At 34.8% G+C, this 72,089-nt stretch overlaps 3 protein-coding genes and 2 long non-coding RNA genes across 9 annotated transcripts in view; 2 read left to right on the top strand and 3 right to left on the bottom strand.

The window, feature by feature from the left end:
* The window catches only part of LOC127873138 (multiple coagulation factor deficiency protein 2 homolog), a 23,074-nt gene extending 4,448 nt beyond the window's left edge, over positions 1–18,626 (top strand). For 2 of the 4 annotated variants that reach the window (XM_052416782.1, XM_052416781.1), the window contains exons 2-5: positions 1,007–1,220; positions 9,821–9,978; positions 11,666–11,801; positions 17,018–18,626. In XM_052416782.1, coding sequence (XP_052272742.1) covers positions 1,012–1,220; positions 9,821–9,978; positions 11,666–11,801; positions 17,018–17,075 — 561 coding nt within the window. In that variant the 5' untranslated portion in view covers positions 1,007–1,011 and the 3' untranslated portion in view covers positions 17,076–18,626. Of the gene's footprint in view, positions 1–1,006; positions 1,221–9,820; positions 9,979–11,665; positions 11,802–13,009; positions 13,362–17,017 lie in introns of those variants that run through there. The other 2 variants (XM_052416783.1, XM_052416784.1) reach the window with 2 other exon arrangements.
* A 19,391-nt stretch (positions 18,627–38,017) lies between these two features.
* On the bottom strand, positions 38,018–40,227 carry LOC127873133 (uncharacterized). The gene is made up of 2 exons (XR_008045992.1): positions 40,079–40,227; positions 38,018–39,639 (listed from the first exon to the last, which is right to left on the bottom strand). It is a non-coding gene; the product is annotated as an uncharacterized LOC127873133 (long non-coding RNA).
* An 89-nt stretch (positions 40,228–40,316) lies between these two features.
* On the top strand, positions 40,317–52,266 carry LOC127873132 (uncharacterized). Of its 2 annotated transcripts, XM_052416773.1 has the most exons (7): positions 40,317–40,467; positions 42,695–42,978; positions 43,610–43,766; positions 46,032–46,202; positions 47,194–47,312; positions 47,897–48,011; positions 51,553–52,266. In XM_052416773.1, the coding sequence occupies exons 2-7, from the start codon at positions 42,707–42,709 to the stop codon at positions 51,631–51,633; spliced, it is 915 nt and encodes a 304-aa protein (XP_052272733.1). In that variant the 5' UTR covers positions 40,317–40,467; positions 42,695–42,706; the 3' UTR covers positions 51,634–52,266. The 2 variants fall into 2 exon arrangements, with proteins under 2 accessions (XP_052272733.1, XP_052272734.1); XM_052416774.1 differs by lacking the exon at positions 42,695–42,978 and having other exon boundaries at positions 40,318–40,467.
* Positions 42,069–43,745, bottom strand: LOC127873135 (uncharacterized). Its single transcript, XR_008045993.1, has 2 exons — positions 43,616–43,745; positions 42,069–42,218 (listed from the first exon to the last, which is right to left on the bottom strand). It is a non-coding gene; the product is annotated as an uncharacterized LOC127873135 (long non-coding RNA).
* On the bottom strand, positions 49,101–61,332 carry LOC127873131 (uncharacterized). Its single transcript, XM_052416772.1, has 2 exons — positions 60,356–61,332; positions 49,101–49,822 (listed from the first exon to the last, which is right to left on the bottom strand). Exons 1-2 carry the CDS (start codon positions 61,318–61,320, stop codon positions 49,807–49,809), a joined length of 981 nt encoding a protein of 326 aa, XP_052272732.1. The 5' UTR covers positions 61,321–61,332; the 3' UTR covers positions 49,101–49,806.
* Positions 61,333–72,089: the final 10,757 nt, after the last annotated feature.

The following is a 72,089-nucleotide window of genomic DNA, read 5'->3' as shown; positions in this document are numbered from 1 at the left end:
CGGATGTTTCTCTGCCATATGTTTACATGTACTTATCTTATTAAATCGACAGTTAAACTTCAGCTTCTAAACACGTATTTTGAAAACTGCATTAATACATCCATTGTACTGCAACTTCGCAGTTATCTCAGTACACATTTGAGCAGTTTAATTGAAGATATAAGTTTATTTATATAGATTTATGTGATAGATTTAACTAGTTTTTTTGTATATTGATACTAATTTTAATTTTATATTACAAATACCTAACACTATCATAGGCTGACGAGTAATTAAAATAATAATTTCAAATTGTGCGTTTATTTCATCTCTTATGTTACCCAAAAATTTGAAAGTTCAATTGTGAGTTTTTAGTTCCAGACATGCTTATTTGATATTCTTATGATACATCCAACTGGTCATTATTATAAAAAACTGATCTCAAATCTACAATGAAAAAGATCTTTCTTTTTGTTAAAAAGGTTATACCACAATAATGTGTCCTGGATATGAAAATAAATTTAAATAAAAGCAAAATCAATACTTATGAACTCATGGTATTGCAGAATTAACATACCCTGATGTGTCACAGGAACAATAAATTAATTAATTTGATATTATCATGAAAGATAGCATGAACGCTCAAAAGGATGATTTAATTTTAGATTTAATTTAAGATATTAATACATAGAAATACTTTAGATAACTTTTATGAAAATTGTTATATTAACTGACTTGAAACATGGAATTTAGCTTGAACTTATTTGATTTGTATCACACTTGGTTTCCAAGTTGTTGAAACAGAAGTGTCTCCATGCACTAATAAAAAAGTTTCACATCGGGTAAATTAAAAATATAAGTGTAGTTGAGTTAAAATTTACAAAACAATATCGTATTTGCTTGACTGTACTCAGTCTTAAAGCTAGAAAGGTGATGGAATTGTGATAAGTTGACAATAACAATATTAGTGTTTTTTTACGGAACATCGTGAAGGTGAACCACATTGTTTCCTCTTTATGGTTTACAGACAGAATGAATTCCATAATCACAACAACTGTCTGTTTCCTGGTGTCAGTATGTGTGATTCATGTTTTATCTCATGGTGCCCATCCTCCGGGCTTTCCTCCCCCAAACATGAACCAACAACACCATCAACACAAAGGCCAAGCGCAGGAAATCCATGGAAGACATGGCAGAAACGTTCAACCAGAAGGCTTCGGAGTCAATCCCCATGATGCTGAGTAGGTGTCTTCATTATTTGAGCCTTGGTCTGGTAAAATGGCTAATTAGGGACAATACTTTCCACCTTAACTGTTTTTTTGGCAAGAAGAGTTTTACTTTTAAAACATATAAGACGAAAGTATTGACCTTAATTAGCGTGTGCGTATTGCACAGGCTTATCTGAGATGACTTTTTATGCAGTTTTACCAGAATGCAGCTAATTTTATTTATTGATACTCACATGTATGTGAAACATTAAGACTGCAAAGAAGTCCCCAAAAATGACCGAAGCATAGTAAAATATAATTCACATCTAAATTGTACATATTTTTATAATAAATGATATTAAAATCAAAATTATGGTTGCAATTATGTTATTTAGTTTATGCATAAACATTTTTGATTTAGCTCAGTGGTATTGGAAGCCTTATGCTTGTTGAGATATTTGAGACAGTCTTTTTGGTAGAATCAGTTGTTGTGTCTTTGGTTTGAATCTGCGTGTATACTGTTCTATAGTGAGGATTGTACCCAGACCTTCGAGATATCACAACAGACACTATCTATTACACCACCTCATAAGTCATATGCATCAGAGACCCAAATTATGTTCATTGGCTGAAAAATTATTTCTAAACTGGATTTTTGTTCATTCCTTGGTTTTTATTAGTGATGGCATCGAATACCTATATCGGTATTCGAATATTCGCAAACCCATTCAATCGAATATTTGAATATTCGCATAAAACGGCTGAATTGATTTAACTTCTATTTCTCAGTTTCGTATCCGGTAGGGATAATAAATATTAATTGATACAGACAATTGAATATACAATTGTGGTGTTGAGAAATAGAAAGAAAATGTAGCCGAATTGTAAAATCAAACTTTAAAAAAGCCTTTTTAGACGAAATATATCAGACAAGAGTGAAACTTGTTCTGTGTTAACTTCCATTGTTTTGTAAGTTATATCCGTTTGCTGAATACGAGGCTGTTTATTAACGTTGCTATCGAATAAGTGTATCGCTGTCGGCTAATACTATGACCGATACTGTAATCGGGCACAAATAGAAGGAAAACATCATGTCAAAGAATGTTATTTAATTTTTAGATTTTAAAGTAACGATAGCATGTACGTGTATATAAAGAAACATATTAATAAGGCATGCACAGTACACCAAATATTCAAGAACAAATATAAGGAAACACATAATGTCATAGAATTTTATTTGTGTTTGAAATTTTAAAATAACGATATCATGTACGTTAATAAAAAGAAACATTTTAATGTCTTTTTAAACTGTGATCACAGAAACTAAATTATTATTCGCCAGTCAATTGAAGCCCTTAATTGGCACCTAATTGAAAAAAAGCATTTGTTTGTTAATAAATGTTCATTTTGGGATATAATTTTAACAAGACCAAATAAGAAACTGTTATTTATTATTATTATTATTATTATTATTATTATTATAGTCAGTCAGTCAGTCAGTCAGTCAGTCAGTCAGTCAGTCAGTCAGTCAGTCAGTCAGTCAGTCAGTCAGTCAGTCAGTCAGTCAGTCAGTCAGTCAGTCAGTCAGTCAGCCAGCCAGTCAGTCAGCCAGTCAGTCAATCAGTCAGTCAGTCAGTCAGACAGTCAGTCAGCCAGTCAGACAGTCAGCCAGTCACTCAGTCAGACAGTCAGTCAGTCAGCCAGTCAGCCAGTCAGTCTGCCAGCCAGCCAGCCAGCCAGTCAGTCCTCTGGGTCATAAAGAAGTGTTTGCGTGTGTTGACTGCATGTATTCATTAAACGAAACCAATCAACCATTCAGTTCATTTTACAGTATGCTGTATTTCGCCTCTAGATATGAAGTGTTGATCAGCGTTAATATGTTTTCCATATTCACATCTATTGAGTTCTGCTTGGGGACGTTTTGAGATCGTATCGCAGAAAATCACGTTTACGAAATTGTTGTACACCATTAAGCTTAAAGGATGTGTGTAAGATTCCCATAAACTTCTATTTTATAGCTGACTGATGGAGTTTTACAACAGTTACGTCACGCATCGTTTCATATCATAGTTTGTTATGGTTATTGTGATTGAAAATAAGCAGTTGTGCTCATTTCATAATTTGGTATATCCAGTCAGAAATATTGTGTTTCTGAATTATAAACCGGGCGTAAATCGTGTTAGGATTTAGGACATGGCGAAGTGGCACGTTATTGGTCAGGAAATTCTGAATGGTTGCAAAACCTTTTTTTATAGCCTTTTATATTAACATTTGATCAAATGAATAAAATATCTGGGGTTGAGTGTGACACCTTTTCTAAAAAACCAAACACTAATTAAAACCAACGCTATCGAATAAACGAACCACAAATACAAGCGTAGACGCTTATTACCTGTGATTTTAACTGTTAGTACAATATGGAAAGGGGGTTTGTTCCGATAAAAAAGGGGGTTTATTCCGCATCATGCAAAACTACTGAGGGTGTTTCTTCCGCGTATGCAAAATGTGAAAGGGGGTTTCTTCCGCTATGCTGTTTTTAAGGAAGGGTGTTTCTTCCGGAGTGTGTTTGTCCCGTACACCAACGCTGATACGGGCCGCAGTTTGACACGAAGAACGTCACATCAAACCCAATAAGTTAGCGGCTCGCAGGTCATTTAATATAAAGGCAATTATGTTTGGAAAAAAATGCGAATATGCGAATATCAATTCTGATATTCGAATACTGGCCATTCAATCGAATATTCGTATATTCGAATTATTTTGCCATCACTAGTTTTTATGTAGTGGTGTCTTAATGATTTTGCTATTACATTTTTTTCATATTTATACCCCAAAGAAGTATTTAACGGTCAACATATCAGTTTTAAAACTCCTTTTATGCCCCCTCCACGACATTGGTCCTATTTATGGGTGTGTGTGACAATAAATGTTGCCTCTAGCAGTTTTTTTTACTTTTTCCGAGACCCGCCGAATATCGGCCCTTTCCCCAAGACGAATTTTTCCCTATTACAGAGATTATCCCCTAAACATTGATATCTAAAATAAATATTTTGTTAAACCTTCATTATATAAGTTAACCTGATCCAGTGTAGAAAATAGAGAAAATAGAAAAATATTGCATACTTAAATCATCTATTGCCGTAAATTTGTTTAAAAACAGTAACATATGTTAAATTGATTATTTAAGACTTTAATTATTTTCCCCAAAATCCGGCGTTTCGCGCGATTTTGTTTCCCCTGAAAAAGGCCAGGCCCTTTTCCCCAAATCAGATTAAAAAAGAAACCTGCCTCTAGAGTGTTAGAGCCTCTGTGTTTACCAGAGGTGCAGAGGGTGTGTGTGTTGGGGGAGTGGGGGGGGGGTGGGGGCAAAAAGGAGCAGCCTGGGTGCTAATTATCAGACTATTTTACTTAAGATCTTTACCCTATACTGAAACCTACTACAAAATGTAGCCAGTGCAGGCATTTCCCTATACTGAAACCTACTACAAAATGTAGCCAGTGCAGGCATTTCCCTATACTGAAACCTACTACAAAATGTAGCCAGTGCAGGCATTTCCCTATACTGAAACCTACTACAAAATGTAGCCAGTGCAGACATTTCCCTATACTGAAACCTACTACAAAATGTAGCCAGTGCAGACATTTCCCTATACTGAAACCTACTACAAAATGTAGCCAGTGCAGACATTTCCCCAAGAATTATCCAAGGCTACGTTGCATTTTAAGCAGAGGAGATCTATTAAATTGCGGTTTGATATAGTTTTCAGGTCATTAACTTGTTATTGTTGCATCAAATATCAGTGTTTTAAATAATGTTTAAATAAGACATTATTCCACGTAGATATTTTCAAAGGTAATGTAATGTAATTAAATTTTTCATAGCTGAACCGTTTATCAGAATTTTACTGTTCATGGGATGTTAACAAGTTCTATCAGCAAATAAACAGTTAATATATTGATGTTAATCCTGTGTCCTGTTTGAAAGCGTGTGAAAATTACACTTCATTTACAGGGTTGGGTCATCCTTCTTGAAAGCGTGGAGTTTAATATTTGATTGCTGAATAGAAAATCTGTAGCGTAGAGAACCTTGAGAACTTTACGCTTGGTTAGAAAAAGTGTTGTGCATTAAAAAAAATATCTTAAATATGTTATTTATCTAATTTAAAACATATTTTTACTAATGTATCTACAGCGCAACATTTGTTGAGACAGGTCAGTATTGATCTGCAACAAGTACAGTTATTGTATACACCTCTATGTGGAAAGCATGCGTTTGGCTGGCTGAGCACTAATTTTCTGATTAGATGATGGAGGAGAAAAGATTGACAACATGCATCATGTCAAATTAAGAGATCATTTTACCAAGGGTATTAGATCTATGTGCAATGATGTACAACTGTTATTACTCATAGTTATGAGTACATTTAATGCCATATCATTAAGTCAAACCACTATTACGTAAATGTCTACAGTATGACTATGGAAATGTCCAAATAACACCGCATGAGAAGACAGTATAAAAGCGCGCATTTTCTCTCTAAACAGTCAGTTCTGCTCCCGATTTCGTCTAGTTAACATCGGCCAAATAGGTAATTAAATTATATTATTAACAGACATTAGGGACTTTGGGCACATAGAGACTGGCTATCCTCTTCAAACGTTCTGAGAGCCTTAAAGTTGGATTCCTACCCCTCAGCAGCCCGGGTCGCTAAAAGTCGATATATAAGTCACATATCTTCATTCAAACACTACAAGGCTCCATACCTAGGGTATCGAGTCACACAGACACGGAATCATTTCGATGTGTTCCGAGACATAGGTCTCCATACATAGTTCCGAGGATATAGGTCACCATACATAGTCCCGAGACATAGGTCTCCATACATAGTTCCGAGAAATAGGTCTCCATACATAGTTCCGAGACATAGGTCTCCATACATAGTCCCGAGACAAAGGTCTCCATTCATAGTTCCGAGACATAGGTGTCTATACATAGTCCCGAGACATAGGTCTCCATACAAAGTTCCGAGGACATAGGTCTCCATACAAAGTCCCGAAACATAGGTCCCCATACATAGTCCCGATTCATAGGTCTCCATACATAGTCCCGAGACATATGTCTCCATGCATATGTAACGTGTCTTCGACCGAGCGTCGGTGTTATAGTATTGTTCAGGCAATAATACAAAGCACAATACAATAGTATATAATTTTCCTTAAGCTACCTTGCTTTATGATTGGTTATTAATACAATAATTGGTTTGGAACAGTAAATCACATGTAATCAAATGCTTTAATCATATGACCTTGAACCTCACTATTTACGCTTATGACCTCGGGTCTATGTATGGAGACTTACGTCTCAGGACTATGTATGGAACCCTATGCCTCGGAACTATGTATGGAGACCTATGCCTCGAGACTATGTATGGAGACCAATGCCTCGAGACTATGTATGGAGACCTATGCCTCGGGACTATGTATGGAGACCTATGACTCGAGACTATGTATGGAGACCTATGTCTCGGAGCTATGTATGGAGACCTATGTCTCGGAGCTATGTATGGCGACCTATGTCTCGGAGCTATGTATGGAGACCTATGTCTCGGAGCTATTTATGGAGACCTATGTCTCGGAACACTTCGTTATGACTCCGAGTCTGTGTGACTCGTTACCCTAGGTATGGAGCCTTGTAGTGTTGTGTGAAGGTATGTGACTTATATATCAACTATTAGCGACCCGGGCTGCTGAGGGGTAGGAACCCAGCTTTAAGGCTCTCAGAAAGTTTGAAGAGGATAGCCAGTCTCTATGTGCCCAAAGTCCCTAATGTATGTTAATAATATAATTTATTACCTATTTTCGCGATGTTAACTCGACGAAGTCGGCAGTACAACTGACCATTCATAGAAGAAACGCGCGCTTTTATACTTTCTCCTCATGCGGCGTTACTCGGACATTTCCATAGTGATACCGTTGAGATCTACGTTATAGTGATTTTACTTAATTATGTAGCATAATAATGAGGTTCTGGTCTTTATCAACGCAATAAACATTTATTAAACAAATGGATATAAAAACAACATACAACGATACATTTCTAGGCATATTTTCAACAATGAATTAGACGTCAACAATGCTTACCGGAAACCAATGGACGCTTTTAATATATTAACTAAAAGGAACAATTTACCCAAAGAAAAATGAACGTAAGTAAAAACGGCGGTATGTTAAAAATCACCACACATAGTCCCGAGACATAGGTCTCCATAAATAGTTTCGAGAACATAGGTCCCGTTACATAGTCCCGAGACATAGGTCTCCATACATAGACCCGAGGTCATAGGCGTGCATAGTGAGTGCTCGAGTTGATATGATTATAGCATTTGATTATACTTGATTTACTGTTTGAAACCAATCATTATATTAATAGCCAATCATAAAGCAAGGTAGCTTATGGAAAATTGTATACTATTGTATTGTGCTTTGTATTATTGTCTGAACCATACTATAAAGACCGACGCTCGGTCGAAGACACGTTACAATAATATAAAAATATGTGCAAAATAAATGATAATAATTAAAATTATTAAAACAAAAATAAAAAATATCATAATCATAATCCTAGTAATAATAATAACATACTGCATAAACCATACCTTTATGTTATCCGATACTTTATATACCATTCGAACTGTCCAATTACTGCACTGCAAAAAAGAAACTTGCAAAGATTGTTAATTCCATTTGGACATGCGTTCTAAGAAAGTTCAGTCAACTGACAACATAAGAAAGTGGTCTTCACACATCAGATCGACTGGCTTAAAAAAAACGATCAACTGACCATATAAGCCAACTTGCTTTTCAAATCAGGCCAAATTGCCTTAAACAATTTTATCCAATGACCACAAGAAACATCCACACATAACAAACACATTACTTACTAATAAAAATAAGCATTTTCTAATCATTTTTATCATAATATATTATGGCAAATTTCATGACTGCATGTTCTTGAATACCGGAACTATTTAAGTTGTCGGACATCTAAAAATATAAAAAAAATCGTGTCAGAAAATTTAGATACGGAAAATATTCACAACTTTCAGGTGTCAGAAAATTTAGAGACAAACATTAAATATCCGAAAATTATAATTATAATTGAAATAAAAGCAATAAATCAATGCACACTAGTGTTTCTACTTTAAAATAAAAACAACTTCACAGCTTTGCTTACTCTTGCTTGAAATGATACAGAACAAAAAGTAAAAACATTAAACATACTGCTTTCTTAATATGAAGATATCTTTTAACATGCTGTTGGATGAAGCGATTGTTCTATACAGGTATGCATGGTTATTTAGCAAATTACGCAAATGTTATGGTCCATTGCCCTCAGGCATGCGTCTTCCAGGTTGTATGACCTTAATCCGTTTGTAAAACCCATGATCAGAGTGTCAAAAGATTAGGGAAAACAGTGCCAAAATCCGGTGAAATAGCGCTGTAAAATATACTGTCCGCAAATTTAGAGTTTTTAATGATAGACTAGACGAAAACGTGCATGTCCGAAAATTAAGAGTCACGAAAAATAATTAATTATACCAAAAAGGGGGTGTCCGAAAACTAAGAGTGTCCGAAAACTCAGAGTAATTACGGTAAGCAGTGCCACAATTGAAAGGTTATGGCCATTTGTAAGTAATAAAATGTATATTATTTAGTGTATATTTTTAATAGAAGTCAGTCTAATGTCAGTTTTATCATCCGTTCAATCTTCTTTGTGTAAGTGGTAAAGCTATTTTATAGTCACCAATCACCAAGCTGAAAACAATACTGGAGAAAAAGTTTGAACTGCATAATTTTATGATTTGTACACAGTAGTGATCAGTGTTAGTACTTGACAGTCTGTTTGTTTTCTACTCTTCACTCTCATGTGTTAAATTATAACAGTTGACATTAAAGATACACTAGGTTATCATCATATTTTCGTTTAGTCTTGAATACTTTTGTTTTGAAAATATCACATAAAAATTATTAATGCAAATTCCAACACTTCGGTGTAAACTCTCTAACATTTTCCAAGCTGAAGTTTAGACTTTGCCCCTGTGCCCATATATTAATCAATTATTCATTAATTAAATTCTACAAATTTATTACAAATGACTGGATTTGTATTTCAGGCAATTTTAGGATTTATGAAGCAATTATTCTGGCTGTAAAGTTCTCTATGGGTCATAGTTCGGATGACTTTAGTCTAAACAAGTTTTTGGCGCAAATCCTTTTGGTATATTGGTCTGTGACAGGCTAAAAAGTTAATAGGAAAAAAATAGTTTATTTCTGACAGAGTGAGCTTTGATTTTGACTTCATGTATAAGTTATTTCTATTGTTCATTATAGCTTAGTTGTGTGACTTGTATCTAGCTAAGTGGATTTTTGTGTTTCTTATTCCATAGAGGTTTTCAGGAAAATTTAACCCAACAAACCAGAATTATTATATTATTAATTATGATAAAAACATATCAAAGGCCAGCCTTTACAAACACCAACGTATGAACATGCCTGCCAGAGGCTGTTCGGCTACAAGATACAACGTTTTATTGGGTTTCTAACATAATCATTTGTTTACTTTATCATATCAGGCATATAAAGGAGCATTTGAAAGACGTAGTAGATATACCCAAAGAAGACATGACCGAGGAAGAGCTGGAATTCCACTATTTCAAACTGCATGATTATGATGGAAATAACAAGCTGGATGGGGTTGAAATCACCAAAGCTATCACGCATTTTCACGAAGGTTAGTGGCGCTTGTTGCTTTTTTATTCACTTTCTTTGCTGTTGGTAACTGTTGTTTGTTTGTTTTTAAATTTGAATAGGTTTTTGATCTCTGTTTCTTAAGCTAAGCTTTTTATAATCTAGAAATTTATTAACACTAATTTAAAAACTGTTCAAGCTCGTTTTTTGTTGAGATATTTTATACTATAATTTGTAAAAAAAAATTGTGATTTGTTTACTTTTGTTGTTAAAAAGTTTGTGATTGTATACAGTGATCATTAAAATTATCATCTTACATAATCACAGCTTATTTGTCGTACCAGAATTCCATTCAATTAACATGACGGTCAGAATGTCTGATTGCACGAGATCAAATATTGGGGTCTCTGGATGTGCCGTTGTGCCCTATTTTATTTAAAACTGCATGACAGTTACATTGATAATAATTTTAACAATCCAATTATGAACTGTTTATCTTTTAACAATAAATATATTCTGAATTTTCTGAGCATGCAATTTAACAAGAAATCCAATAAACATATATTTTACTAATTTGAAGAATTTTAATGTGCACTTTAAATGTTGTTTGACATATCTATCTAGCTTTAATAATCTTTATTCTTTAGCATTTTCAATCTAAAGCCATGCATATATAATACACAAGTTACTATCTTTCATTCACAGGTTGTTTGTAACAGTTCCTGCTATCATGATTACCCTCCCATTATTGATTGACAACATGCAATTATGCCTAGTAGGAGGTCCATAGATTTCAGGGGAGGTGCTATCATCATCACTTGTACCAATCAGGAGTGCACATTTTTGGCCAACACTTTGATATTGCATTGATTGATATTCCTCAGAGGCTCGTCTTATGACCGACATTAGAGATGGTTTTGACATGAAAGATAGTTCAGGGTTTGCGGACCTTTTGTAGTTTATATACAGTAATATTCAAATATGGAAAATTATGTAATGCAATTTGTCATTTTTTAAAGTTTTATGTCTTGGTATTCATTCAATTTTTCATGGTCACATTAAGCAATATAGAATATATTTATGGTATGAATACAGTTCGAAAGAAATATTTGGATTTCATATTTTTATTATCTAGGATTGTTTAGCTTGATTTTAATGTGTGTTTCACATTATATCAAAAAATAATATTATTTATAGCTATCAATTTTGTAATAGCTACAAAATAATTGTATTGGTATATGCATTCATTTGTGGTTTGTTTTAATGAGATGGGTTTTATGGTTTGCGCTCTGGAAAACCCGTGCTTAATGCGTTTGCTTAAAGTGTTTTCCCAGATAATAATCGGAACAACATTTTGCACTTTTATGGATTTTTTAATTTGAATAAAGTTTCTTCTTAATGAAAATTCAGTCTAGGGAGGTGTCGTGTAAGATTAGACTGGGAAGTGCACAATTGCACACTATTAACTACATGTATTGTTGGCCTTTATGACTCATTAGCACTATCGTTAATACCATGTATCAACCACAACCATGATACGCATCCAATTTGGTATGCCAAAGTTGATGAAAAAAGGTTCTGAATAAAGAAAACTGACAAATCGGAATTCAAATTGGTTGCAATTTTACTATTCTACAATCGGTTTATCACTGTTTTAGTGGTATAACACTGGGTGTTATACATGGTAAAGTACAGTATGTTGTACATTAATGTTGTTGTTATGTTTCTAGAGGAGAGTAAAGGGGAAAAGGACCCAAACGCTGCAAATGATGCAACCGCTAAGGCAAATGTGAAGGCTTTTAGTGATGAGGAGATTTCAAATATTGTTGACATGGTTCTTAAAAAAGATGATTTGAACAATGACGGGTCAGTATGGCCTTTGTGTGCAGTTGCAGCATCCCTCTTGTGTATGTGTGCTGTGTGTTCTTTATGCCTTGCAGTTTCCACAAAAATCAGACATTGCGCAACACTCAGGTCCTGACAAATTGGCCTGGTATTTTTACAAAAAACTTCTCAGTTAAGTTTTGAAAGGTTGCATGCAAATTGGATCTTAAGACTGATATAATTTTAAATATCGTAACGAGGGACCCTATGATGTCTGTTTTCACTGCTTAAACAGTGGGGGAAATATAATTTATGTTAGGGGTGTATACTACAAGTATTTTACAAAAAGAAATGCGTATGATTGAAAAATGAAAATTTCATGAATTTTAGGGGAAAAAAGAGCTGTTTGACTTTTGCTCTAAGCACTTACTTCCTTGATAAGAATTACATCTTGCTCAAGTATCTGCAAGAAATCAAAACCCTTTGAAATGGCGAATAATGTTGTTAGGCTCCTTACAAGCACCATATTATCTATTTTGATGGCTGCCATTATATTATATGACTTTGTGGAGACTGCAGCTCTCAGCCTACAGTGTCATTTTCCTTGAGAAGGTCATCATTACATATATATTTTGAGTCACTCGAATCAGTAAATAATTGGCCTCTGAAATAAATAAAAACAAATGTGAACAGATTTCTGTATAAATATTTGCATTTGAACATATTTATGGTGTATAAGGTTATTTTTGTTGAAGACTCAAGCATATTTTCTAATGATTTTCTTCTTTTTTTATGTGGAGATGGCTTTGCTCTTAGAAATAGTTATAGTTTTCTTGTAGATAATTGATTCTCCTTTCAGTATCTGATCCTTATGTTTCAGTACCAGTTATACAATTGGAGGTTATTTAAAGTTGTGTTCTCATAACTAAGATTATAGTTTACTTACACCAACTTTTTGTCAACTTTTTTAATATTCTTGAATCTCTGGCAACTATCATTAACTTGCCTTTCAAATTTTTCTAAGCATGGTCTCACTAGTTTTTTTGGATACCTGGTATAACTGGTACATAAAATAAAGCTATGTTAAGTAAAAATTAACGGTTTGACTCTGTGTCACACAAAACATCGTAACAAATGGTAAGTGTAAATCTCTTGGTATCAAACATGATGGAATGGCTTACTGCATATCAAGTTCTTGTGTGTATAGTATTGTCCAAGGCATGACATGATTAAGGTTGGTGATTTTCTAGAGGAACCTGACAAAGATAAACCAAGGCCACCACCTCCAACCTTGAGTGATAAAGATATTGAGGGTATCATATACTCAATACTGGAACAAGACGATCTCATCAAAGATGGGTTACCATGGCAATAGAAAAACGAATGCATGAAGCTGCTTGTTTTGGTGTTAAGTGATGAAATACTGGGATTTCCATTCATTTGTTATGAAGAAACTGTATGCAATTTTTACAAAGACATTGGTTTGTAAATGGTGTTCTTACCCACATCAATGTTTTAATGTAACAATGTTGTATCAGATTAAACAAATTTTGTGGGTACACAAGTTTTTAGCTGAACCCTTTTCATGCATTCCTTCCAAAATAAAACTGGTTTTGTGGCTTTGGGATCTGTTTCAACATTGTTTGCCAGTTTTACATTGGTTTTATTTCAATTGTTTGAACAGTTACAAATTTGATTGTTTCGTTTAAAAAGCATCATGGCATAAGTAAGTTTGCATATATATTTCAAATTGTTATCCACAGTATGTTTTGTATTGCTTTCACAGTTCACAATTCTTTGGCAGTTTAGCGCAACCAAATGTTTGCTCATTGTGTGGATGCCATTCCAACACAGAAAGTGAAACTGCTGTAAATGCCTAATATTTCTGTATAGAATAAATTCGTTTTGCTTGCCTGGTAACAAGGTATTATATTAGGCTTATTGTATGGCATGTACTTTAACTTAAGGTGGGTTTCCACTGCCGATCCGATCAACTCGATCATCCCGATCACCTAAATTTCCCGACCAAACCCGACCAAAAAGGGTATACACGACTTTGTTTCGACCTCTTGTCGATAACACACGAGCGCCACACGACTCATTCACGACGTCCACTCAACCATCTTTCCGATTTCCGCTCGATTATCTCAACCTATACGCGAGCCCTATACGATCTCAGCTCGACCGAGTGGACCTCAGCTCGATCGCCACCAGATCTTCACACATCTTCACTGTTGCGATCTAAAATAACTCGGGAAGAAGTCGAGCGGATCGGGTACAGATCGTGTAAAAGATGTCAATCCGATCGCCACACGATTGCTTCACGATCAACTCGATCTTCTACTCGACTTATACACGACCACTTCCCGAGCGCTTCTCGATCCATTTCCTGCTCGACCGCTACTCGATATTTTTTGACATGTCAAAAAATTTCGGGTAGGAAGCCCGACCAATGCCGACCTACCCGACCGCCCTCGACCACTCATGCCGACCGAACCAGACCAGTATCCGACCCCTTGGTCGGGCTTGATCGATTGATCTGATCGGCAGCGGGAACCCAGCTTTAAGGAATTCGAGATACAGACAGTACTTAAATTAATATTGTCTACAAATGACAATGATTTTGAACATGTATCGTAAAACTTGTCAAAGCTGTCAATGATTAAAAAGATCGATAGCACATACATGAAACACAAGCTATGTCCACACCTGTATTGCACCCAACAATAAATAATCACACGTAAACTGTCAAATTCCTCGGTAATAGTTATATAAGATTAATCCTTATAACGGAGCGCGTTATATTGGAGTTACGGTGTAGCAATATGTCTCAATACACTACGCACCTGAAATGAAACAAAGGACAGGTTTATGCAAACACATTAACCAGATGACCAACATTTGGCAAATAGCCTTAGCGGACTTTTAAAGCAAAAAACGTGTATTTCAATTGCAGCGTTAAATGATATGGATAGAAGAATTAACATGTCAGGGTCAGTCACTAACTTGCATCTTACAATGGAATGCGTACGGCATGGTAAAAATGTAACTCGGTGAACAAGAGGCCATGACAGGTGTTGCTCTATAGGTGTATATATTATGTAAGGTACTAACACACGGGTCTGAGAGTAGTTCTGTTATACAATGCTGTTCTGAACTTCTACAACATGTTTGCTTTTTGGTGTGGGTATTTTTGTGTGCTCCATGTTATGTGTTATATGTTTATTGCATGTTTATTATTAATGTATTTATCCTATTTGAATTATTAATGAGAAAGCTAGCATACGGCATACATAACAGGATCGATAAATACAGTCGGAACCTGATGGCTCAAACTCGATGGTATCGAGAAGAAATGTTTGAACCATCCGAAATTGCAGCCAAATGATTTCTTATATAATGTGTTTTCTTACATTAGGTTGCAATTGATATGCATCACCAGTTGAAAAGTATGCATACTGCCTTAACTCCTTATTGCTTTCTGCTTATGAATTGATAAGAACCAAATATTTACTTAATAAATTAATTAATAACTATTTGAAAAACAGTAACACATACATCAAATGATCAAACAGATATAATATAAATGTCTAGAGGATCAGCTTGTTTTTACAAAGCACATTTACGGGTTCATGTAAGAAACAGCACTAAGACACATCACATAAATAGGCAATACATACACATCACATAAATATTATACATCACTCGTTATGTGTTTTTTTGTTTGTTTTTAAGAATGACATTATGTAAGTTTGTGTAGTTGTCAAGATAACGTTGATGATGTTGTGAGTCTTCCCACTCTTCTAGTTATTTCCAGATATGTATCCCATCCCATGCTGATTTCACGGATGTCTCCCATTGTGGGTTTATTGCGATTTTGTTTACTTCCTCTGACTATGCGATGCGGCCGTATCCCCCTCCCCCATTATTGTTTCGACTCAATTTACTATTAAGTCTTTGATAAGTTTTCAACAGCTGTGGCTGCAATTATAGCGTGGTCCTATTTGATTAACAGCTTTATGTGACTTAAAGTTTAAGCCAAACAAACAAAGGAAGGTATGAAAATTGTGACCTGAACTGAGAAAACGGTTCAAACAATCAGATAATGCAATCCTTGCAAGATCGAGCCAAACAACAGAAATTTAAATGAATATATATAATAACAAATTAGTGCTTTGAAAAAATTGAGCCAACCGGAAATTCTAAGCCAAGCGAGTTCAAGTCATATGGTTTCGTCTGTCGTGTGACTTGCATAAACATGTTTCTTCATTGCGTATATTAATTATAGAAGGCCTTAATTCTGCATAATTGTACAGAGTTTGATTTTTGTTTTGGAAGACCAGTCACTAATTGAGCTTAAAGCTCTCTGGACATTTAGTGGAGCATTGGCAATTGATGTATTTTCACTGCTTAAATAGTTGTCAAACAATCTAACAATTCAAATTGCAATATCCCTCATATTAAAATTTCAACACTACTGAAGTATTGTAATATTTTAAGATTCTTGAGGTCTAAACACCATATGAGGGATTCTTTAGTGACAGTGCTTGAAAGTTATTTTTCAAATGTATTATGCTGCCACAGGAAATGCATCAATTGCTACACTTAAATACTTCTCCAGAAGAAGTCAACTCAATTGGTGACCGGCCCTCAATTATAAAACAAATCTATCAGGCTGATTATGTTTTAATTTTAATTTAAATAAATGCTTGTTTTTTTAAACAAGTTTTGAACAATATTGAATAAATTAACAAGAACAGGGCACATTGTATTTAAAGAATATATATGCAGAAAATAAACGTTTACACATTCTTGTTTTAAACTTTTCATACAAGATGTAAATGAAAACGTTAGTCAATATTCAAGTGAATTTAATATGTTTTGTTTTATAATAGTAAACTTTCTATAAGATATGTAAAACCTTAACCTTGAATTCGTACATGTCACATTGTGTTTTTTTTTCAGGATAACTTAATGATTTCAACATAGCATTAAAATAGACAATTGCTGGGTTTAAATTGCCTCATGGCATTCCATAACACTTTAAATTGTTTAACTTATAAAATATTTCCTTAAATATGGACTTAACAGAATTGTACGAAAATACTAATGAATTAATTCCTTTATCTAGGTTTGTGTACTTTTACAGTGAATAGTGTATAATATATTCATCATTTTTTATCTAATTTATTTTTAATGCTTTTTTATTATTTATGATTTTGTTTTTACAAAAATAATTAAATCATATATTGTTCTAGGTACATTGAATATATGGAGTTCGTGACGGCACAGCGTACGGCCAGAGGAAAGAACTAAACCACAAGAGTGATCTCCCATGGTCTTACATAACTTGCCTAAAGTGAATACATTATGTTTCAGATATCTTTCCAGATGTTTTATTATCCATGTGAACTGTTACTTTAATCAACATGATACGGTGTCAAACTGAATGCTTTAAACATAATTTATAATCTTGGAAGACTTCACATGATTCTGAATGATATGCATGACTCATAACATGCATGACATGGTCCACCATCAGAGATGTTTTTAACCCTTTACATTTAGGTGCGTGTTTTAACGCGTTGGTAGTCCCTTAAAAAGTTAAATTAAAACCTGTATTACTAGATTCAAGTTTTAAAGGCTTAATTTTCAACCCTTAGATACTGATGAGCAGCAAACAGCATAAAACCTGAACAGACTGCGAGTTACTCGCAGACTGTTTTAGTTTTAGCCTGTTGAGCATAGCCATTTTCACTTTGCTTCTGAGTGGGAAAGGGTTAATATAAGGCCTAAAATATTGTTTGTTTCCACAGTTTGTGCCAACTTTTTAATGTATGATGGTATTTCATTTTGAAGTCTATGCTGCCTTTCAACGCAAAATACTTTGTTTTCCATCATGTTTGCTACTCTTGGTCTTATTTGCTTACTGCAGGAATATGAGTGTTTTATTTTGTTCAGTTTTGCAAGCTTTAAGATTATAAATACTGAATGTTGCATACACATTTGTTAGTATTCACAGTGTGTGTTTTCGCAACTTTTGGAATGGGGCCGATTCGCTTTGGATTGGAAAAGTCGCGTCTTTTTCACTAAATCGGGAAACTGGTGTATTTTACTTTTTGCTAACAACAATTTTGAAAATGACAATAAGTGGTTTCAATATTATATTTGTTTAACCCATAGAGCTTCATAGGGAAATCAGCTAAAATTTGCATGTTTGTATTTATGTTGTTTCTTTTTAAAACCATCAATGGAAATTTAAGAAGGCATTTGGGGAAAATATATACTTTATGGCATTGGAGATTGGACCGAATAAAATTCAAAAAAATGACTGAAAAAACCACAGTGATTCTTTTATTGAACAACCTGAACAACCTCATGGACATTTTAAGTTTTAAAATGTCTAGTTTTGTATTCATATCTATCTTTCTTTGTACAGAACTTAAAAGAAACAAAAAGCTTTGTCTCTTTTTTTAAATTTAAACAGAAAACTGTTTAAATGTACAAGATATGTGATAAACTTAGGGAGATGTTTCAGGTTAAGATGTGTTTCAAATGTTCATTAATTCTCATTGCTCAATTAGATCATAACACAAGCATATAATAATGATAATATAACATTTTATAGTAGAACTGACTGAAAACATTGGTTACCTTGACTGGTGAGGATGATCAATTTTGTCTTCAAGCTTGTTTATTTTGACTTACAAAACCTTTGTATTATAAAGATAGTCACTCAGTTCTCACAATACCTTAGTATTATTCCAATAGTCGTTTAGTGGTAAATTAACACTACTGAAATCTGGTTTTCTAATTTGAGGTTGATTTTGTCTTGATTATACAGATAACAAAGCGTTTTTGTTTTTAATTACTATCTAATTTTGTAAAATCCTCATTTTAGAATTAAAAGCATTCAATTACTGAATGTTTGAATTTGTTCTAGTCGTATAGCTTTGTCAAAACATTATGGTCTTAATATATTCTGAAAAAATATTGTGTATGCGTTATTGTCTTATAAGATACATGTATTAGTTATAATTGTTTAGTTGCTTTATCATTTCAATTTCATTAATGTATTTGATTAGCAGACTGAATTTTGATGAATGTTAAAATATGGGCCTTGCTCTTTGAAAAAGGTGTTTTATGCATGTGTGTAAAGTGTGCAGAATAAACAGGCTCATCAGCGATGACACTTTTCGCTTTAATGGTATTTTTCATTTAAAGAAAGTCTCTTCTAAGCGATAAACCACTTTACCAGAAAGTGTCGCGGACGGCACAGGCTAATATGGGACGACACTTAACCCACATGCATTAAACCCCCTTTTCACAGAGTGCGGCTCATATCTATATTCACAGTAATAAGAGTAAAAACATTGTCTGAGTGTGTGTGTTGAACATAACTGTGCAGTTTTTTTTATGTTAGTATGATGTTTAAGAGATATGTTAATGGTATGTATTTGAAACAATTGCACATGTTGACCATGCTAGCCATAACTTTGTACTTCAGTACATTTTGGTATACAATTCCATAAGAATAATCGCTCAATCAATTTTAACGAGCCATGTTTATATGACTGGACCAGCTCGCTCATTTAGTTGAGCCATGTTTATATGACTGGGCCAGCTCGCTCATTTAGTTGAGCGCTGGACTACTCATCTCAGGATTTTGGATCCAGCCACATAACTTGTGATGTGATAAGGCAAGACATTATTATGTGATTGGTCAAGACATCATGTGTAGGACTAAAACTAAATAAAAAACATACATGTTCATCTGTACTTTAAAATGTTTATGCCCCCGGATCGAATGATCGGTGGTATATTGTTTTTGGCCTGTCTGTCTGTCTGTCTGTCTGTCTGTCTGTCTGTCTGTCTGTCTGTCTGTCTGTCTGTCTGTCTGTATGTCTGTCTGTCTGTCTGTCTGTCTGTCTGTCTATTAAGTTAAAGTAATTGCTCATAGTTAGAAACTTTGTACACATCAGAGTACTAGGAGTCAAACATTATTGTCAGCTTATTATATGTGCTATATCAAAATGGAGATGCGGTTCCCAAACGCTTTGGAGTCAGAAAAAAACACTCGAAACCTTGAACGTAACGTTCAAAAGCTACGAAAAGAGATTGTGGCGGTGTTGGTCAACCATAACATCGCTGCTGTAGAACAATCCGACTATGACAAGCACAGCAATGACGTCATTGGTGATAAGGACTGTTTGAATGATGAGATATCATTGGGTATCCGCGTGGACGACGGTGTATGTCCGTGCCTTCAGGACTTCGTGAACTTCTCGTGTGACAGTGCAATCGAACTAAACGCAACTCTTGAAAAAGAGCTCCAGCCGAGAGCTTTTGGTTTCTACGAGGAGGATTTTGACATGTCAAGAGTGCCTGGCGCCGATATAGATAGGTTGAAAATAGGGGAATTGATATCTAATAGGTACAGTGAACTCGTCTTTTACTCGTTTTATACCGTGAAATCGGTCAAATTGGATATGATTAACATTGCAGAAGATGCCGGCAATGTCGCACGATGCAATTCTGGCATTGCGACACGTGCGACATTTGCACGAATACGCGTTCGGTATGATAATTTTGTGGGCATTTAAGACAAGATCAAAATCAGTGCATTATAAAACCGTTATCTGTATTTAGACATCAAATTTTGACCAATGGCGTCGTATCGACAGACGACATTAAAAAGCAATGGCTGGACTCACTTAGCCGACCCGACGATGACGTGTTGACCTTCGACCTTCCTTATCTGGATAATAATAGCGTTGAGACGTTGGAATACAATTCTTAAAACGCAATGGTTGATCAGTTAGGGTTACTCAACCCGGTCGGTTTTTGGCTCAGGCAGGAAAAATGCTGAGTGCAGAAAACATCGTCGCTGTAAAGATGGGCAACTCCTGGATATAGTGCCTAGCAGTAGAAAAGGGGAACAACTCAATGAATCATGATGTACTGTGCAGTGAGCCACATTATAAGAGCATCGCTCTATGAAAAAGGGGCTTAATGCATGTGCGTAACGTGTCGCCCCAGATTAGCCCGTGCAGTCCACGCAGGGTAATCAGGGACGACTCTTTCCGACTATATTGAATGTACGTTAAGAAGAGACTTCCTTTAAACAGAAATTCCATTAAAGCGGAAAATATCGTTCATGATAAGCCTGTGTAGACTGTATCCAATTCGTACGAAAATACTTACATGTTAGATGTGCTATGTACCATGCACAAATTGTTTCTGCTAGTTAATTATTTATCATTTTCATTCAACCATTGCTAAGGAACATTATCCATAATTGTCTTACTTAAACCCTTTCCCACTTCGATACGTATTTGGACGTCTTTGTAGTACCTTAGGAAGTTAAATTAAATTGAAGACCTTTCTTACAAGATTCAAGTTTTTTTAAGCTTCATATCCAACCCGAACATGATACTGATGAGCAGCAAACAGCATAAAACCTGAACAGACTGTCATTTACTCGCAGGCTGTTCTGGTTTTATGCTGGTTGCAAAAGCCATTTTCACTTTGCTTCTTATGGGGGAAAGGGTAAGCCAAACAACTGGAATGCTCTTTTTTCGATACAGTAATTCCAGCTTTGAATACCGGTATTACTGTTAATTAATACAAGTTAAATTAACATGTTGACATTAAAAGCATTGTTTATTGGCATTTTCACAATGTTATAAGTTTTATTACAGCTTATGACGTTATGTAGTAAATTTTGTTATTGAAGTTGTTATGCTGTAGCAAATACATCTTAACAACAATAAATGTGACTTCTTATAAAACTGTGAGATTGAATAATGAATGAACTGTGCCAACGTTTGCAATTTATTATTAACTCGGTAATTGATGAAGCGCTGCACAATTTAACGGATGAAAATTTTTCGATAAACCAGCAAAGTATGAATACAGTGGTGAATTTGGTTGAAAATGCCTTAGTTGATTCTGCTAAAAAAAACTTTAGGAATTATTCGAAACAAATCTAGTACAAGAAAGGCAGTTAAAGCTATAAAAAACAATAAATGGTTTAATGATGAATGTAAAGCAGCTAGAAATAAATACCATTTTAGTAAACGTAAATATAGCTGGGTTAAAAATAATGATACAAAGTCGGACATGCGTTCGGCCTCAAAATCGTACAAACGTACTATTACAAAGACTGTTCAAAATTATAAACGAGATATTAGAAAGCATATAACACAAATGAAAAGTAAATCTCCAAAAGCATTTTGGACTTTTATAAACAGTTTAAATAAACAAAAAAAAAAGCAAAACAACGTAAACTTGTCACCATTTTATGAGTATTTTAAAGAATCTAACTTATGTGACGATAACAGTAACGAAAACGAGGAAGTAAATGTAAATTTCCCAAACGTAATTATTGATCATGATCTAAATGAAAATATATCCGCTGAGGAGATTCTTAATGCAGTTAAAGAATTGAAATCTGGAAAAGCTACTGGTCTTGACAATGTATGTAATGAATATATAAAGGCCTCTTGTGATAAACTTATGCCTTTTTACCAAAAATTATTTAATACGGTATTTGTTAGCGGATTTATTCCTGAATCATGGCTTATTGGTTGTATAGTACCAATTTATAAAAACAAAGGAGATACTGCAGATCCTCAAAACTATAGACCTATAACACTACTAAGTTGCTTAGGTAAATTATTCACAGCTGTGTTAAATAATAGACTTACGAAATACTTAGAAGAAAATAATTTGTTAAACGAAAATCAGGCTGGTTTTAGAAAGGGCCATTCAACGATGGATCATATTTTTGTTTTGCATGCTCTGGCTGAAATTTGTAAACGTAAAAAGAAAAAGTTGTTTTGCTGTTTTGTTGATTTTCAGAAGGCTTTTGATTCAGTCTGGAGGGTCGGTCTGTGGAGAAAAATATTAAGTTATAATATTGACGGTAGCTTTTTTAATATTCTTAAAAATGTGTATAACGGTATAAAATCTTGCATTTTTGTAAACAATACATATTCAGAATATTTTCCATGTGCAAGAGGAGTACGTCTAGGTGAAAATCTTTCACCTGCCCTATTTTCTCTTTATTTAAATGATGAAGAAAATTACTTACTTTCTAATAACAATGCCAGTGTTGATATATCTTATCAAAATTTAGATATGTATCTTAGATTAGCTGTAATTCTGTATGCTGACGATACTGTATTATTTGCCAACGAAGAAGATGAATTAAATTCAGTACTAAACACATTTTACCAATATTGTTGCAACTGGAAACTTGAGATAAATTTAAAAAAACTAAGATTATGGTTTTTGGTGATAAATTTAAAAGGAATAGATTTTTCTCTGTCAATGGAAAGCAAATAGAAGTTGTTGACTCTTTTAAATATTTAGGAATAATTTTCTCTAAAAATAGACAATTTGCTTCTGCAAAGAAACATATGTGTGAGCAAGCAAAAAAGGCAATGTTTAGTTTGATGAGGAAAATAAGAAATCTTGATTAATCTATTGATTGTCAGATTCAATTGTTTGAAGCTACTATTATACCTATTTTAACGTTGCTGTGAAATGTGGGGAAATGTTGATGTAAATTTACTAGAAAAAGTCCATACTGATTATTTGAAATACATATTCAATGTCAAAACTTCCACTCCGCATATTATGTTGTATGGTGATCTTGGTAGATTTCCGATAGTAACGGAGGTAAAAAAACGAGTAATTGGTTTCTGGTATAATATTATTATTAATCCTTACAAATTATCTTCACTGTTGTATAAATTTATGCATTCTGATTATGTTAATAGGCACTCAGAATACAAGTGGTTAGATTTTGTTAAATCAATCCTGGATGAATGCGGTCTTAATTATATCTGGTTAAATCAAATGTTTGATGGTTCCAAAGAGGCCCTGCTACGTCTTGTTGAACAGTCTTTGAAAGACCAATATAGACAGTCGTGGCACTCTCAAGTTTACAGTTCGTCTAAGGCTTTAAATTATCGTATATACAACAAGAAATATCTTTAAAAAAGATATACGGCGTTGATTGTGGTCGATGTTTATGAACGATCAAAAGTTATCTCTATGAGATAAAAAGTAGCGGATGCCTTTTTTGTGCGCAGTTCTTAGCTACATCATAAGCAAATCAATTACGGGGTGTTGCGCCAGATTTCGTGGCTTATTTTGCTTTATGTGATATTATTACTCAGATATCTATATTTACAGAATAGAAAAACACAAGAAACATGAAAATAAACGAGTGCATATAGGTCAGCCGGCAATACTCGAATCTTATTTAATTGCATAATTATAGTATAGCGAATTATTGTGCTCATGCTTAATAAACTGGTCTAAATGGATAAATATTTCTAATTAATTTTATAAAAATTGGTCCTTATCATGCAAATGTTGAAACCATATCAAAAATCGATGATTGACATACCACAATAATATCGCCGAATATCTTTATTTAGTATCTTTCTGATCAAAACAGACTTCAAGTGCACAAAGTTTACGAGACGGCGTTTATATAAAGATTTCTGCAACTGACCGCAAACTGACCTTGATACCTTGCGGATTGGAATGCAATGCATTACAGTCACTACGTTATTGTCAGTAAGACCGGTGTAACACAATGATCGCAACCCCTTCTGCGAACTCCGGTGATGAACTGTATATAAACTCTGACTTTCACAAATGGCCGCGCATTGACCCGAACCTCGCGGGTTGAAATGCAATGCAAGTAAGTACTAAATATGACAACATAGCCTTTGGTATAAACGCTTTTGCGCTGGTAATTCTCTGAAAATAAAAGGTGAACGCACAAACTGTATTTATGTCGAAAATTGATTGTAAAACTGTTCTATCTATTGAGCCTTTTAATTAGAGATAAAATTGTTTCATGCAGTAAAACAGTGTTACAAAGACGCGGATATGTTTCCAATGTTCTGGTGTTATACTCAAATCAGCCAATGGAATAAATGAAGTGTATTCATTCGTACCTAGCCGCGGGAAATTTTATTTGAGTATTATTGGACACTTACAAAGTTCAAGTCAGGGTGAAAAGCTGGCTTAATACAGCTTACGCCGAAAAATGAACACAAATATGAAACCTATCTAGATATCTTGCCTTGTTTCTATAGACAGCATCTGGTCAACTTTAGAATGTGTAACAATCTTTTGTCAATAGAAAAATTAAGATGGTCAAATATTGAACGCAATGAACGAAAATGTAAAATTTGCAATTTAAATGAAATGGGTGACGAATACCATTACCTTTTAAAATGCACATCTTTTAATGAGCCACGAAACAAATATCTACTTAAGAAATATCGAACGAACGTAAACTGTATACAATTTGACTTACTTATGAATGAGCAAAATGAAACTGTTCTTTGCAATCTTGCAAAATTTATTACAATTATCTTAAAACTTGTCAAAAATAGCCACCTGGCAAACACCTAATAAAACTAAAATCAACAAAAGTACATATATAATGTATTACCACCATGTTTGTGTACCTGTTTATTTGTTCAGGTTGTCACATATGTTTGCACTTTCTCAAACATGACATGACCCACAGCCTGGGCATTTATATGTATATATATTTGTAAACTCATATCACATATGTATGTGCTGAGTACTAATAAACTGTTGAAACTGTAAGCATATTTAAATTTACAACTGTACCTATACAAGAAAATAATAATATTTTTAAAGATTTGTGCTATTCACTTAGTTATTGTCACGTTTTGAATACAATATTATTTATTGTTGCACTGACCTCATAAAAAGTGTACAATAATGCTAAAGTTAGATGCTTGTGTAATCCATAAAATACCATAAGTTCCAACATCTTTTAGCGACCTTCTGTAAGATATATTTGTTTATTGACAGCAATTTTAATTAAATGTATAGATCTAATGAATACATTCTTTTTTTAAACATAACACTTTTTGTGTCATTTTGCCAAACTGCGAATAAATCCCTTTAATAAAAAAAAACACCATAAGCTTCACAAACAGAAATGTGACAGACATTCCTGGGTTAAACAATAACCATACACTTACACCAAATACATTTGCTTCATAAAAGGTCTTACACATTAATCAGCCAGATTGGTAAAGGAATTTTATTGTCCCCTACCGGTTTCACCGGAGGGGACTTATGGTTTGCGCTCTGTGTGCCCGTAAGTCCGTCACACTTTTCTGGATCCTGCGATAACTTAAAAAGTTCTTAATATTTTTCATGAAACTTGAAATATGGATAGATGGCAATATTGACATTATGCATGCCATTTCATTTTGTCCCTCCGTCAAAAAATCCGGTTGCTATGGAAACAAATATAAAAAAATTCTGACAATGGTGGAGCCGTAGGGGACATATATTATTTGGCAATAGTCTTGTTAACTTAATATTGTTATCAAGTTTTGCATTAGGAGAATTAGCAGTGAGTGAAGGTCAGTTCTTTTAGACTATTTTCCTTTCGGATATAGATATGTTAACTGCTTGTGATTATCTTTGTTAATCAGAAATATTAAAAAAATACATAAATATTTCATGCTTAACAGTTAAAGCTCCATTCTTATATTGTTTATTTATATTATACATGAACATTAAATGGATGTTCCTTTAGATCAACTAACGGTACTATGTTTGATATCATAACATAATTATGCAGTATGCTTGTTTTAATAAAACTTGTGGGTTTTTTTTTCTTTAAAATTGCATTTTTTATTTTTAGGTAAGGTTTAAGTAAAATATTTCCGACTTTTGTTTAAAAAAATAAATCATTTTGTTTACTGGATTTTTATTACTTATTTTTAATTATTTATTTTTATTGTTTTTATGGTCTTTAAAAAACATAAAAGGACACAAACTTATCTTAAATTGTATGCGCTTTTGTTGTAAAATATGTTTGTTTAAACTCCCTTGAGCTTGTTTCTAATTAAAGAAAAAAAAACATATTATAAGAGCATATTTATATGAACTGTTACAACAATAAATGGGACATATTTTGCATTTTTTCCACTTTATAACACAAGTTTAATTTGTTTCCCATCCTATCATGTCATAAGAAATCACTGTAAGAACAACAATATCACATACATGTAAGTACAATGTACATACTCATACGCTTTGAATTACGTTTCAAATAACAGTTGTATACTGTATACATACAGAAAAAATGGACCGTGCTCTGTGGAAAAGGGTTATAAGACAGGTGCCTAAAGTGTCGTCCCAGATAAGCCTGTGCAGTCTGCATAGGCTAATCAGGGACGACAGTTTCCACTTTAATGATATGTCTTGTTTCAAGAAAGTGTCTTCTTAGCAAAAATCAAGTTGAGGCGGAAAGTGTCGTTCATGATAAGACTGTGCGGACTGCACAGGCTATTCTGGGACGACACTTTACGCACATACTTTGTTGATTACCAGAGCAAATATGCAAATTTTTAAGAAATGCAAAATTAAACTTAAGATAAAGAGATTTAATTTACCTATATATACTTGTGTATCATTCTACTAAGAAAAAGTTTTCATTATTCCCCTTGAGTCAAAACTTGTTAAATCCTTGATGTAACACAGTGAATTTACAATTAAATAACACATTCATATTGACTATAGATATTGTCTTCTTGATTATGTATTGGATTACGTTTTAAGTGACTGAAGAAAATTATAGGATGACATGAATAATATATGCATACTCTTGGTCTCTTAATGTTTTAAAAGGATTGAAATGAACTCAACATACTTCTGTGTATTCTTATTTCAGAAAATCGCAGAGCTGTCCCCCTCAGACCAGCTGGTTGTGGAAATGTATAGTTTTCTAAAACCAGGAACAGATTAAAAAACATAGTTTGGGATGATATCATTTATTTTATTCATTATTGATAATGATTCAAATTCTCTTGAATTACTGGACTGATGCGGCTGAAACTTACACATTTGAAAGACCTTAATGTATTAATGATAGTGAAGACAGGAATTTTGGCTGTGGCAACTTTTGGCAGAATTATGGTCCTTTGTCTGTTTTACTATGGAACATATGAGCCGTGTTCTGTGAAAAGGGGATTAAATGAATGTTCGTAAAGTGTGGTCCCAGATTAGCCTGTGCAGTCCGCACAGGCAAATCAGGGACGACACTTTCCGCTTTTATGGTATTTTTAGTTTCAATGAAGTCCCTCCTTACCGAAAATCAAGTTTAGGCGAAAAGTGTAGTCCCTGATTAGCCTGTGCGGACTGCACAGGCTAATCTGGGACGACACTTTACGCACATGCATTAAGCCCAGTTTTCTCAGAACGCGGCTCATTTTGTTTGAAATGTGTGTGTTTTCCACTCCTCTTACTGCTTTCCACTCCTCTTACTGCTTTGGCAGATTTTGCTCAAACTTTCAAATCAATGACCTTAATGTGAAGATGATTAGTCATGAAGGAATTTGGGCTGCAACCAGATTTGGCTGAATTATTGCCCTTTATCTTTTATAAACTGTAGAAAATATAGTGGATTTGTCGGCTTCCAAACATGTATTGTGGGGGCACCAGTGTCTGTGACTCCTGTCTAGTTTTAGTTCAGGTAGTGGTTTTTCTTGCTATCTTCTTTTTTTCAGAGGAGAAGGTGTCCTATTTATTCAACATGCTGGATTATGAGGTGTGAAAGTTGGAAGCTTCACCATGGAAACAGCTTGCAGAATGCATCAATGAGCTGTTGAAGAGGTGGGTAATTTATAACATTCACATGTCAGTCATAAAAAAGAACTCATGAATAATTTATTAAATGAACATATTTGAAACCTAATTTGATTTTATCTTAACTAATATTACACCTCAGAGATATTGGTCCTTCTATATCTATATGACCGGTTTCAGTCTGTAAAATGCGATAGAGAAACCTAAGAGTATATGGACCGGACACTATTTTTTGTATATGGACCGTTCGGGGTTATGTGCACTGTGTTGAAGCGTTTTATTGAACAGTATTGACACTATTTCAGCTTTAAAAAGAGTAAAAAACAAACTTAATTTAGAATAAACGACACGCTTACCTCAATCCCAACGTTAATCCAATGTTTATAACAATAAAGTCGAAACAATATTCACTTCCATTTTCTATTATTCCCTCACTTTATCGAAACTTATTTTAAATCACACTATTTTATTGAATTCCTATCGAAGTTTACAATTATGTATGATAAACACACAATCCAAAATACGTTTTGCATTCGTTCGATGCCTTAAACAAATACCTAACTGTTAAAAAAAACACCATGTCCGACATGTCCTAAAAAACACCACGTCCGACATGTCCTAAACATATTAAAGAGAATTTAGCTCCAACTGGAATGTTTCGTCAGAGAAACTTCGTCACACGATATACGTCATCGTTTGCGCATTCAGTTGCATGAAAAATAAAAGTACGGAAAGCCGGTACAACACTGTACAATGATATAGCTAGGGGAAACTCTTCGGTGTAGTATAAGAAATAGTAAACTCCTCTTCGGTCCCAATGGCATTATAGTGACCAGCCAGGCAGCCAAAAACTGTATATGGACCAAAGCCTAGGGCTTCGGTCCATATACGGTTTGTGGCTGCCTGGCTGGTTACTATAACACCATAGGGACCTCAGTGGGATTTACTATTTATTAATTGGAAGATGCTCCTTTAAGGAATTCCCCAATGCTTTAATGAAAATTTGAGTTAAATTAAAAAAAAAACACACAAACAATTTATGTTGTTGTGAATAAGTCAACCAATTTACACATATGTAAAACAATCAGTTTAGTATGAGTTATTCTGTGTTTTTTTCCGATGCATTAGTTTGCCTACAGTAAACATTCCCTTCTCAGTAATGCGACGAGTCGTGCTGAGTTGGCAGAATGCTGGTCGCCCAGGAAACAATGGTGGCCTCCATACCATTTCACAGCGTACACAGCTGCGCAGGGCAAGGAGGTCCCAGGTCTCACGCTGGCAAAGGCCTTGTGTGCCTCTAGTCTTATTGACCCAGGAAATGCAGAGTCCTGGTGTGCCTAGTCTTATTTTCCGAGGTAATGCAAATGCCATGTGTGCCCCTAGTCTTATTGACCCAGGTAATGCAAATACCATGTGTGCCCCTAGTCTTATTGACCCAGGTGATGCAAAGGCCTTGTGTGCCCCTAGTATATGACCCAGATAATGCAAAGGCCATGTGGGCCCCTAGACTTATGACCCAGGTAATGCAAAGGCCTTGTGTGCCCCTAGTCTTATTGACCCAGGTAATGCAAAGGCCTTGTGCGGCCCAAGTCTTAATGACCCAGGTGATGCAAAGTCCTGGTGTGCCCCTAGTCTTATTGACCCAGTTGATGCAAAGGCCTGGTGTGCCTAGTCTTGTTGACCCAGGTGATGCAAAGGCCTGGTGTGCCCCTAGTCTTATTGACCCAGGTGATGCAAAGGCCTGATGTGCCTAGTCTTATTGACCCAGGTGATGCAAAGGCCTGATGTGCCTAGTCTTATTGACCCAGGTGATGCAAAGTCCTGGTGTGCCTAGTCTTATTGACCCAGGTGATGCAAATGCCTGGTGTGCCTAGTCTTAATGACCCAGGTGATGCAAAGGCCTGGTGTGCCTAGTCTTAATGATCCAGCTGATGCAACGGCCTTGTGTTCCTAGTCTTATTGACCAAGGTGATGCAAAGGCCTGGTGTGCCCCTAATCTTATTGACCTATGTAATGCAAAGGCCTTGAGTGCCCCTAGTCTTATTGACCCAGGTGATGCAAAGACCATGTGTGCCCCTAATCTTATTGACCCAGGTAATGCAAAGACCCAGTGTGCCCTTAATTTTATTGACCAAGGTAATGCAATGGCCCTGTGTGCAAGAAGTTTTATTGACCCAGGTGATGCAAAGGCCTGATGTGCAATCAGACTTATTGACCAATAATGCAAAGGCCTTGTGTATACCACCAGTTTTATTCGCCCAGTTAATGGCACACTTCTGCACGAAGAAATATTGACACTCCATTAAAAGAAAACTGATAGATAATTCAATTACTGGTATGAACAAGAACCTTTATAACGTATATCTTTTGGCAGCCGCAGTGTAAGTTAAGGTCAGAAATTTTGTGCTGTGAAAATTGTATTTTTTTTAAGTTGGCATGTAACCTACTAGTTCATAATTTTGTTGACTTATTTGAGATTCAATTATTGATTCAAAAATAGGCGATTTAATTTGATATTTTTTGGTAAAAAAGTAGTGTAGCTATGTATATGCGCTTCTGAATGGGAAACTTCATGAATTGTTTAGCAATTACTATGCGCATTTGAATGGGAAACTTCATAAACTTTATGCAGGAAGTATCTGTCAGACCGACCTGAGATTACTAGAAACAGTCTTGATTGGTAGAGAAAAGATCCTGGTACCAGCCATGTTGGTAGAGAAAATAGCCTGGTACCAGCCATGTTTGGTAGAGAATATTGGGAAAAGAGAACCAGCATAATGATTGAAATACTAGTATAATAATAGCTGAACAGTTCATGTTTATTGCTGAATAGATTGTGTTACTAGCAATGTTTGGTAGAGAAAACATTCTGAAAGATAACCAGCATTATGATTGAAATAGGTGTTTGACTGGCCATGTTTGTTGCTGAATAGATCCATTTGACAGCCAGGTTTGGAAAGGAAATAATTCTGACAGAGCTTGACAAGATTGTCAACTTTAAGGAATCGGCACTGTTCATTGATATGCTAGTCTGTTTTTGCCTACATCTGTAAGACAATCAAGTTATTATCAGTGATGGCACTGAATACCATAATTGGTATTCAAATATATGGTTATTAAAGTATTCTTATGTCTGATTGCCCAGTATTCAATATATGTGAACAAGTACTGAAAGTTTATAAACTTTTACTAGAAAGAAAGCTGCTACAAATATATGATAAAAAACATGAACTTAGATCCCTTAAGTCAAAATGATGACATACAAAAAGACCTACTACATGAAGGAATTTCATCCATATGGCTGGCTCTCAAGTTCTTCCGTTGTTATGTTACATCACTCATTCAAAAATGGCAGCCATTTTACATGCAGGAATGACGTGAATGAATGGATAGTTGTTTATTTGTTGACAATTTCAAAGTTTCAAAAATGATTAACAATGAAAGTCGTCAATAAACATGTAATAATGATAACTGAGACATTGAATGAAAACGTGGAGTAATATAATGCCCTTTATGCATTTTTAACACATTTAATGTACTATTTTTGTCACTTCGCATTGCTATGCATGTGTGTATTGCCGATATATTGTATGTTTTGTATTTATAACGATGAACTAGACTTGTTTAAGTTATATGAATAAACTTTCTTTTCTGTTATAGTACTTAACACTTTTCCACTTAAAAGTAAAAAGTGAAAATGGCTATGTGCAAGCAGCATTAAACCAGAACAGCCTGGAGGTCTCGCAATCTGTTCAGGTTTTATGCTCTTTGCTGCTCACCAGTATCTCAGGGTCGGAAATGAAGCCTTTTAAACTTGAATCTAGTAATAAAGGTCTATAATTAAATTTAACTTTCTAAGGCCAGTAAGGACTAAAAATGCGTCAAAATACGTATCTTAGTGGCAAGGGTAATTGTGTAATATGTGCTTGATAATAGACCAGGGTTGATGCTTTTATTTATTGGATTATCAGTTACAGCAAACTGTCAACATGTTACCACAACAGTAGGTTGAAAGTATTGATACCAAACTGACAACATGTTACCACAACAGTAGGTTGAAATTATTGACACCTATCCTGTGTTGGTGAGATCAATATATGTCATGGACTTATTACCTTTATATATAAAAAGATAAATTAAATAAAGGAACAGGTATGCAAATTGCAAATAAATTATTCATTTTTTTATATTTTAATATTCGTTACCATTCCTTTTTGTAATTCATAGTTATATTTTAACAGTGATTTAACCCTTTCTACTTAGAAGCTAAGTGAAAATGGCTATGTGCAAACAGCATAAAACTTGCAGTCTGTTCAGGTTTTATGCTGTTTCCTGCTCATCAGTATCGAAGGGTTGGAACTGAAACCTTTAAAACATGGGTAAAAATACGTATCTAAGTGGTAAAAGGTTAAAGGGACCTTTTCACAGTTTGTCAAAATGAGATTTTTTGTCATAGACTAAAAAATTGAATTAACATGCACAAAATAACACTCGTACTGCGAATACATTTTTATTTACGAATTATCATCTTTAGAAATTATAGTTTTACAATAACGAAATTATTGAATAATTATACCCCCACAAACGAAGTTTAAATGGGCCTTTTCACGTTTTGGTTAATTGACAAAATTCAAATAAATTGTTTAAGATTCACAAAGTTTTGTTTTAATTATGATATTTGTGAGGAAATAGCAATATTGAACATTTACCATGCTCTAAATTATCCATTATATGCATCTTTTGACGATTTGAAAACCTGAAAATTATAAAGCCTTGCAACGCGAAACGATTGAATTATTTGAAAATTTCTGTTGTTGTCGTTATATTTTGGGAAACTATGCGGATTTCTTATATAGGTAAAAAATAAATCCTATCATAGCATGAGCACGGATGGTCCAGTGGTCTAAGCGGGAGACTTTTTAATCCAGGACTCCAGGGTCAATGGATCGAGCCCTGTTGAGGGTTACTTTTTAGCTCACCAGAGCACAACGTGCTCATGGTGAGCTTTTGTGATCGCCTTTTGTCCGTCGTCTGTCGTCTGTCGTGCGCCGTCAACATTTGCCTTGTGAACAGAAGATTGGTCTCAATGATATCTTGGATGAGTTCGAAAATGGTTACGTTCGCTTGAAAAACATGACTTCCAAGGGGCGGGGCATTTTTCCTTATATGGCTATATATGGCTATAGTAAAATATTGTTAACACTCTAGAGGCCACATTTATTGTCCAATCTTCATGAAACTTGGTCAGAAGATTCATCCCAATAATATCTTGGACGAGATCGAAAATGATGCCGGTTGGTTGAAAAAAATGGCTGCCAGGGGGCGGGGCATTTTTCCTTATATGACTATAGTAAAACATTGTTAACACTCTAGAGGCCACATTTATATTCTGATCTTCATGAAACTTTCTCAGAAGATTGGTCCCTAATGATATCATGGATGAGTTTGAAAATGGTAACATTCGCTTCAAAAACATGGCTGCCAAGCGGCGGGGCATTTTTCCTTATATGGCTAGATATGGCTATAGTAAAATCTTGTTAACACTCTAGAGGCCATATTTATTGTCCAATCTTCATGAAACTTAGTCAGAAGATTCATCCCAATAATATCTTGGACAAGTTCATAAATGATGCCCTTTGGTTGAAAAACATGGCCGCCAGAGGGCGGGGCATTTTTCCTTATATTGCTATAGTAAAACCTTGTTAACACTCTAGAGGCCACATTTATTTTCCGATCCGATCTTCATGAAACTTGGTCAGAAGAAATGTCCCAATGATATCTTGGATGAGTTTGAAAATGGTAACCTTTGCTGTTTATAGCGATTTTGTCATTATTTCTCAAAAATCGGGGACGTAGAGGTATGATAAACAGAAAAACGGGTTAGTGTCTGATCTTTTTGTAATATATCAGGCTCGGCACGAATAAAATAACGGCTCGGCAAGCCTCGCCGATATATTATTCTAAACCTTGCCTGATATATTAAAAAAAGATCGGGCAGTAACCTGTTATTCTCTATGTAGTAGGTGCCCGTAAAACAAAGCATTTTTTTAAATATCAACAATGCATCAGACGTATTCTTTGGCCATAAACGGTCTCATCGTAAAGAATATAAAGGAATTTATTTGTTTTATACCAAGATGGTCACGTATTTGCAAGATTTTAATATTTTTTCCCTTACAAACTCAAAACTATTTGCCGTACACAATTTGATTTTATTTTGCTATACGCCGTACACGTCAGGTTCTATTCGCCGTACACAACGAAGTTTATATTTTAGCCAAACATTTGCATACTAACTTGATTTTGGGGCTGAAGCTGGCAAAAACTGATAGTTTCTATAATTCTATTTGCACACCATTGGAAAATTCGGCAAAATTATTATATTTTCCTCGGACAAAAGGAAAAAAGCTGTCCCAATTAACTTTATTTTCGGTACCAGGTAGCTGATGATTGATCTTTTTCAACACTCGAATGTATTTATAAAGAACTCCCAACTACTTACGATATAAGTTTGATATGTCCACTATTAATTTGTCACACAGTTTTTTTAAAAACGTTCGCGATAAAAATGGTAAAACTTATTCTTTTCACGAGCACTACCTCTTGCGTGATGTTTAATTTCGCTTCGCTGGTTATCTATTTCCGGTGGTGATGATAGACAGTGAGCTTCAATCCATGCCAAAATCTGTGAAAAAGCCCTTTTAAGGTGGTATATAGGAGTGAACTTGTCTGTCGGTCTGTATTAAGTGTCCGCTCTCTAATTCAAGTTGTTTTCATCTGATCTTAAACAAACTTGGTCAGATGCTGTATCTTGATGATGTCTAGGTCAAGTTCGAATATGGGTAATGCAGGGTCAAAAACTAGATCACGGGGTCACTTAGTGCGTTTTAAACATTGAGCATGGTGTCTGCTCTGTAATTCAAGTAGTTTTCATCTGAGCTTCACCAAACTTGGTCAGAAGTTGCATCTAGATGATGACTAGGCCAAGTTCAAACATGGGTCATGCCGGGCCGAAAACTAAGTCAATGAGTCACTTAGTGCGTTTTTTTACATTCAGCATGGTGTCCGCTCTCTAATTCAAGTAGTTTTCATCCGATCTTTACCAAACTTGGTCAGAAGTTTTATCTAGATGATCTTAAGGCCAAGATCAGACATGTGCCATGCCAGATCAAAAACTACCGGTTGGTCACGGGGTCACTCAGTATGTTTTACAAATGCATCATGGTGTCTGCTCTCTAATTATCCTCCATTATAGGCGGAGGGATATTGTTTTGGCGTTGTCCGTCCGTCCGTCTTTCCGTCCGTCCGGAGCCATATCTCGGAAGTGCTTTGGCGGATTTCATTGAAACTTGGTATGAGTATATATATGGATAAGAGGATGATTCACGCAAATGGCATTGTACACCATCTGTTAATAACGGAGTTATGGCCCTTTGTATCTTGAAAAAAATGCATTTTTTTGTGTGTCCGGAGCCATATCTTGGAAGTGTTATGGCAGATTTCATTGAAACTTGGATGAGAATATATATGGATCAGAGGATGATTCATGCCAAATTGCATTGTACACCATCTTTTAATAACGGAGTAATGGCCCTTTGTATCTTGAAAAAATGCTTTTTTGAGTGTCAAATATAGCACTTATGTGTCCAGAAACATATTGGCGAGGGATATCAATTCAACGAATTTGCTTGTTAAAGTAGTTTTCATCCGATCTTCACCACACTTGGTAAGAAGTTGTATCTAGATGATGTGTATGTCAAGTCCGAACATGGGCCATGCCAGGTCAAAAACTAGGTTATGGGGTTACTTAGTGCGTTTTAAACATTGAGCATGTTTTGAGCACTGTGTTTTGTGAAGACAACATTCAAAATATTCTGTGTCAATTTGGCGTGTGGGGGTTTTGTCAGGTCTGTGACAAAGCTCTAGTTTGGAGAGTTCTGTTATTGTTATACTTAGTGACCATAAGTGGATTGCTTATATAAAGTATAAAATATGCCCCTCAGGATAGCAGCAAGAGTGGTTTCGGTGCTGGAATTGTATTCCAAGGGTCAGTGGTTTGAGCCCAGGAGGGATAACTTTTTGCTTTCGTTAATTTTATTCTTGTTTTATACTGGTGATTTTGTTGTTCAGATTTTTACATTTATCAATTCAACGCATTTAATGAAAAACTTAGAAACATGCAAAAATCTGTGAACAAGTCCCTTTAAAATCTAATAGTTAATTTTTGTTTGTAGATTGTTTTTGCAATGATATTATGATAGTTTTATTGCTGATTTTCACACTTGGTTTCTTATAAATCAGACAAAATAATGTTAGCCAGTAATGCTCATATATGTAAACATGTTTGAAAACAAAATTTGAATGAAAATTGCTTGATTGGTTTTTATTTAAGTGCGATATGAATATACAATGTATGTTATTGCAATTGTCTAAGATTGCAGATGGATTGTTTTTCAGTCTGTCAGTAGATTCCGCCCTTCAAGTTCTACAGTTTGTTTATCCAATCATATTTATAAGTCATTAAATGTTTTGGGGCATAATATCTATTTTAGTTACAGAAGACGGCCATTTTCACAAAGATATGACTGTCAATTAAGTTTTTTGTAGATCTTACAAATGTCAATCTGTTTCATATACTTGACTTTGAATTATGACCTTTACTTTGGACATACAAGTCAGATTCTTGCCTACAACATTGCTTCTCATCGCACTTATCACGTCTACTAAGTTACTGGAAACTTCATTCATGCTGGACAAAGTAAAGCTTTGTAACAAAAAGCTGAATTTCCATATTTTAGATCTCATCTCAGGCGCGATGACATTCAGGTGACTTTGTCCAAGTTGAATGATTGACTTAAATTTAATATTACATATCCAATTTTTACTTATTGGATGATTATCTCTAGTTTGCTTTTTCACTTAAGCAAGAATTTCTGTACAAATACTACTCTTTTCTGTATTAGAACTGCTATCATAAATAAATGCAAAGCTTAAGATATTTTTTGAGTCTTGGGGTATTTGATGACGTCACTTACACTGTATAAGGTTATCAATGTTGTCAACAAATTGTATTATTGGTTTGGACATATGAATGTCTTGTTCATGACAATAAGAGAGTTGCCTTGAATACGGATATGGTGGTATTCCAATTATTAGCTGTTGATCTGTATGGTTCATTTATTTTATGCTTTCCGGTGGTTTATAGAAAAATATCAGTGAATTAAAACTGATAATTTCACTGTTTCAAACAGTGAAAATTATCAATAATTTTCACTGTTTACTGTGAAATGACGTCAATTTTTTACGTCATTATCCCAGCGAAATTCTTTAGTTAAACTGTTTAACAAATTATATAAACTGTGAAAAAAAAGAAAAAGAAAATTTGTTTGATTCAGTGGAATATCAATTATAATTCACTCATGATCATATAAAATATACATTTTCTATGATCACTAGTGAATTGAAATAGATAATCCACCGAATCCACAAATATCCTCTATTTAATCATGATTTGCTTTACTTATCAAAATTGTAACTTTTGAGGTCTCCATATCATTCTCTATCCAATTAAATCAGTGAACAAATATGACTTTATTTCATAACAAACATTTATTTGTAAACTTAAACATGCATTCTAAATCATAAACACAAACAATCATGTACATGATCAATGACATGGAAACCCTATACCACTAAGATACATATTTTGATGCATTTTTAGTCCCATAGGAAGTTCAATTTAATTAAATAACTTTCTTATTAAATTCAAGTTTAAAAGGCTTCATTTCCAACCCTTAGATACTGATGAGCAGCAAACAGCATAAAACCTGAACAGGCTGCGAGTTACTTGCAGGCTTTTCCTTGTTTTACGCTGTTTGCTCATAGCCGTTTTCACTTTGCTTCAGATTGGGAAAGGGATAAAACACCGTAAGTATGCATTTACAGTATATGCTAAAGTAACTAGACCTTGTCACAGTATTGATAAATACGCCCGATGCTGCATGTAATAAAACGTAAACAGTTTTAACAGTCAAATATTGGACTTAAAGAAGGAGTGACCAGATTTAAACTCTAAGGACATTATTTAAGTCAATATAAACAATTATAATAGACTCTCTCAATATGGCCCATTTCGGCTCGAGGGTCATGATTTTGTGAAAGTCAATATTCAATGTTACATAGCAAATATGACACATGAAGGTTTAGAAGATATATAATTTTGCACATGCACAACTACATGTTATAAGGACGAGTCCTAGCCAATTTGACTATTGCAAGTTGGAAATTGTATGAGAACTTCTTTGTGTCTACAGTGAGACAAACAGACCTCCATGGAGATTCATAATTATACATTATACCTTTTACATCATATCAGGAGTTTTACAAAAAAAATGGCAATATACATGTCACATCATAATTCTTAAGTTAAGTAACAATTACATGTAATTAAGCTTAGTTAAATAAATACCATGTTCTGAAAAACACAATTTTAAAATGCATAAAACAGTTTCAACAAGATTATTGCCAAGCAATAAAAGTCCCCTATCGGCTCCACCATTGTCAGAAATTCCATCATTGTCATATTACTTTTTTTATTAATTATATTTGTTGCCATAGCAACCAGAATTTTTGATGTAGGAACAAAATGAAATGACGTGCAAAATGTCCATATTGCCATCAATCCATGTTTCAAGTTTCATGAAAAAATATGAAGAACTTTTTAAGTTATTGCATGATCCAGAAAAATGTGACGGACAGCCTGACAGACAGAGCGCAAACCATAAGTCCCCTCCGGTGAAACCGGTAGGGGACAAAAATGTATCATTTATATGATGAATGTTAGTCCTAATAAGTATTTTTCTTTTTTGTTTAGTTTCCTCATTCCATTACATAAACAAGCATACCTCAGTATGCTAGACACTAAATTTTATCAATAATTCATTAACACACACAGGAGAGGAAAGATGAGAAGTTAATCTGCCAGTTCTTCTGTATTTTTATCCTTGAGCTTCTGCCTCTGGGTGTAACTGCTCACTTCAATTTCCATGTTGTCCATCCAGGTACTGGACCAGCGTTTTCGAAGCTGGTAGGAACCAAAAATAAAGAGTCCCATGCCTAACACGAAATTCCTATTTATGTTTGGCATTCTTTTGGCCATGGTAACTGGTTGTTGAGTGCCCTAAGCTATGATGAGCTTCACTTGCCTCTGGCGCTGAAATGAAAATATTGTTAAAAAATATTGTTTTAACAAAACTAACACATGATCAAATTTTACACCAGCCAACAAAGAACACCAATGATAAATTACTTCATTTCTTTCAAGGTCAAAATAAATATTGATACCATACTGTGACATAATGCCAAAAATATTATCTATTAAAACATGCCAATGCAACAAAATATTGTATAAAGAGCTATGTGAGATATGTTTATGAAAATCTGATGAAATTTCTTAAATGTTCTGGAATCACAGTTTTGTGCAATGGGGCAGAAAATCTTAAACAAAATGCTGCTGAAGGACATTACAAAATAGACCTTTTTCGTTTTTATAGGTTCCATGCACATAAAGCAAGAGACGCGGAAACTTGTATAATTCAGAGCTTTTTGTATGCAGTGTGTTCATTTCAAAATTAAGTGAGATCTCTGAATACCTGATATCGAAAATATACTATCTCTAACTCTTCAGTTCTTCATTAGAACTTTCGGATGTAGCAAGTTTCTGTTTTTGTATCCTTTCTTCGTTTAACTTTACAGCTGGCAACCAAATGTAAACTCCTCCTATAACGTTTAATGTGAGGAGAAAAGCCAAAAAAGGTTTCGGAACTTGCTGAAGTGAGCGAATGGATTTTGCGAAGAGGGAACGTTTTTTCATATCTATTCTATCCGAAATTCGGATGTGAGACAAATCCTAACTAATGTACTGTAAGGTGTGGGTTTAGGAAATGTTTCAAAGAGAAATGAAACTTAAGATAAACAAATAATCGAAAGAGAATAGTTTTACACAAATGTTTCGCAATCCGTCACTCCCTTCAAATTGCAGGTACATTTAATTATACATTTAATGTTCGTTATCTACTTGGACATCACATCAGGTTTGTTAGAATAAATGCAAAGGTTTCAATTGATAAAAATGTTGTAGATGTGTAATACTGGGTTTACGGAGGTTTCGTCACACTGCAGTTTCGTCACACTGAATTTACTGTAGAAAACCACAGGGATCGTTAGGTAAAAAATACTCTATTATACTATATATATATATATATATATATATATATGTAGTATAATAGAATATTTTTACTTAACGGTCCCTATGTAGAAAACGGGTAGAGGGTTCGTCACAAAGGTAATATATAGGTGTGAATAATACCGGGAAACTTTAGCACCTTTGATTGACACCTTTCTTCTGTTATCAATCAACATGTTTTTCTTTTCTGTTAAATTCGATAAATTGAAGTATTTAGTTAGTATACACATGCAATTAAATGACATAATACAATGTTGATTATGATTCACAAAAACCATTTATTCAAATACAACACAATATTACACAATACATTAACATAAAAATCTACTAAATAAACGGAATCGTCCACTGTCGCCGCCTCACGTCGTAGAAGGGGGACGAGCATGTAGAATCCTAAGTCAGCACGCTCGGCTCGCGTATTGATTCTTCAATGCCAGCCTGAAATATTGAGCAAAGTTTATGAACAATATTGTTAATTATGTTAGGCGAAATAAAAATGCTAATAACAATGTTGTTAATTATATTAGTTATTTTAGTTATTGTATTTTTTATAATATATAATGTTATTAACAATAGAAGACCATTGAAGTAATGCGTATAGTTATACCATAAATAATTATGAGGTAAGTAATAATTATTATTAGTACCTCTTCAGCCTGTAGCATCATCTGTTCGATTCGCCGTACCGTATTCTGAAGCCATGATTGGATTTTGTGGTTGCAATGAAACAACTCCCCAATTATATACTCTTGTTTAACAGACGCTATTTACTCTATATGTATAAATACACACAGTTTGTATAATCCACGCTGCCAATTTAAGCCAACTTCTTTAATTGCCAATTAAAGGCGTGTGTCGCTAATTGATTGTTTGCAATGCACTAATTAATAAATTATATGTTTGCACTATCAAGTAATCAATAGTTGAAATATCTTATAATCGTTGATTGGTAGTAGATAGGGTGTGGACGTGTTTTCATGTGCTCCACAAATATGTGTTTTATTCATATATTACGCGCACAGAAAAAGTTGATATTATGGTAGAAAAAAGGATAATATGCAAAGTGTAATGCAAGTGTTACATTTTTTGCATAAAATCAACAGTAAAGACAAAAAAGTTACTTTTTAAAGCATATTTATTAAAATCATCGGACATTAATTATTGCCTGTTACATGTAAATATATTTCTATTTAAATATAAAATAACACTGACAAAATTTTACAGTTTTAGCTGGTACTACAACTACTAAAATATAACAATTCATTATAATAACAAACAGTACGCTGTTTAACCTAAGTCAAACATAAATCATTTAAATAATATAATTATACAATTAAAACCATCATTTGTTACAAAACTCAACTCAATAACACTAAAAAATAACATAAAGAAGCATATATCCCAATACAATATATATTTATTAACAACATCATGTTCAATTGCAATATCATTTTATTCTATACAATATATCAGTGTGACGAAACATCCACTGCCCTCCTTCATAATATCAGTGTGACGAAACTGCATTGTGACGAAACCTCCATCACCTGTAATATTGGCAAAATGAATTCAGTAGAAATAATATTTACCATAGATAAATAGCAACAAAAAACTGAATGTAAAATTAAGCCAATAGGAATATTGTTTTCACATCGGGACTTTTTTACCATTGTGCTATGGGAATGGATCTGTGAAACTGACTAGTAGATGCGACAGTAAAATTATAGACCAGATCTCTACTATAAGTTCTAATGATACCATCATAATAATATACCAGTATCCATGAAAGTCCCAAAACCATAACAGGCCACAAGGTCTGGTGATCTGGTAACTGTTACTGGTACAAATTTAATATGCTGGTAAATTAACAACAAAAAATGTTTCTTGGTCTGAATTTTTGTGTGGGGTTTTACAAGCTTTGTCCAATGGCAGACAAGCTCTTGCGGAGACTGATAATACTTGCTTGTTATTAAAAAAAAGTTATTTTCCAAAATCATGAATTTGCAAATCTACTTCACTGCAGATTGATTTCATCATGAGTATACCGTTTGTTCCCGGGTTGGAACAAGGCACATCATTTGAGGGTAACATTGAAATCAATGAGTCCGATGTTAGTACCTACATATTCTGTGCTGGAAAGGAAATCCCAAAGGTATCCAGAGAGGAGATATCAGACTTTGGTGAAGAAGGATTTCTTCTTCAGAATGTATTTACACTGGAAGAGTGTGAGGAAATTATTGCAAATGGAGAGAAAATCGGATTTCAGACCATCATAGGTGTTAAAGATGATTACAGAAGTTGTAAGAGGTAACTTACAAAATGATGTTTGTTTAGTTGCAACCACTTGAAGTTCTTTTTTCACAATTTTTGGAATATGACCTTTTCCTGTAAAATTGGGCACTTAAGACTTCAAATTGGAAAAAGTACAATTGTTTTATTAAGCACATTTGAATTCATTTAATTGCTTTGATCCGGAACTAACAAGGTCCATAATGACTTTAATTACAGATTGAACTTTCATAAACTAGGAAACATAAAATAGAAAATTCTGAATAGAAATAAATCATCTAACAGGTTATATCAACTTCAAATGTCTTTATTTATACAATGAACACCTACTTTAAGAAATCTAGAAGTGAAACCATCAATAGGGAATTTTAGCTTGGATTTATGGAAAAAGATTTTTTTTGCCATTTGGCATATGACCCAATTGAGGCTTGAAAATCAGCCCAATAATGTCTGAGGTGTCTCTACGTTTCACTTAAATCCTGCATGGACAGCTTATACAAAAATGAGCACAATCATTTAGATTGCTCACGTTTTGTTAATGTCATTTTCCTTCTTTTGACCTTGCAACATAGATAAGGCAAAAGCATAATTACAGCATTACCGTGTTATATATTAATTAAGTTTGAAAAATCATCCTTTTGTTTTGCAGGATTACCTTACAAAGCCAGAGTCTTGCTGATGCCCTTTGGTTGAGGATCAAGGACCATGTCACAGACATAGACATAGAAGGTGATCCCCATATACAGCACATACACGGCTCTCCCATGTTGATGAAAGGAACTTGGACACCTGTCTGCCTCAACAATGTAATGAATTCAATCTTTATGGTCATATCGTCATCATCATCATCCCTCATTCTTGGTAAGAGTTAACTGTACATATATTTTGCCAACTGTATAGCCTTCCATTGTTGTACAATTGATGTTACAAATTGTATTGACACATATTTTGGTTGAATGACAAAACCATTAGATTTAGCTCCTCAAGATTAAATTACATAAAATCAACTCCTAAAGTATGTATTTGTGGATATGAATTATATATAGAAAGTTTTAATTGGATGAATTAACTACTTTTCTAGGTTGGCGGTAAGGAAAAAAAATTAGTAGCCAAATTTCAGCACTACGATGACGACCCACATTATAACCTTATTTGCTCAATGAACCACTCATTATCATGAATCTATAGGTATCAATAATGACTGTATTAAATTATCAATGAAGACACATTTAAATAAATTATTTGTTACGTGAAATCAAATAATTTCATTTTTTTTATTTCCATTTATATTTATTTTCATGCACTGGCATAAACTGTATACAATGTAAGATCTTTCAGATTTGCCCCGGTCTTTGATTGGGTGGGTCTTGCGTAACTCCTATTCGCCCCCCCCCCCTTCTCCCAATAATTTTTGCCGTAGTCTGGTGCTTCTTGATTCTTGAAAAATACATTTAACTCAATGTATTCTTGAATTGACATATTTTTTCATAGTTGCAATATATAATTTATTCAAACGTACCGGTAAATTTGTAAGTCTTAAATACTCCATGTACTGAGCGGCTAGGCTATTTTTAGTTACACATCGTCTGTTTTTAAAAAAGCATGCTTTGCATGCGTAGAACTTGGCATTGCAGACGACAGCAATTATTTCGCGCTCTTTCTTATAACACGGGTTCTACATGGCATACCGGTATTAATGCATAGTGAATAATTATTATCATGTGGCTGTAGAAAAACGGTGTAAATCAGTTCTACAAATAGACCTGATAAAATATACATGCACTGGATTTAATTTGTTACCGCATCAAATTATTAACGGGTTTTGTTTTTCACAACTTACTCGCCGTAAGTAAATTTACACTGCTCACCAATTGCAATTAACTTCTCTTAATTAATGGTTGTTTACAGTACGGTAAATAGGTGTGATGATGATGCCCGAAACCTCCTTTAATGTACTGCTTTATTTACCGGTTTTATATCACATATTAGTGCTACAACTGTGATTCATTGTTAATAAACCTGCGATGAATGCTTACTCTGTGACCGACGTCAATCAAAAATAATACTCGCTATATAACTCCGCCTGCATAAACATTCTCGTAACTGATTGGACGTTAAATATCACAGTTTGGCGACTGGAAAGTTACCCGAAAATTTCCCGTGATGCATCTGTCAGCATACATGACTGTGTTATGTGGCTTGAATATACGATAAGGGCATCCGGTTATCTCTTATCAGTGGACTATCTATTACCACCTGGAGCTTTTATGGCGATTACATGTGGAAATCGGTACCGAGTTCTCTTTAAAAGTAGGGAATATTATATACTTATAGAGAAATATCAGGGTATTTTGCAATCGCCATTTTCATTCACATTTTAAACTTTAATCGCCGGCTGAAAGATTCAATCGCCTTTGGCGATTTTGGCGATCGGAAACGCTAACATAGCTTTTGATTTATGCTCAAACTTGAAATATACTATCATTTTAATCTAAACCATAGTTATGTACGTGTAAAGTTGGAGTAGTTTTATGAGGAGTATATCCTAACAGCTCCTTATGAAATCTAAGATTAAAAGCAATCTATGTGTCTTTAGAAAGTTCCTTTAAATGTCCTGTCTACTGCGTTTTTAAGATGAGGATGTGACTTTTACTATTATAATTAAGTTGTACAGCATTTTTGCTTTAGATCATCCTTTCAAGCTTTTTGTATAAGACCCTAGGCATGTATGTATAAGACCCTAGGCATGTATGTATAAGACCCTAGGCATGTATGTATCAATAGAATAGGCCTCCCTCTGGGAAAAGGGGTCTTATTGCAAAATGAGCATAAATGTTTGTTCCAGATTAGTCTGTGAAGTCCACACAGGCTAATCAAGGTTGACATGTTCCGCTACACTGGTTTTTGTTTAAGAAGAGACACCCCTTTAAATGAAAAATTCCATAGAAGTGGAAAGCAATATTCCATGATTAGCCTGTGAAGACTGCACAGGACAATCTGGGATGACACTTTATGAGCATTCATTAAGCCCAGTTTTCCCAGAATGCAGCTAATATTCATCTTGTCCTCAGATATTCAGGCTCTGCAGATACCTACCTGGTGGTCACTTTGCCCCACATTTTGATGGTCACTTTGATCGGTCAGCAAACGAGCGGTCACTGAAGACCTTCATGGTGTATCTCAACGGTGGCTTTGAAGGAGGTGCCACAAACTTTGTGGATGACAGACAGCAGTTATACAAGGTTATTTGTGCCCAAGTCTGTTGATTATGTGGAAAATCCAAAGTTTTAAAAAGTCCATTAAGATTTAATACTTAAATACTGTACTTGGTGTTTGATGAATCGAAGATGATATTGTATTCATATTATCAAGGGATACAACATTCAACTCACAAGGCAGATCTTTTATTTATAACAATATTTGGGCCCTGTTCTGTGAAAAGGGGGTTCAATGCATGTGCGTTAAGTGTCGCCCCAGATTAGCCTGTGCAGTCCACACAGGCTAATCAGGGACGACACTTTCCATCTAAACTGGATTTTGTATAAAAAGAGACTTTGTTCAAAAGAAAAATATCGTTTAAGCTGAAATAGTAGTCCCTGATAAGCCTGTGTGGACTGCACAGGCTAATCTGGACTGACACTTTTCGCACATGAACAAAAACCCCTTTTCACAGAGCCAATCCATTTACATTGTGTAGATTGTGATGATGACGCTACAGTGACAGTTGATATAAGCCTTAACCTCTGTTTGCATCTCTATTTTATAAAAAGTGCTTTTACTCTAGATTACTGAATTACTATATTGTAATTTGGTAATACTGGGTCTTCACTCCCTGTCTGCTGTTATCAAGCCATTTTTATGTAAACTAGATAAAAATATATGAGCCTCGCTTTGGGAAAACAGGTCTTAATGCATGTACATTAAGTGTAGTCCCAGACTGCACAGGCTAATCTGGGACGACACTGTCTGCTTTTATGGAATTCTTTGTTTAAAGGAAGTTTTTCCTGAATAAAAATTCGGTCAAGGGCAGATAGTTGTGTCCCTGATTACCTTGTGTGAATTGCGCAGGCTAATATGGGACACAAATTACACCCATGCAATAAGCCCTGTTTTTCCAGTGTGCAGCTCATAAAATGGGTTTCACACATTCATAGTATGCATTTAACAATAGAATTGTTCAAATTTCTTAATTGTATGCTTGAATGAATTTAATTGATTAATTATAATTTCTAGGATGAGAGCACAGGAAAATATTGTGCGGAGGAAACGAATATCTTGTGCTCCATCAAGCCTGAAGCTGGTCTAGCCATCATCTTCAATCACTTTAGACTGCATGAGGGGGAACAACTCAAGTAGGTCTTAAAATTTAGTTTTTGGTAAGTCACGTTGGGAACAATGAACAGTTGCTGAATACTGAAGGCTTGTTGGCTTGATGAAACAGTCATTTACCTCAATATAATCATCCGTTCAAAAATTGATTGACCAATTTCGATTATTGGGGAGAATTCTTGTTCTATGGACTCGTATCTTGTTATGTATACAATTGGCAAATCTTTATAAATATATGACATACTATTTTCACTATTACTAACTACAAAATAAATTGATGGTTCCTGAACTACATTCACTGAGCAGCCATCATTTGAGACACGTTTTGAGAAAACTGGGCATAAAGCATGTGCGTAAAGTGTTATCCCAGATTAGCCTGTGCAGTCTGCACAGGCTAATCAGGGAAGACACTTTCCCCTTTTATGGTATTTTTAGTTTCAAGGAAGTCCCTCCTTACCAAAAATCAAGTTTAGGCGGAAAGTGTAGTCCCTGATTAGCTTTTGCGGACTGCACAGGCTAATCTGGGATGACACTTTAAGCACATTCATTAAACCCAGTTTTCTCAGAACGCGGCTCATTTGTGTATCATTATGCATGCTGTTGTCAGGTCTGGACAGAAGTACATCCTGCGGACGGATGTAATGTACAAAAATGTGGACCAAAATCTCAGTGAGGACTTTGTGATTGCCGTGGGCCTTCTGCAACGGGCAGAGACACTAGAGGTGAGGGCGGTAGAGTGGGGTGTATTATTTGCAGGCTTTTTTAAAGCAGTATCTACGAATCCTTTTAAGGGACCCATTTCAAAGGGAAAGACCAATTTAAAAATAATCCAAATTTTTTTTAATCTTTTTTTTTTCGGGGGGGGGGGGGGGGGGGAAGTAATTTAAGATTATTATAACTCAATTTTATTTTATGACTATGATGATTTTTAGCTCTACTGGCCGGTGTCATGGTGTGGTTTCCGTTGTCCGTGCGTGCATAACACTTTTTCTTGTTTACGCGATAAGTCCACAGTTTTCATCCGATTCTTTTCAAACTTGTTCAGTGTCTTTATATTAATGAGGGCTCAAACCCTATTGAAAATGGGTTACAACAGAGTAAAAAGTCCAGAATTATCTCCCCTTGAATTTGAGAAAATAGTGATATGAACGCAATAAACTCCACAGTTTTCATCCAATTATTTCCCAACTTGCACAGTGTCTTAATCTGAATGGTGAGTAGAACCCTATTGAAAATGAGCAATATCGGAGTTATAAGTCCAGAATTATCTTCCCTTGAATTTGAGAAAAAAATGAAAAATCAGTTTTTTTATGTGATAAACTCCATAATTTTCATCCAATTCTTGGTTAACTTGCACAGTCCCTTGACATATTGCTTTCATATTTTGCAAACTTCTTTACCAACATGACCCCAATCTATAAACAAGAGCAGACAACTGAATCAAGCATTTTGTAGGAATTATGGCCCTTTTTCCATTTACAATATGCATATTACTTTAGTTACATTGCCATAACTTCTTTATCAGATTTTATTAATACTTTGACAAAACAACACTTACCACAATGGATTCCAACCAAACAATACCCCACGCCCCAACCCAGAATCCCTGCCCACCCCCACCCCAAATTTTTTTTTTCCTTTTTTTATTTTTGAAAGATCATCTAATAAATGACCACACCCCACATTATACCCCCTCTCAACCCCCCCCCCCCACCCCATCCCCAAATAAAAAAAAAAAAATTCCTTTTTTTATTTTTGAAAGATGGTCTAATAAATTATTCAATACGAACAATTTCCCCATGATGGCTTATGTTATACTGTCAAGCACTCCAATAGTTGAGCGCGCTGTCCTCTGACAGCTCTTGTTTAAAAAGAGCAATATCGAAGCAATAAGTCCAGAATGACTTCCCCTTGAATATGAGAAAATTTTGAAATCCCGCTTGTTTACACAATTAATTCCACAGTTTTCATTATACCTTTTTCATCATATCAGGAGTTATAAGAAAAAAATGGCAATATACATGTTACATCATAATTTTTAAGTTAACTTAAGTAACAATTACATGTAATTAAGCTTATCAAAATTAAAATACCATGTTCTGAAAAGCACAATTTTAAAATGCAGAAAACAGTTTCAAAATTGTATCATTTGTATGATGAATGTTAGTCCTAATCAAGTTTTTCTTTTTTGTTTAGTTTTCCTCATTCTATTACATAAACAAGCATGCCTTAGTATGCAAGTGACTAAATTTTATCAATAATTCATTAACACACACAGGAGAGGAAAGATGAGAAGTTAATCTGCCAGTTCTTCTGTATTTTTATCCTTCAAGAGCTTCTGCCTCTGTGTGTAACTGCTCACTTCAATTTCCATGTTGTCCATCCAGGTACTGGACCAGCGTTTACGAAGCTGGTAGGAACCAAAAATAAAGAGTCCCATGCCTAACACGAAATTCCTATTAATGTTTGGCATTCTTTTGCGCTGTGGTTGTTGAGTGCCCTAAGCTATGATGAGCTTTACTTGCCTCTGGTGCTGAAATGAAAATACTGTAAAACAATATTGTTCTAACAAAACTAACACCTGATCACATTTTACAGAAGCCAACAAAGTACACCAATGATAAATTACTTCATTTCTTGCAAGGTCAAAATAAATATTGATACCATACGTATTATCTACTAAAACATGCCAATGCAACAAATTATTGTACTATAAAGAGCTATGTTTATGAAAATGTGAAGGCATTTCTGAAATGTTCTGAAGTCAAGGTTTTGTGCAACGGAGGCAGAAAATTTAAAACAGAATGCTGCTGAAGGACACTACACAATTGACCTTTTTGTTTTGACAGGTTCTATGCACATAAAGCAAGAGACACGGAAACTTGTAATCTTCAGAGCTTTTTTATGCAGTGCGTTCAATCCAAATTTAAGTGAGATCTCTCAATACCTGATATCGAAAATATAATATCTCTAACTCTTCAGTTCTTCATTAGAACTTTCGGATGTAGCAAGTGTCTGTTGTTGTATCCTTTCTTCGTTTAACTTTACAACTGGCAACCAAATGTACACTCCTCCTAAAATGTTAAATGTGAGAAGAAAAGCCAAAAAAGGTTTCGGCACTTATCTTCCCTTGAGTTTGAGAAAAAAATGAAAATTCAGTTTTTTTATGTGATAAACTCCATAATTTTCATCCAATTCTTGGTTAACTTGCACAGTCCCTTGACATATTGCTTTCATATTTTGCAAACTTCTTTACCAACATGACCCCAATCTATAAACAAGAGCAGACAACTGAATCAAGCATTTTGTAGGAATTATGGCCCTTTTTCCATTTACAATATGCATATTACTTTAGTTACATTGCCATAACTTCTTTATCAGATTTTATTAATACTTTGACAAAACAACACTTACCACAATGGATTCCAACCAAACAATACCCCACGCCCAAACCCAGAATCCCTGCCCACCCCCACCCCAATTTTTTTTTTTCCTTTTTTTATCTTTGAAAAATCATCTAATAAATGACCACACCCCACATTATACCCCCTCTCAACCCCCCCCCCTACCCCATCCCCAAATAAAAAAAAAAAATTCCTTTTTTTATTTTTGAAAGATGGTCTAATAAATTATTCAATACGAACAATTTCCCCATGATGGCTTACGTTATACTGTCAAGCACTCCGATAGTTGAGCGCGCTGTCCTCTGACAGCTCTTGTTTAAAAAGAGCAATATCGAAGCAATAAGTCCAGAATGACTTCCCCTTGAATATGAGAAAATTTTGAAATCCCGCTTGTTTACACAATTAATTCCACAGTTTTCATCCAATTATTTCCAAATTTGCACAGCATCTTTATATCAATGAGGACTTGAACGCTATTGAATATGAGCAGTATCGGAGAAATAAGTACACAGTTTCCATCTTATTCTTTCCAAACTTGCACAGTGTTTATAGCAGTAGAGCGATTCAGGCCCTCATGGGCCTCTTGTTATGATGTTGTTCTGGTAATTTTAATTATTTTTTGAGTCCTCATAAATTTATTTCCCAAATCAGTGGAATTTTTGCGAAAAAATCACCTTTGGCAAATTGCATTTTTTTCCAAAATGACCAGAAAAAGGCTGATAAGAATAACTTGGTCCAATATTTCAGTATAAGGCATAAATCAAATTATATTCACTCATCTGCCCTAATTTGGTCTTTTACTGAAAGCTACAACATCCTAAACAAACTGGTTTAAGATGGTATGTTGCTATGGTTACAGAACGGGGGAGAGTGTTTGCAGGCAGCTGAGATGTACAGGAAGGCCTTCAAGCTGGCCCCTGAACTTGAGAAAGTCACCTGATGAAGGGAACGTTAAGGAGTGCTCAGGACTTCCAAAACCTTTAAAGCCTCCTTTTGGGAAAACAGGGCTTAATGCATGTGCATGAAGTGTTGCAGTCCGCACAGGCTAATCAAGGACAGCGTTATTCTCTTTGCAATTTTTTCGCTTACAGGAGGTCTTTTCTAAATAAAAATCCATTGTAGGCGGAAAGTGTTGTCCATGATTGGCCTGTGCGGACTGCACGGGCTTATCTGGGAGGACACTTAACGCATATGCATTAAGCCCAATTTTCCCATGAATTAGGCTTATCAGTTACCATAATGTTGACTGAGTAAATGTCTCAGAAAATATTGGCAAGCCTAAAACAGTGCCTTGAAATGCAAAGCAAGCAGACAATATGTTGAGTGCCAAAAGTTAAATGGTATGATTATATCTATAGAGATAGAAAAAAACAACTCCAATGGAATTGGTTTCATCATCTCATATAGCAAGCATTTATTTGCTCTTGTTTGTTTAAGGGGGAGGGGGGTAATTTATATGCAATACATATTTGTGCAATTTTATGGAAACTTGAATGAGTTGTAAGGTATCTTACGTTTTGTTTACTTTTAGATTGATTTACATGAAGTTTTTTCTTATGTACATGTAATTTAACTTTTTATTGTTGTGTTAAAAATTTAACAAGATATGTTTGCTGCAAAAAAAAGGAGTCAAATATGTCATGTAATGTGATAGTGTATATTTTTTATATATGAAGGGATTATAGTCTCTTCAACTGATGTTGACACTGTCAATTTATAGAAAAATGAGTTTAAAGGGGCCTTTTCACGTTTTTGTAAATTGACAAAAAATTGAAAAAGTTGTTTCAGATTCGCAAATTTTCGATTTAGTTATGATATTTGTGAGGAAACAGCAAAACTGAACATTAACCATGGTCTAATATAGCCATTATATGCATCTTTTGACGATTTAAAAACCTGAAAATTAGAAAGCGTTGCAACGCGAAACGATTTAATAATTTGGAGAGTCTTGTTGTTGTCGTTAAATTTTGTGAAACTTCGAGGATTGTTTATATATATAGTGTAATATACCTCTTCATTGTGTGCGGAAGGATGGTCGAGGGGTAAAATGTTAGACTTTTTACTCCTAAGACTCCAGGGGTCAGTGGTTCGAGCCCTGTTGAGGGTTACTTTTTTTCTTTTTTAAATTTTATTCTTGATTTTTTACCGGAGCTTGTTAGAGCAAATGTTTACATTTATCAATAGAATGCATTTAATGACGACTTCAAAACATGCCAAAAACTGTGAAAAGGTCCCTTTAAGCATCTTGCTTGTTTTTGTATTTTCTATTTGGGCTGTGCTCTGTAAAATGGGGGTTTAATGCATGTGCATAAAGTGTCGTCCCAGAGTAGCCTGTGCTGTTAGGGACGACACTTTCCACCTAAACTTGATTTTTGCTTAGAAGAGACTTTCTTGAAACGAGAAATAATATTAAAGCGGAAAGTGTCGACCCTGATTAGCCTGTGCAGACTGCACAGGCTAATCTGGGATGACACTACACACATGCATTAAACCCCTTTTTCACAGAGCACAGCGCATTTTTTCTGTATTTATACAATATAAAACTGTTATTTGAAAACACATAATTCAAATTTATGGCTATTTCTTACTATTTTCTTATTTTCTTAATAATTTAATTGTTCATGGTAAATACGAATTTCCTTCATTGAATTCATCTATATTTCTAACAAACATTTCAACTCGTACTTCCATGAAAACCATTCCAGAGGAAAACTAAGTCAACACTGTCTTTTTGGGCTGTGCTGTGTGAAAAGGGGGTTTAATGCATGTGTGTAAAGTTTTGTCCAAGATAAGCCTGTGCAGTCTGCTTTCCGCTGTAACGTTGTTGTTTTTTTTTAAAGAAAGTCTCTTCTTAGCAAAAATCCAGTTTAGGCGGAAAGTGTCGTCCCTGATTAGCCTGTGCAGACTGCACATGCTTATATGGAACAACACTTTACACACATGCAGTAAACCACCTTTTTATAGAGCACGGACAACTTAAATTCAGCTGTAAGATATTTGCCTGACTTAAATGTGTTATGTACAATACATTAATTAACATTCAGAAGTTTTTCAAGTCATTTATTCTCCAGTGAAAAGTAGACAGAGATTAAGTGATATATGAGGTCATACATTTGTAAAAACAGCGATTGGAGTTCAACACAAATAGCTTCTAAATTACAACCCCAGGTGTATATGACAAGTTCTGATCAATGTGGTTGAAATCGCTGATGAGTACTGCATTTAGGCTAAACAAATAGATCTATTTTAGTTCACATGACCACACAATATGGTAGGTAGATACCGTTTGGTTTTTTATTATTAATCATGTAAATGAAGATTCTAACAAGAGCACCGCCTTGCGGGTGCAGACCGCTCATCTATTTTCTTTTTAAAGGTGAAGGGACTCTCATTTTCAATCACAAAGGAGGGAGGGGTGGAGTGAAGAGGGGTGCATTGTGTGGGGTTGTGGACATTTATTACATTATCTTCCAAAAATGCGAAAAAAAGGGAAAAAAAAAATGGGGGGGGGATGGGGAGGGTGGGGGTGGGGATTCTTGGGTGCGATGGTTGGACGGTATTTCAAACATAAAATAATAAAAATAAATATTTGTGTTTTTTAACCGTTTCAAAAAAAAAGGGGGGGTGAGGTGGGGGGGGTATAGTGTGAGGGTGTTGTGGTAATTTGTGAGATGATCTTAAAAAAAAAAAAAAAAAAAATTAGGGGGGGGGGATTCGGGAGGGGGGGTGGGGGGGATTCTTGGGTGCGATGGTTGGACGGTATTTCAAACATAAAATAATCAAAATAAATAGTTTTGTTTTTTAACCGTTTGAAAAAAAAATTTGGGGAGGGGGTGGGGTGGGGGGGGGGGTATAGTGTGAGGGTGTGGTGGTCATTTGTGAGATGATGTTAAAAAAAAAAAAAAATAAGGGGGGGGATTTAGGGGGGGGGGGAAGGGGGGGGGGGCACGGGCGATGGTTTGGGTGGAGTCTATTGTGGTATGTCAGGTAAGAGTAGTTTTGTCAAAGTATCAATCAAATCTAATCATAAATCAAGAAGTTATGGCAATTTTAGCAAAATTTAATAATTTTACCTTGAGAGTCAAGGTCATTCAAAGGTCAAGATAAAATTCAACTTGCATGGTACAGTAACCTCATGATAGCATGAAAGTATTTGAAGTTTGAAAGCAAAAGCCTTGATACTTAAGAAGTAAAGTGGATCGAAACACAAATTTAACCATATATTCAAAGTTACTAAGTCAAAAAAGGGCCATAATTCCGTAAAAATGACATCCAGAGTTATGCAACTTGTCCTTTTACTGTACCCTTATGGTAGTTTGCGAGTGTTCCAAGTATGAAAGCAATATCTATGATACTTTAGGGGTAAAGTGGACCAAAACACAAAACTTTAACCAAACTTTCAATTTTCTAAGTATAAAGGGCCCATAATTCCGTCCAAATGCCAGTCAGAGTTTCATAACTTTGCCTGCACAGTCCCCTTACGATAGTTAATAATTGTTGCAAGTATGAAAGCAATAGCTTTGATACTGTAGGAATAAAGTGGACCTAAACACAAAACATAACCAAATTTTCAATTTTCTAAGTATAAAAAGGGCACATAATTCTGTCAAAATGCCAGTCAGAGTTACATTACTTTGCCTGCACAGTCCCCTTATGATAGTTAGTAAGTGTTGCAAGTATGAAAGCAATAGCTTTGATACTTAAGGAATAAAATGGACCTAAACACAAAACTTAACCAAAATTTTCAATTTTCTAAGTATAAAAAGGGCACATAATTCTGTCAAAATGCACGCCAGAGTTATCTAACTTTGCCTGCCAAGTCCCCTCATGATAGTAAGTAAGTGTACCAAGTTTGAATGCAATAGCATTGATACTTTCTGAGAAAAGTGGACCTAAACGCAAAACTTAACCGGACGCCGACGCAGATGCCGACGCCAAGGTGATGACAATAGCTCATAATTTTTTTTCAAAAAATAGATGAGCTAAAAATGAAAACAATTTTCAAAACATTATATGGAAGAAATTAAATAATAAAATGCTTTGTTTAACAACAAAAGTAATTTCATTATTGATCAACATAACCACAGAAAACAATCTGACAAACCCAATAAAATAATCTTGGGTCAGAAATACTTGTATGTTTTAATACCCTTATTAAACAGTTTCATTCTGCGTTTTGAATATTCTAGTACTTGTACTTTACTTTCACTTAAAACAAACAATAAGCGATGACAGATTTGTGCTAACAAAGACGAAGATTTTAAAAATAATACATAACAATAAAATGTACATTATTAATATTAAAGGGTCGTTTGAAAGTAATGACTTTTTATAATTTTATATATCTGTATATTTATAAACATTTGTGTTAGTCATTAAAACTGATCGGAAAACAATTACAAATGCATATAACAATTCTTATAAGAAAAGATAAAATCCAACACAAATTTATCTGTTACAATCATAATGGTCTATATACATACATAATGTATAATATACTAACTTAGATGATCTGAGATACATATATATAATATATAATAAGCACATTTCTGCTTTTAGTTACTTAATCCAGAAAATATAGATGTGATAAACACATATATACATACATAAATGTAAGCATACATTAATTATGTACAACAGGGCTCCCTGTTAACAATTACTTAAATACATTATGTACAACAGGCTCCCTATTAACAAGTATCCAGAAAAACATCATAGTATATTTAATAAATCCATAAAAGTGCTTGTTCCCACTACTACGAATTTTCTCAATCTCAAACTTAGATTATTGACCAATAAAACGCTTTTTACATTTGGGATTTGATTTTTTTTTTGTTAAATTAAAACTAATATTGAGTTTTTGTAGTTATGTAAAAAGTTAGTTTATGCATTGTTTTTTACATGATACTTATACACACTATAATATATTGCATAGGTTTTATTTTTTAAGTTATAACCAATATTGATTGATTTCATGGATAATTTTATCAGAAAAATTTCATTATTTAAGTAACATTTATATAAATTTTTTGAATAGAAAAGCTTTGTGGGTACCATCGCAAAATAAACCAAAGTAATAATAAGCCAAATAACCACAATAAAACAATTTCCTTTCCTTTCATGATGGCGAGGAAAACATATGGGCCGTGCTCGGTGAAAAATGGGTTTAATGCATGTGCGTAAAGTGTCGTCCCAGATTAGCCTGTGAAGAATCAGGGACGACACTTTCCACCTAGTAACAGAAAGTGTCAGCCCTGATTATCCTGTGCGGACTGCACAGGCTAATCTGGAATGGCACTTTACACACAAGCATAAAACCACTTTAACAGTGCAGGGTCCATATATATTACTAGACATAATGATCACCAATTATCTTTTCATGGGGTTTTCCTTTCTAATATATTTAACAGTACTTACAATTCAGTTTATATGTGATTTATTCATATGCATTTTCCAAATCAGAATAATTTTTGCTCAATATTGGTTTGCGTCATCTTCTGCATTAATTGACCTAAACAATAAACATTTAAGGTTTGATAATAATTCATGTTGTCCTCATATAGCACTGATACTTGTGTCCCTTTGAGGACATCTGTAACAAGTAAAACTTAACAACACAGTTCATGTACTGTAACAACAGCAACACAATAAAAAATCTAGTTTATATATATTCTTTTCAAACAAGTAATTGTATATTTCCTTTTATAAATGTTCTGTTAATGTCATTGTGAACCATCACTGTGTATGCCATAGGAATATTTGTCTATGTTGATGTACATTGTACTTACATGTATGTGATATTGTTTTTCTTACAGTGATTTCTTATGGCATGATAGGATTGGAAACCGACGATGAAACAGTTAAACTTGTGTTATAAAGTGGAAAAAATGCAAAATATGTCCCATTTATTGTTGTAACAGTTCATATAAATATGCTCTTATAATGTGTTTTTTATTTAATTAAAAACAAGCTCAAGGGAGTTAAAACAAACATATTTTACAACAAAAGCACATACAATATAAGATAAGCTTGTGTCCTTTCATGTTTTTAATGACCATAAAAAACAATAAAAATAAATAATTAAAAATTAGTTATAACAATCCAGTAAACAAAATGAATCAAAAAATTTTTTTTAACAAAAGACGTAAATATTTAACTAAAACCTTACCTAAAAATTTAAAATGTAATTTTAAACATTTAAAAATTACAAGTTAGGTTAAAATAAGCATACTGCATAATTATGTAATGATATCAAACATAGTACCGTGGCGCTAGCTGACCTTAAGGAACATCCATTTAGTGTACATGTATAATATAAATAAACATTAACAGAATGGAGCTTTAACTGTTAAGCATGAAATATTTATGTATTTTTAAATGATTTCTGATTAACAAAGATAACCACAAGCAGTTAACAAACCTATATCCCATAGGAAAATAGTCTAACTGACCTGCACTTACTGCAAGTTCTCCTAATGCAAAACTTCATAACAATATAAAGTTAATAAAATTTCTTTCCCGATCTGGCTCATTCATGTACACGTCAGACATTTTATGTAGCAAATGTATTTGGTGTAAGTTTATGGTTATTGTTTAACCCAGGAAATTCCTTGTCACATTTCTGTTTGTGAAGCTAGTAAACATTTACTTATGTTTTTTGTCTTAAAGGGATTTATTTGCAGTTTGGCAAAATTACACAAAAATGGTAATGTTTAAAGAAGAAAGTATTTATTAGATCCATACATTTAATTAAAATTGCTATCAATAAACAAAAAAAGCTTACAGAAGGTCGCGTAAAAAATTATGGAACTTATGGTATTTTATGGATTACACAAACATCTTACTTTAGCATTATTGTACACTTTTTATGAGGTCAGTGCAACAATAAATATTCTTAAATTCAAAACGTAACAATAACTAAGTGAATAGCACAAATCTGTAAAAATATTAATATTTTCTTTAATATATACAGTTGTAAATGTTAAATATGCTTGCAGAGTTAATGATAAATTGCAAACTTTAGCACAGTTCATTCATTATTCAATCTCACAGTTTTATAAAAAGTCACACTTATTGTTGGAGATGTATGTGATACTGTCAAAGAACACCATAACAACTTCAATAACAAGATTTACTACATAACGTCATAAGCTGTAATAAAACTAATAAAATCGTGAAAATGCTAACAAACAATGCTTTCAATGTCAACATTTTAACTTAATTTGTAATAATTACCATTAATACCGGTATTAAAAGCTTGAATAACTGTACCGAAAAAAAGATTATCCAATTGTTTGGTTTACTGTACGCTTTCCCCCATAAGAAGCAAAGTGAAAATGGCTTGAAACCAGCATAAAACCAGAACAGCCTGCGAGTTACTCGCTGTCTGTTCAGGTTTTATGCTGTTTGCTGCTCATCAGTATGTTCGGGCTGGAAATTAAGCTTTTAAAACTTCAATCTTGTAAGAAAGGTCTTCAATTAAATGTAACTTCCTAAGGGACTACAAAGACGTCATAATATGTATCCAAGTGGGAAAGGGTAAGACAATTATGAATATTTTTCCTTAGCAATGGTTGTATGAAAATTATAAATAATTAACTAGCAGAAACAAAGTGTGCATGGCACATAGCACATCTAACATGTGAGTATTTTCGTACGAATTGGATACAATGCTTAATTCCCTGATGTACATGACGGCGACTGACCCTACTTTAGGGACCATAGATACTGAAAAATGTGGTGTTACTTAAAAGATAAATAATGAAGCATGTGTACGCAGAAGTATCCACCATAATATAAATTTATGTTTAGTGCATATTCGAAATAGATTCAAAACCTTAAACATTATAATTGAGCCGCTTTCTACTCTAACAGGGCTTATAGCATATGCGTTAAGAGTCGTCTGAGATACGCCTATGCAGTCTACACAGGCTTATCATGAACGATACATTCCCCTTTTTATGGAATTTCTGTTTAAAGGGAGTCTCTTCTTGACGTACATTCAATATAGTCGGAGAGAGTCGTCCCTAATTACACTGTGTGGACTGCACGGGCTAATCTGAGAGGACACTTTACGCACATGCATTAAGCCCCTTTTTCATAGAGCGATGCTCTTATATTGTGGTCACTGCACAGTACATCCTGATTCATTGAGTTGTCCCCCTTTTCTACTGCTAGGCACTATATCCAGAAGTTGCCCACCTTTACAGCGACGATGTTTTCTGCACTCCGCATTTGCCTGCCCGAGCAAAAAACCCACCGGGTTGAGTAACCCTAACTGATCAACCATTGCGTTTTGAGAATTGTATTCCACCGTCTCAACGCTATTATCATCCAGGTAAGGAAGGTCAAAGATCAACACGTCATCGTCGGGTCGGCTAAGTGAGTCCAGCCATTGCTTTTTAATGTCGTCTGTCGATACGACGCCATTGGTCATCACTTGGGATCTAAATACAGATAACGGTTTTATAATGCACTGATTTTGATCGTGTCTTAAATGCCCACAAAATTCACATACCGAACGCGTATTCGTGCAAATGTCGCACGTGTCGCAATGCCAGAATTGCATCGTGCGACATTGCCGGCATCTTCTGCAATGTTTATCATATCCAATTTGACCGATTTCACGGTTACAAAACGAGTAAAAGACGACTTCACTACACCTGTTAGATATCAATTCCCCTATTTTCAACCTATCTATATCTGCGCCAGGCACTCTTGACATGTCAAAATCCTTCTCGTAGAAACCAAAAGCTCTCGGCTGGAGCTCTTTTTCAAGAGTGGCGTTAAGTTCGATTGCACTGTCACACGAGAAGTTTACGAAGTCCTGAAGACACGGACATACACCGTCGTCCACGCGGATACCCAATGAGATCTCATTATTCAAACAGTCCTTATCACCAATGACGTCCTTGCTGTGCGTGTCATAGTCGGAATGTTCTACAGCAGCGATGTTATGGTTGACCAACACCGCCACAATCTCTTTTCGTAGCTTTTGAACGTTACTTCCGAGGTTTCGAGTGTTTTTTCTGACTCCAATGCGTTTGGAAACCACATCTCCATTTTGAGATTCATTTGCCGATGGAATCACTGTCCACTGCGTGTTATAGTCAAACCTGAACGTCTGATGTAAGCCTGATTCATACAGCGCCTCCATGTCGTGATCACTGGCGAGAAGCAAAGCGGCAAGTTCATTCAACTCAGACATTAGACCTCCTATACATATTAAATCGTTGCCGACGGTTTTATATTTGGAAAAGAAGTCTTTCCGCTTGTGCCACTTGTTTTTATCTTCAGCACTTGTATGAAGCCATTTCTGAAAGAAAGTTGGCTTTTCGGTGGTTTCCAAAACCAAACAACCTATGTCCGAAACTGCGCTTGGTCTGTACAAGTACAACTGTTTAACTTTTGTTAGGTTAACATCACATCTCAGTTGCCTGGATACCTCAAACTGCTCCATGTTCTGTATGATATCGTTAGCAAGGTCTTTAGTGAGCTTCGCATGATGCAAACATTTGGTTGCTTCCGGCGAGAAGTTCGGTTCAAATTGGAATATACTAAATGACAGAATCTTCTGGACCGGGTTCACGCCTACTATAAACTGGCCCTCCCACCTGGCCGCCAACATGTGGCATCCCAGTTTCACAACCCAGACCATGCTGTGTGGCAGATGTTCTTCAATCTGATCGTGTCTGAAGCTTTTGCTTTCAATGCAGTCCGTTATATTGGTATCGGATATAACACCGTTACTTCTTGTGTTTTCAAGCGCGTTCTTAAAATTTGAAATGACCTTTGAGGCATGCATAAGCATACTGGATGGCAATGGTTGGGATAATATCGCGTTTGTGTAAACGTTATGCACTACGTCAGCGGTGGCGACCACCTTGTGTCTGAACGCGTTTTCTTTCGCGTCGGAGCGCGGAAAGGATAAGCAGAAGGACTCAAATTGCACCGTGGACCGGATGTTGTCCATCAATGATGTGACTAGAGAGTTTCGATCGGAGCTATCTAGAATGCCGTCGGGTGATTGGGAGCAGCCGGTGCTTTTGTTGGAATTACTTGACATTAAAATAGACGCCACAGCTTTAGAGTGACGTCCAATGTCGCCCGAATTCGATTTCACTTTCCGTGCCTTTGCGTTCTTTGTTTTGTTTCCGTCTGTCTTTCGTTTTCTGTTTACTGGCTGATTGCTGGCAAGATGAGAGTACATGGTTGGTTTGTACAAGCTACTAGTATCCGGATGTCCCCATTCGGATGAGAGAATGGTCTGCGATATTTTCATGGCCTTCTGATGAATGTCCGCATTCGTTTGAAATGGTTGCTCGAACGAATGACTGTGTTGAGTATTCTGAAACATCATATTTCCCTGGAAGTGGTGTTCATTGTGTCCTGGAAATTCGAACCCAGTCTGGTGACCGGCCATCTGATTGTGTCCCGGTTCGGGGTTGTAGAAATTCCAGTCTGGAACACTAGTGTTTAATGGGTATGGCGTACCCGATGAATTCGCACAGTTCGCCGTTCCCCCGAACTCATTATAGTCCATTTTCTCCTGCTTAATTACAACGAAGGACTCTGGGTTGGACAACATATCCACATAACCCGACAGAGCTGAGTTTGAATCTTGCGCGGCGGAATAATGCCCACTACCGTGAAACAGGTTACTCATGGAATTTAGCTGAGGAAGACTTTCGACGTTCTGAAACGTAAACGATGACTGCATTTGTGAGAGCGGTATCTTCACGTCTTCGTACGTCTGACCGCCGTCTGACCGGAAGCTGTTGCGATGGTTGGTAACGTAGTTGTTGCTGCTATACTGCATGCCCATTTGGAATGGTCCTGGAGACATGTCCGCATACATGCCCATGGGACCCTGTGAGTCAGACGTCAGCTCCGCCATCTTGTTACCGGAACCGTTCATATTGTAAATGTGCAGACCGCCGGGGTCGCGAGGCGGCGTGGATCCGCTGTCTGCCATCTGAAACACACGAACGCCCTGTTGTAAGCGAATATTGAATCGGATATTAAAAACCGCCTCAGTGAAAGAAAGTTTCATACCCTTTACAGTTAACTATTCATTTGTATATAGATCCAAAGGAAGTTCTGTAGACAAAATATCTGTGTGTAAAATCAGTTTGATATTCAAAGGCAGGAAATCGGGTGAAAGGAGGAAACGTCACACTCCTGGAAATACAAACAAAAAAGTGTCGCCATTAGTAAGTGTCATGATACAAGAGGTAAGTTGTATGAAATGCATTTAAATTGTATTATAATACATGTATTAGACCTTTGATCAGTATAAGTGATGTTGACCGCTAAGCATGCGGGGCCACACACTGACTAAGACATGGAATTCTTTGTTACAAATTATTTTTAAATTGCAAGATTAACGATAAAATAATTTTCCGGGCAAACATGTAAGTGTGACCCGGGCCAACATGTAAGTGTGACACGGGCCAACATGTAAGTGTGACCCGGGCCAACATGTAAGTGTGACCCGGGCCAGCATGTTAGTGTGACCCGGGCAACCATGTAAGTGTGACCCGGGCCAACATGTAAGTGTGACCCGGGCTAACATATTAAAAAGTAAGTGTGACTCGGGCCAACATGCAAGTGTGACCCGGGCTTATGAAAAAGATGTTATGCGGGACACACGGACATTTAATGTTGATCATTTGTTGCGAATTGTAAATTGCCAAATAAATGATGAAGTAGAAGTTCGGAATATATTAACTAGAGCTTTGTCACAGATGTGACGAATACCCCCACATGCCATATTGACAAAGAATATGTTGCATGTTGTCTTCATAAAAAACAGCGGACACCATGCTCAATGTTTAAAACGCGCTAAGTGACCCCGTGACCTAGTTTTTGACCCGGCATGACCCATATTCGAACTTGACCTAGACTTTATCTAGGTACAACATCTGACCAAGTTTGGTGAAGAACGGATAAAAACAACTTGAATTAGAGAGCTGACACTTAATACGGACCGACCGACAGACAGACAAGTTCACTCCTTAGTCCTATATACCCCCCTAAACTTCGTTTGTGGGAGTATAATTATCCCAAACTTGACTTGTGGGCTAGGGACCGTGCTGCCATCAATGTGAAAATGTCAGATTAATAAACAGTGACATCCTTTAAAAGAACGCAAGATTCAGAGTCGCAAATATTAGCTGTAGTTATCAGGTTTTTTTCCTTCTTTGTGACCCGCCGATCATCGGCCCTTTCCCCTCCGATTTTTTGTTCCCCTCAGCTGGTAAATTTTCCCCTAGATTTCATTTTCCCCTCAAAAATAAAAATAATTTTTATTTTTATTTTTATTTAACCTTTAAATATATAAGATAACCTGATCCAGTGTAGAAAAAAGAAAAATATTGCATAATTAAATTTTCTGTTTCCTTGAATTTGTTTTAAAAACAGTAAAATATGCTTAATTGATTATTTAAGACTTTCCTTATTTTCCCCTAAAACCGGCGTTTCGTGTGATTTTTTTCCCCCAAAATCTGGCGTTTCGCGCGATTTTTTCCCCTAAAAAAAGGCCAGGCCCTTTCCCCAAAATCAGATAAAAACCCCTGGTTATGATCTTTGTGAGGGCACAGTAATGATGAACATTTACCATGCTCTAAAATATCAATTAAATGCATCTTTTGACGATTTAAAAACCTGAAAATTATCAATATAAAGCATTTACTGACAAATTTCAATACAAAATCTGTGAAAGACCACTTTAATGGACGCTCAACTAAAGTCTGTGTTTATACGATGTTTATACGGTATCGAAATACACTATATGTAAGGTTGCTCTCCTGTAAAATAGAGGCCTTTTTTATTTGATTAACAGTGATTCTCAACCCATACATGTATGCAAGCAGGAGAAAGAAATGTTTCAGAGGTATATATATATTATTATACATAGTCATTGACGGAAATTAAAAGTTTACTACTGCTACAACAACAACAACTACTGCTACTACCACGCACTACCACGACCGCTGCCGCTACTACTACTACTACTACTACTACTACTACTACTACTACTACTACTGCTACTACAGCTACTACTACTACTACTACTACTACTACTACTACTACTACTACTACTACTGCTACTACTGCTACTACTGCTTCTACTACTACTACTACTACTACTACTACTACTACTACTACTACTACTACTACTACTACTACTACTACTACTGCTACTACTACTACTATTACTACTACTTCTACGACTACTACTGCTACTACTTCTACTACCACCACCACTTAAACTACTACTACAACAACTACTACTACTGCTGTTTGTGCAGCTACTATTACTGCTGCTGCTTCTGTTGCTCTTACTATAACTATTACTACAGTCTACTGCAGCTTTATTATTTTTATTATTATTATTATCATTATTATTATCATAATTAATTTTTTTTTTTCATTATTATTATTATTATTATTATTATTATTATTATTATTGGCATCCCCGTCATGGTGATTGTAAAACATTTGATATGGTGTTCAATTATTTCAATAAATCAACAACATACGTTATTTGGAAACGTATCCGCGAATTGTATATACATCCTCAATGTCTGACGAGAACATAATATGGTTTGTATAACAAAACTGGACTTTTATTGTTACGCGGGCATTCAATTACGATAAGTCGGCATGGGTACTTAAATAAACGCTTATATCTGACCATCAAACATTACGTTAAAACCATATGTATATTGCATTCGACATTCGATAAAGTTGTATCAATGCACCTAAGCTAAGTGCAGTTTGAACTATTCAAATGCACCAATTCACCTTCCAATAAAACAACGTTAACGGTGTCAACCGCTAACAACAGCTTAACATGTTTTTACAAAAAAAGCGCCGACGCAATATTGCGCAACCAATCGCCAGTGGTCAATCCGCCAGACACTGTTACGTAATAACGTCTAGATCAACTAGCGTACTCTTTCAATACACTAAAACTGCGTGCTTGTGCCAGATAAAATACACCCATGTGTTTCAACGCCCGCGTGTATTAAAACGTGTTTTTTTCTAGGCAAGAGAAAAGTGATTACATTTTTTTGTATTTAGTAAGTCCTTAACAATTATGGTCATTATTAAAATGTTGCTTTTAACGCATGGCATAAACGAAAAAGTTGAAGCACTCGTTTAAATACTTTGTACGTTGTAAGTGTCTCGCTTTTTAGTAAAACCAAAAAATACTTCGGTGCCTAAACAAATAGATTGAAATAATTGTGTTATCCATGAAAAAATGATGCGCAACATTTTAAGTATGCTGATAACAAGTATGTTACAAAACTCATTACAAATTAAAACATGGCTACCCGGAAAAACACTGACCAGCGGTCAGCAGAAAGTTTATAGGGCGAAAAAAGGCGCAAATCGTTATCAGTCATTAACCCCGTGTTCTATTATCTGTTTTTAATTACCGATTGAGTCTATTTGTACAGCAAGATAAGCGACGAATTGAGGATCTTGCCCCCGACTTGCCGTGCCAATCTGCCTAGGTCAAGCGACGGTCGAAACTAGGTCACCACAAACTGACCAACAAGTGGGCTTGACATCCGTGTTACATTCCAACCAAGGTCAGAAAAAGTCATACAACAGTTATGATACATTAATAATCAAAGCTTAATACCTGATTTGCCTGAAAATAAATAATCCTATGTCCGTTCACATGGTTTAACTATTCCAGCCAACTTCAGCCATGATTGTCCAGTTTTCTCCAGGGACTTAAAATCTCGTCAGTTCGAGGTTTGTTACGTAATTATTTTCGTTACGTAGGTCGCGGTTGCGTCCCTTTGGTGATACAGGTGGTCAGTTAGTGGTCAGTTGGTTCGGCCATTACAATACCTGTGGCTATTTATAGATTGTGCATGCGATACAAGGCGAACTACCGGTCGATATGTCCAGCATTAAAGTGCGTCTGTTTATTTCATTTACCATTATTTCCATTGGACCGTTTAAACATGAACTTTCTTCTGGTTTAACAGTATAATAGGTTTACATTAAAATATTAATTACATTCAATCAAAGCAGCCATTATTGTATTCTGCGAAATTGTAACTAAGGCAGAACATCTAATAACAATCAATGTAATATTAGAACATGTAATACATTATTTATACATGTTATCATAATATAAATTCATTACATCGGGAATGTCGTTATTTTATTATATATTAAGCATAATCATTAACATACTTTCCTTTAAAAATGACCGCAAAAACAGCACTACAATGCAAGATACGCACACATGATTTGTAAACGCGCTGCGGTAAAATAATGAACACATTGTGCGTCTGGACAACGAAAATTGCACACGGATGCCAGTAAAAAAGGAAACCAATGTTAATAACATGAACTATGGAATATTTGGGGGTTACAACACAAAATCATAGATAATGGTTATTTGGGGGTTAAAACACAACATCATAGATAATGGTTATTTGGGGGTTATAACACAAAATCATAGATAATGGTTATACCAGTATCTTTTTATATTTTGATTAAAATAATCGGCCAATATATTAATATTTACAGTAGAAAAAAAATCGTTCCATGTAACTTCAATGAGTGCCTTTTACACTGAAATTCCCGACGCCCTTTGATGCTTTGCATCAATACTTATCTTGTAATTATAACTATGTGTTGTCAATCAATAAAAAATATATGTTTTCACATTGTTAGAACATTCAAGTTTATTTTGAATACGATAAGACTTTACAATATGCATATTATATAAGTACCTTAATATATAAATGTTCAAAATATTTGTTTATTTTGAATATGAATGTCTTTAGAGTTGCCAATTCTTTCGTTACAAATTGTTAACTTATATTGCCTAAAATAGTATATATATATATATATATATATATATATATATATATATATATATATATACCTGTATGTCATTGACCACGGTTTACTACATTGTGTATTATATGTTTGTGTACTCATGGGCTTAAAGCCTAATGTATTCTGAAATAAAACCATAACTAATATGCATGCTTTATTATTGATTGCAATTGAATCGATGATACAGTTAGTTAAACCGTGTTGTTTTGCTTTTACGTTTTCAGATAAAGAGATAGATGTAATTAAAACACACACACACACACACACAATCACAAACACAAGCATGCACAAACATTTTGATATGCACTGGTAATACCTATTTCATTAACATATGCAACATAATTTAGTTCATTGACTTATTTGCTATATTCAAATTTAAATAAACGTTCACATTCATTGGCATGGTTTATATAATGTTATTATCTCGCTTACGTGCGTAATAAAGTTAGTTCCATATTATATTACATCTATTTGTTTTGCACGGCTTATAAGCACGTATTCTTAATCAATGTAAACAATAATATTGTGCGTTTATTGACTTCACCAAGGCATTCGATTATATTCCTAGAGGCAATCTAAAGTATTAGTTCTTTGCATTGGGCATATGCGGATATATTCTTTATAGTATGAAATCAACGTATAACATAATTACATATAAAATAAAGCACGAACACATGTTGAGGTAAAGCTTTTATTAAAATGCATGATGTGTGTCAAGCAGGGTGAATATTTGTTTCCATTTCTGTGTTGTGCCTCTATGAATTAGAGGCCGAATTTCCTTTGAAGGTATTAACAGAATTGATATCAATTGTTTGAAAATGTTACTCTCAATCTATGTCGATCACATTTTATTATTTCTGCTAAGACTGCGGAAAACTGCCAATACCGATATATGAAATTATGCCAATCAAACAATCTATACTTTAACCCGATGCAATTATCTTGACACTGAGATTTAGCTGTTCGTTCAGCGATGCCTAAAACACAGAAGCTGGACAGAATAGTAAAGATTTTTTTAAACTGGAAAAATTTGTTAGAATTGACGGACACCATATATTAATGCAGCTACGTAACAGATTGTGAGAGGAATATAAATTAGGCTATACATCTGGTTGCAATCTAATTGAACTGAAACTGATACTCATTGAAGCCGAATATTAAGCATTTATAAATAGTTCAATAATTATACAAATAATAGCTGACTTTTCGGTTGTGACAGTATAATTGTCACTTTTGGTCGTGAAATCAAATTTAATTGCCTTGGTTTATTAAATGGAATCAAATTATTCTTTGCACTGTTATCAAATATATGTTCATTGATTGGTTTCTCTGTTATTTTAAATGCATATGAAAATATAATAATTTATTCGTTTCAAATCATTTTAAAAATGGCAAGAAGAGATCCTCTAAACGATACACGAAAATCATTTACTAAATGATTCTCTCTCTCTCAACATTATACACGACGCACGACATCCAACACGACACACGATAATACATTACACGACACAAAACATTCGACGCGACACGCGACATTCAACGCGACACTCGATATTTGTCGCGACACACGATATTCAACACGACACACGATATTCAAACCGTCACGTGAGATTCCAAACGGCTCGTGATATTCCAACCGCCACACGACTTTCGACATGGCCTGCGATCCTCAACTATTTCGTTTATAGAAGTGGCTTAAAATATGACAATTGCAGTATATTGAATTCGAAGCTGTTACAATACATGCATCCCGGAAAAGCAACCTTTTGGAAAAAACAAAAACCCACTAGTCTGCTGGTACAAATCAAGCTGACCCATTTAAAATCATTTCAAAATCACACTCAATATCAACCGTTATTATTTGCTATCATGGGTTGATATAACGGACCAGCGTTGTTTGTACTGAGGGAGTGTTTTTTTTTAACTTGTGCTCATTCCGGGATCAGTCTGTTGTGTTTGAATATACATCTACGAACTTTATATAACAAGAAAATCATAACGGTATTATTAAGAAACATATTCTATATACGATCCACAATACACCGAAACAGAACTAATGAACCCACACAATATCACCGTTAACATGTCCGTTACTGTGAAATGTGTAGATAAAAGACTTTTGTTAAATTTTGTTGAGGAAAAAACAATGGCAAATTTTGTATGTAAAATAAACATTGGTACTATTTACTGGGGATGCAATCTGTTAACCGGTTGAACGATCAATGAACCGGTTATAAATATTTTCAGATAAAAAATGTTTTTTTACATTGAATAAATCATGCAAATTTCATTTCTAGCGCTCGACATACTGCCAATTAACGCTATTTTCTACATGAACCTATATGCCACACCACGGACTCTAGATGAGTCAATATACGCTCCGTGGCCACACATATGACGAAATCAATAACCTGTATAAACAAAGTGAAAAAGCAATAAATCAATATCTATTTATTATCTATAAAGTATAATTTACTTTTACTCGCAAAAATTTAAGTCGGAATCTGTGGAGAGGTAGGGAAATTAGCGGAAAATGACACGTTTATTACACTCGAAATACAATACGATAGGCAGAGACAGAGGTCTTATTATTTTATACACGGACTCTAATAATTTTAATTAATTGATAATTAAAGGTAAATAGCCTTACTAGTTCCACTTATAGCCTTTCATACAATTATACATAATAACATCTTTGAAAATAAACAACAAACGATGTTTTGACACCCATTTTATTTGAAGTATGCAAAGCCGAAAAATATCAAGAGGGTCCGAAATATACGCTGTCTCATCATAAAATTAACACCCTATCTGTGTTATAAACAAGAGCTGTAATCGTTAATTTATTAAGCTTCAATAATAAGTAGCTTAGTTGATATGTTCTTGAACAAAATATTTCAATTTATTCCATAAAAAAAAAATAATCATGTCAAAGGAAATTAAATGGCCGGTATCTAAACAAAAGCATAAGCGCCAAGACCGTAGCATCAGTTCTCTGCGTTAAGACCACGCACTACTTTCTTCCGTCTTCATTCCTTACTTACTTTCATTTTAAACCATTTTTTCTATCGTATGCAGAATTCTATTCTCCTTAGCAAGATGTAATTTTTTAAACTGAACTCCAAATATAAACGCTACAAATCGATATAAAGTACAAACATGTCAACCTAGAATCTAATGCTCCAAACATTCGGAGCGTTAGGATCGCGCGCTACTTTCGTACGCTTTCATTCCTTATTTACTTTCATTTTTAAAACCCTTTTTGTCTATCGTATACAGAATTATATTCTCCTAAGCAAGATGTAGTTTTAAAAACTGAACTCCAAATATAAACGCTACAAATCGGTATAAAGTACGAAAGTTAACCGTAAATCTAGATTCTAAAACGGTATGATATTTGCAAAAGTTAAAGTTATAACTCGCCGGGTTGCCCAAATCAGAAGAAAAACCACGAAACGTAGGCTTTCTAATGAATTATAATTTGTCAAAATCGGCCGGGAAATGAAAGTAAAATATAAAAAAAGACGTTAGTGGGTACATCAACATGTATAAGCTCGGCTCGTACGCTAATCGATAGCTACCGGTCACGTGACTTAGTTACGACACATTTTAAACGCGCGGAGGGGGGGGGGGGGTAGTAAGGGTCAAATACTCGATTCAACTCCTGTAGTGCGTTCAGTACCAGCGAACGTTCGCAAATGATCGTTCGTTTCCGATTCGGTCTTATTGAACGATAAGTTCGGCGCGAACGCTTCAAGATGGCGGCTCCCAGAAATTTGTAGCGATTTTGATGGCGGAAATCGCTATTAACACAGAAAGTACTTAACTAACAGATATTTAAAAAAAAAAATATTTAATAATTTGATTATAATTATAAGTAGTGTGGATGCGATAGTGTTATTTTTCATTAGCGATCGAAATTTAGTGTAAGAGGTGCATCGAATCAGTTATAAAACAAAGCCTTAAAATAGCGCAATACATTATAATCTTCAAATGTAGTTGTAATTTTCTTTTACATTGAATGAATTTTCGTTTCGTTTACATTTAATGAAAATATTAATAAATTTTAGCATTCACATGGAAAAAAAACACACCTGCATATTTTGCGAATTGAACTGTCTTTGAATTCACATGTATATTGAAAACTCTAATGTAGTGATTATGAGCGATACAAATCTGGCATTTTATTATACCATAAATCTATACATTTATTTTACCCAAGTATTTTATATCGATATTATGATCAAACGCGATTGCTTGTTTTCACGATGATGTTTCGAACACTGCAAAAACGCACGATCTTTACACGTTATTATATCGGTTTACATTTGCAGGTACCCGTTAAATACGATAATTGTGTAGCAGTAAATTTCTACACTATTTTAAATGTATTGTCATTATAAAACACTTAAGTGTTATGTTTAAACTGGCTTATATATATACTTAATAGTTCCTGTTAATCCATTTCGAACAAATGTACGTCTATTTTTTAAATATGTTCAAATGTTTTAGTAAAGCAAC

Source organism: Dreissena polymorpha, chromosome 3, assembly GCF_020536995.1.
Source record: "Dreissena polymorpha isolate Duluth1 chromosome 3, UMN_Dpol_1.0, whole genome shotgun sequence".
Lineage (NCBI taxonomy): Eukaryota > Metazoa > Mollusca > Bivalvia > Myida > Dreissenidae > Dreissena > Dreissena polymorpha.
Note: the sequence above shows the minus strand (reverse complement) of the source record. Positions and strands in the feature narration are given on the sequence as shown.

What these genes read in the sequence shown, in the direction of transcription:
- LOC127873132 (XM_052416773.1), top strand. Translation starts at nt 42,707, where the DNA reads ATGAGTATACCGTTTGTTCCCGGGTTGGAACAAGGCACATCATTTGAG. An exon ending in GATTACAGAAGTTGTAAGAG is followed by an intron (nt 42,979 to 43,609) that starts GTAACTTACAAA and finishes TTTGTTTTGCAG; the next exon opens with GATTACCTTACAAAGCCAGA. An exon ending in CATGAGGGGGAACAACTCAA is followed by an intron (nt 47,313 to 47,896) that starts GTAGGTCTTAAA and finishes TGCTGTTGTCAG; the next exon opens with GTCTGGACAGAAGTACATCC.
- LOC127873131 (XM_052416772.1), bottom strand. Translation starts at nt 61,320, where the DNA reads ATGTTGGCGGCCAGGTGGGAGGGCCAGTTTATAGTAGGCGTGAACCCG.